Below are 60,954 nucleotides of genomic sequence, written 5' to 3'. Positions count from 1 at the left end.
AAGGGAATAGACCTTTTAGGTACCTTGTTGCTTGGGATACCCATCCAGAGTTCAGGAATTTTGTTAAGGACAATTGGCAACCTCATTCTAATGTTCTCCTTGCTGTTGAGGAGTTTAGAAGAAATATGGTGGGATGGAATAAAAACATCTTTGGCCATATTATCCGAAGGAAAAATAAACTTTTAAGGAGAATGGAAGGTATTCAACGCTGTTTGGAGATCCGTTTTGACCACAGTCTGAATTATCATCTTAGATCTCTCCAGAACGAGTTGGAAGCTGTGCTTAGACAGGAAGAGCTCATTTGGTTCCAGAAGTCTAGAAAGGCTTGGATTAAGGACGGTGACCGGAATACCAGATTTTTCCACCTCTCTACTATTATTAGGAGGCAGAGGAATCAGATCGATGCTATTAAAGACTCCAATGGTGATTGGATTTATGAGGAGGAAGATATTCATCGCCTTGCCCTTGATTTCTATAAAGACCTCTTTAAAGAGGAAGAGGTGGATCTGGACAAAGCCCATTTTGAGATCTCCTTTCCTAGGCTGGAGGAGGAGGCTATTAAAGAAGCTTTTCATCCTATCGACCAGAAAGAAATTGATCTTGCCTTCACCAGTATTGGAGCTACTAAGGCTCCAGGGATCGATGGTATTCCTGCTAGTTTTTACCATAAACACTGGGATACGATGAAGGAAGGCATTTACAATTTTATTTTAGGGGTTTTCGGTGGATCCAACGATATTAGGCTGGTGAACAAAACACTCCTGGTTCTGATCCCTAAAGTTGAAAAACCTTCCTCCTTTTTACAAATGAGGCCGATCAGTCTGTGCAATGTCTTATACAAAGCTATCACTAAGATTGTGGCTAATAGGCTCCGGCGTATCCTTCCTGAGATTATTAGCCAAAATCAAGGTAGTTTTGTTCCTGGCAGGCAAATGATGGACAATGTGGTTATTGCCCAGGAGATGGTTCACTCTATGAAGATGAGGAAAGGTAAGAAAGTGTTCGTGGCTCTCAAACTTGATCTGGAGAAAGCTTATGACCGCTTAAATTGGAGTTTTCTTCTAGATAGCTTAAAAAGAGCTGGTATCCCTGAGAACTGGAGGAGATCGATTGAGGATTGCATTTCTTCTCTAGTTTTCCAGGTTTTGATCAATGGAGATATGTCTGATGAGTTCTCTCCTTCCAGGGGTATCCGTCAAGGAGATCCTATGACCCATTTCCTTTTTGTGGTTGCTATGGAAAGGCTGGCTCACCTAATTCAAGAGGCTGGGAGCAAGGGGATTCTTCATCCTATGTCCATTAACAAGTTTTGCCCTCCTATTTCCTATTTGTTCTTCGCTGATGATGTGATGATCTTTGTGGAAGGAAATGAGGAGCAAGTTGGCGTGGTCATGGATATTCTTAATTGCTTTTGCGCCGCTTCTGGCCAGAAGATTAATGTCCATAAGTCTCGGATGCTTTGCTTTAAGAACATGGAAAAAAGCATTTGTAAAAAACTTAGCGATCTTTCTGGCATTCCTCTTACTCACTCTTTGGGTAAGTATCTTGGGGTCCCCCTCCATAGTGACAGAGTTTCCAAAGCCTCTTTTAAAGAGACTCTGGATAAAACTAATGGGTTGTGTGCTAGTTGGAAAGCCAATTCTCTCTCCCTGGCAGGCCGTCTAACTTTAATTCAGTCTGTCAATTGTGCGGCTCCCAATCATATCATGCAAGCCTGTAAATTACCTGAGCCGGTTCTCAATGAGCTTGACAAAATTAACCGGCGTTTTCTTTGGGGAGAGTCTGGAGAGGGAAGAAAGATTCACCTTGTCCCTTGGAAGGAGGTCTGCCAGCCTAAAAGCAGGGGGGTCTTGGCATTAGACAAGCTAAGGACAACAACAAAGTTTTATTAATGAAGCTCCTCTGGAGAATGTGGCAATGCCCCTCTTCTCTTTGGGTTCGTATGCTCTGTGGTAAGTATCAGAAGGAAAAAATCTTTGGAGGCCCCAAGGAGAGAGTTGTCAATTGTTCTTTCCTTTGGAAAGGGCTCAGCGCTGTGTTTGCTGATTTCTGCTCGGGGGTTGGCCTGGAGGTGGGTAATGGTAAATCCATTAGCTTCTCGAATGATACCTGGATCGGAGATAAACCGCTTATAGATGTTTGTAGCTCCCCCCCCCCCCCCCCCCGCCTAGCAATATCCGCAACTGGAGGATTGCCGATGTGGTGGACTCTGATGGGGACTGGATTTGGTCTAAATTTGATACCTTCTTTAGCTTGGATACTCTCCTCAGAATCAGGGGAGTTAAGATTAGTAATCAAGAGGAAGATAAGGATAGGCATTGCTGGGCACTGACTAACAATGGAGCTTATTCTTGCAAGTCTGCCTTTGAAGCCTTTACACTCAATGGATCCGACCCTCTCTCGGATACTTGGAAATCCATTTGGGCCCTTAAAATCCCTTACCGTATTAGGAGCTTCCTGTGGCTGGGAGTTAAGGATAGGTTGCTTACTAATTCGGATAGGCACAGACGACATTTGGCGGATTCAGGAGCTTGCAATAGATGCAGTGGCCATGTTGAAACTTTGTGCCATGCCCTTAGGGACTGCTCTAAAAGTAAAGAGGTGTGGAAGAAAGTTCTCCCACACCACATTCTCCCTTCCTTCCTTTCCCACTCTGAGAATGACTGGTTCTCTAATGGGGTTAGTGGGAAGTTACTAGCTAACATGGAGCATGGTGACATTTTCTTTGCTATTATTTGTCACCAAATCTGGAAGTGGAGGAACGAGGAGATTTTTAGTGAGAAGACTGTTTTTATTCAGAACTTACCTGAGTTTTTCTCGAAAAAGCTCCTTATTATTACTGAGAGCTTCAAAGGGGACCCCCTTGTCAGGTCCACCCAGAATAAAGAGGTTCACCTTGTTGGTTGGAGTAGGCCAAAGGATGGGGTGGTGAAGTTGAATACGGATGGCTCCTGCCTCAACAATGGAAGAGTCGCGGCCGACGGTGTTCTTAGAGACGCGGGGGGCGACTGGATGTCTGGGTTCACCCATAATCTGGGGTTGGGCTCGTCCTTCTCGGCAGAGCTTTGGGGTATTCTCTCTGGTGTCAAGGTTGCCAGAAGTCTGGGTATTAAGAGGCTTTCTGTGGAATCTGATAATAAGGAGGCCATTAATATGATTTCTAATAATCATGATATTTGTCTTAGTAGCCAGAACCTTATCAAAGCTATTAAAAGACTTGGCTCTTCCTTTGAGTTCTTAGAGTTCAGCCACATCTTTAGAGAACAGAACCGGATTGCGGATCGCTTGGTGGCGGCTGGGCATGAGGGGATGTTAGGTGTTACCACCCTTTCTGATCCTCCTATCTTTCTTTCTTCTCTCCTTTTTGAGAATAGAGTTGGGGTTAGCTTTCCTAGGCTGGTCCCAGACTAGCTTTGTCTTTGTGTTGTCTTTCTTTTCCCGTTTCTATATAAAAAAAAAGAATTTATTTTTAATTAATAATAAAAAATCTTAAAAAAGTTTAATTAACATTGAGATTTGCTTTAAGAAAATATATTGTACAATATAGATTATATTATATTTACAATAATTTACTTAGGATTTCAGTTTAAAAAAAAATTAAAAACATAAAATTAAAACACAATAAATTACAAATCACATTTTAAAATTTTAAAAATTATTTGGGGTTGGGGGATTTCTTGTCACCCGTGGGCAACTGTGCGGGCCAATATGGTTACTAAAAAATCTCCGAATACTTTTTTGAAAATTTTCTGAAACTGCCCCCGAAAATATTAGGCACGAAATGGATGATACAAAATCGTCCCCGCCCTGTCTCGTCACGTTACCACCCCTAAACTACAGCTTTTTTCCCTTTTTTTCTATTAATTGCTTTTTAAAAAAAAAAAATTCTTCTCGTTCACCTTTTATTTTCTTCTTCGCCTTTTATTTTCTTCTTCTCCTTCTCTCTTTTTATAATAAGATTGATTATATGTTAAACTAATTTAAGGATTTTGTTTGATGTGTTTAAATGTAAGGGTTTTGATTAAAAGGTTTTTAATATGTGAATTTAATTTAGGTTGTTAATATACGAGGTTTTGATTTGGAGATTTAATTTAGGTTTTTTATTTGAAAATTTAATCTAGGGGTTTTCATTTAGAGATTTTGATTTGGGGATTTAATTTAGGGGTTTTAATTTGGAATTTAATTTAGCTAGTATTATTTCAATATTTTACAGTGATTGAGTTGGTTTAACATGTATGCTTTGAGGCTTAAACATCACACTAAAAAGATAAAATTTTAGTGTATTGAAGGCTAAAATTTTTTTACCTAGCCTTTATGGGCTGGATTTACCTTCAATCATAAGATTAAAATTAGCCTATCGAGGAATGAATTCCTAGCTCCGCTAGTGGATTGGAATGTATTTTTCTATCAATCACTTTTTAGCTATTAATATTTTGATATTTATGCAAATAAGCTAAATCATTTCAAGTTGTCATTTTCAATGGATAATTCTTCCGATTGATAAGTGTTCGTTTATTTTCATTTTTTAGTATTGTATTTTACCTTTTAATTTTAAACATGAAACAAAAAAAAAATCCAAATAGCTATTTTTAAGAGAAAAATCCGATTGCGTGGCTTGCCAGTGTATCTTCCGAGCCAGCATCCTATCTCTGGAGACGTTGATCAACCCACCCGGACACGGGAGCGTTAGGCTAAGGTCAGCGACCGAGACTAAGGCTCATGCCGTAGAGAGGAGCGGTCTTCCTAAGATTGCATTGTAGGCCAACCGGATGTCTACCACTACCCATTGAGCCACTCATTTCGCGTCTTTCGACCCCTCTATGAAGATGACCGGTAGCGAGATAATGCCTTTAATTGGGACTTCGATGTTCGATAGTCCCACCAGCGAGAAGCTCCCATCCCTAAGGGATGATGAATGTCCTCTCATGGCTTCTAGCGCCTTCCAAGTTAGCAGATTGACCAAACTGCCTGTATCCACCAGAATCATGTGCACGCTGAAATTTGTTATCACGAGGGTTATGACCAGGGCCTCTGAATGTGGGGTCCTAAGAGGTGGTTGCACCATCAATGTTCTATCAGTTGTCTTTCTCTTTCTCGAGGTGAGGGTGCCGCCATGCGTCGGTGCCCCCTCCCAGCTGACGTGGATTTATTCTTGATAGAGTAGTCTTTTGTTGTCCTCGGCCCTTGGGGCTACGTCGCGCTGCCTAGTCGTCGGTTCCTATTGTCTTGGGGCTCGTAGAGGTGCCCCCTATTCGAGGATCTTGTCGATTTCCTTCTAAAACTGGTTGCAATTATCCGTGGAGTGCGCGGTGGACTTGTGGTACTTGAAGTACTGCTCTTTGTCTGTTCGCGTTCGGGAGGACTTATCGGAAGGAGATTGATGTTGCACGCATCGTCGAGGCAGTGGGTGCTTTGCATAGTGAACTTCCCTACCTGCGCCTCTGGGTTCACCGAGCTCAGGTTCTCTTGGAGGATGGTATGCCATGGGCGCCTCATCCTTTTGGCTTTGGTTACCGTCATGAGGTTCTATTGGGGCTTTGCCCTTCTCCTCCTGTCGAGAGTCACGTTTCGCCTTATCCTTCTCCGACTCTTCATAGCCCGGGGGACGGTCGCAGTCATCATATTTAAAAAATGTTTTCCCCATGGTCATCAATTCCTCGAAGGACCGAGACATCTTTCAGAAACACTTCTGCTTCAAGGGCTCGTAGAAGTTCCCTTTGCCAACGCGTCGTGCGCGACCTCCAGATTGAGGCCCTTGACCTGCGAGGCCATGTGATGAAATATTGAGAGGAAGTTTCTGAGGGGCTCCGTGGGTCGTTGTCTCAGGCCGTTAAGATCCGAACTAATTTTTCGAACCTCTACGGCGGCCGCAAATCTTGATAAGAACAGATCTTTCAAAAGATCAAAAGAGTCTATCGATTCCGGGGCGAGACCCTGATACCATTCTTAGGCGCTGCCCGACAGGGTTGTGGGAAAAATCTTGCACATGATGTCCTCATCTTTCGAGTAGAGGTTGATGGTGCTTATGAAAGAAGCGACGTGATCGTTGGGGTCTTCAGTTCTGGAGTAGAAAGCCAAGCGAGGGGCCTTCCAATCTCGGGGAAAACGGGTCTCAATGATGCGATGCACCAGAGGAGTCTTGCTAGAAGTTACGGTTCCCCCCATTACCCTACCGAGCTCCCTCTTATCCAGGAAACGCTGTATTTTTGCATCCAAAAGTTCATCGACGTCCTGAGGTGCCATTCCGCGAATGGGGGTTCCACTCCCTGAGTTGTCTTGCGCAGCCGTGATCGGTGGGGTAGGGCCTACCGGGCCATCCTACACCGCGTGAGCCATCACCGGGCCCAAGACTAACAAGCTCCCAACTATCGTCCCGATGTCACCCTTGAGAAACTGTCATATCCTCGCGTTTTCTTCCTAGAGGCTCATCTGTTGGTTAATGATTTTCATCTGGGCGGCCGTTTGGAACGCTTGTGCTGCTTGGAAGCTTCGGATGACATTAATGAGTTGTGTCGTGCTATAGGCTTCCTTTTCTGAGGGTTCCACTTCTTCAAAGAGGGGGCCAGGTTCATCGATTCTATGGCGGGATTCGATGATGGCCCTTCCTAATCCAGGCCTCCGGAGGTCGTAGCTGGTTGAACCAGCATTTCTCTCAATGGGGTGAATGGTGCAGAGTCTTCCATAGTTCGTCGTGTAAGGGGGCTTAGTCTGATCTGAGGGTCTACTGTTGTCCACGCCCACTTCACCAAATAATGAGGAGTTGGAGTAGCCTTCGGGTTCGGATCACGTCTCTGCGCCGGGATCAGTCCCTGAAAACACTTTGATGTCCAAGTCAGTTCGATATAGAGAGACAAAGTATAATAAGGGAGATAGAGAGAGATATCTGCCCCTTGTGGCGTTGGTGTGTTGCCTTTTTATAGACGTGGGGTGGACCTTTAGGTGGGTTTTTGTTAGTATATGGCTAGGCTTGGCTTATATACCTCATCATATTGTATAGAACAATTAATAAGAGCATCTCCAACTGCATTTTAGAGCATCTCTCTCCACCTCCACCTCTTAGGGTATGTTTGGTACGCTATAATGCAATGTAATGTAATCAAGATTGTAATGTAATCAATGTTGTAATGTAATGGAGGAATAATCATTACATTACCATGTTTGGTTGATCTAATGTAATCACCATTACATTATCATGTTTGTTTTGCTATGCATAATCATAAATTTCTATTTACTCTTATAAATATATATAATTATATATATAACAATAGTAATAATTAGAAATTAATAATAGTGTGATGTAAAAATAGAGTAAATGAAAAGGTTAGATTGAAAGAATTGGGAATACATATTGGAATGAAATGAGAATTCCTCCTCTCACTATTAGTAAACATAATAATAATTAATAATTATAATAATAAAATAATAAATAAGAAATGAATATAATTAGTATTGTTGGAAATGATATGTATTAGTTATTCTTAAATTACTAAGACTCAATTATTTATATTATTTTTGAAGAGTGGATTAAGAATCTTTTAGCAAATAGTGAATTGGAAACGATGTTCCACACAGACAATTAATACGGGGCTTGCAGCATATGCGATACTCTTTAAAACACAACACATGATATGTTTTTTAGCTTCTTATACATAAATTTGATCTGCATTAATGACGTGGGAAGTAATAGTATTCATATTTAGTTGAAAAAAAAAAAAAGTACAGATAAATATAATACTACAATATAATTTAAGTTAGTGAACGGAAAATATTTTTCAGTGTTGTAGTCGAATACAAGGAAATATTATTTCCCTAAAACACAATATCTTCCTGCAAACAACTTTAATCTTATGTATGCATTTTGATATGCCTGTTAAGTTAGCAACAGCAATGATGAATTGGTGATGGATTCAGTTGTGACAAGGAAGATGATAAATTTGGTTAAAAATAGGCCATGTCCTGGCTATCATTACAACAGCCATTGTTAGTTAAATTGCAAACAGAACCTCAATCTGAATATCATCAACAAAACACTGGTTTCACAAGAGAGAGATGGTGGGCAGGATCTGGTGCTTCACATGGTGAAAATTGCTGAGTTAGGATCAATCACTTGAAGAAACAAGTGCAGTGCTCCTTTTAGTCCAATCCTGATTGTTCACATCCAACTAATTGAGAAGCAATATGGCATTAACATCATATCAATTAATAATTAGAGGTAAGACAGAAACAAGTTGTAGCCTCACCAAGCAAAACTGTTGAATCTGCAAATAACTTTGCTTCATATGATGATGATCCCATTTGTAGGATTTTATCTGAGACCTAAAAGCAACATGATGTCAGAACAACATGTACAGGTCTAGCATATCATTCATGTGATTCAGAACATTATGGACTTCGTTTTAAAAGAAAAAGATAAGTACCTCTGGAGTTTCGATGCTACAAAGGGTTATCTATCAGGTGGAAACAAACCATTCAAACATTGAAAGCAGACCAGGTAAGAGAATTAAAGCATAGAAAACAAGTATCAGTGCGATTCAAATTCAGAGAAATTATGGTGAGAGACTTGAGGTAGACATGCTTTGGTTACTCTGTCCACGAATTAGTCTTCCAGAATCCAGTGAAAACTGAAGAATGAAGTACAACTTCTTTATGTTTCACCATCCTATATTGGTAGGGTATATCAGCAAATAACTCGTGTGTTCTCCCCATTTTCATACAACTTCTATACCTCTTCCAATTTCCAATCAACTATTCATGGAACTGAATTTCGAATTCTGAACTTGTATGTGCAACAATAATTGAGCAAAATTTTGATCAATGAAAGTCATACCACCTAACTTGTAGCTCTTTGGTTTAGGGAAGAACCAAGCGAAAGCCGGTGGCCCATTAACGACCTGGTCCCAAGAGGGTGCACCAGGGTGGAAGGGTTGAGCAAGGAGCGGTCTTCAAGGATAGGGACAGGGGCAGGAATAAACTGGACTCCACATCACAAAAGGAGAGAGTAACTGGCTATATTTGTTAGTTGCGTTGCCAATACATGATACATGTAGACGCATTTTAAAAGTCCAAGGAATGGGACATGAAAGCGGACGATATCTAAGACATTTCCGAGATATGACCTCTTATCCCCCTATGCAGAGGTTCATACAGTGTTATTTTCCCGACAGGGGACACATGCTGGATTTTAAAAATAAAAAACTACATTTAAATGAAATGTTTCATGCAAGATAGAGAAATCAAACTTGTTCTAGGGTCCCAAAGCTTATATGATTCTTTTGAGGCTTATAAACTCATATGTAGAAACTGTACAACGACCAACCTGCTTTGCTATCACTTGACCACCTGCTATATGTGAAAAGTATATATTGTAGAAATGGCAGAGGAATAAGGGTGCACTATTATCTGCAAGCTCCTCCAAATACTTGACATAGGAAAGTCCAGGACTACTAGGTCCTGGAATCACAATATCTTGTTGCCTAAGCACGAGGCCCAATCTCCAAGGCATGTCTGCTAATTTGCTGCCGAAGTGTGGACAGCTATAGAATACCTGCAGTCACACGATATATATGATTAAACAACCTGACAGTCTAATTAACCAATTCAAATTGCAAATTAAGTTCACATAAATTCATTATGTGGAGCTTACGATTCCAACAGTATTGTTCACAAGGTTATCATTATTTTCTGCCCTTGCTTCTTTCTGCAGCATCTGCTTAACAACCAGGCCTCCCATGCTGCAATCAGTAGCACTAGATTATAATGTTTCTTATGCAAATAAAGCATGAGAGTTCATGAAAGGAGAGTAGACAACTAAAAGATGAAAATACTATGTCCTTATCGTAGTCCAATAAAGTTGGCTGAGTTAATTTCTTCAACTACTCATACTCTTTGATGTCTATAATCCTTACACTATTAAGGAACCTTTTAAATCTTGAAGCTAAGTTTTGTATAAAAATGATGCATTTGCTGCAGTCATATCCCAATGGCACACAAATGCCAATTTTAGATATCTTATCATGCTAACTATTTTGAGTCTCCAAAACACTTGTAACTTAGTTATACATGATGAAACAAAAACTAAAAAATAGCACAAACACAAAATTTTAGTTTTCTAATAGTAAAAATTCATTTAGTTAAAAGAAATGAATTCTCACATACCCGTGAGTAACAAATACAACAGGTCGATTCCCAATGCCTGCAGTAACAAGCTTCTCTAATAGCTTTGAGCTAACTTCCTACATATTTGAATGCTGACATGAATTATGCTATAAATATAATAGCAAAAAGAATATGATATTTACAGCATTGGATCACTAGAAAAGCGAATAGAGGATCAATTTGACTCTTCAACTTGGCTTGCAGGGTTAATTTTGCCCCAAAATGAATTTTAGGTACACTTTGACCCTTAACTTGCCATTTGGGGTTAAATTAGTTCAAAATGATGAGTCAGCATACGAAATTGGCATGTGTCAGAAAGACACCAATATGCTAACACATTTCATTTTGGGCTAATTTGACCCCAAATGCCAAGTTTAAGGGTCAAACTAATACCTAAATTTTATTTTTGGTTCATCCAAAAAATTGACAATACAAGCCAAGTTTAGGGGCCAAATTGAGCCTTTATCCCTAGAAAAGCAAATGATAAAACTGAAGATTAAATATTTTTAGGAAGAAACTAGAAATCTACCTGAAGAGGCAGGGTAGCTCCATACCATTGTGTAAGATTAGTCTGCATCAAACATTCATCAAGAGTTAGAATTAAGCCAATAGGCATCATGAAAAATATATAATCATTAGAAATATAGATAAACGAGAACAAAATTTCAAGAAGCAATCAATGGGGGAAAAGAATACAAATTCCTAGCACATCAAGAAATACTTAAAAAGTATCAATATGAAGACAAACCTTGTATTTGATGGTAAACATGCGCACTTAAGGCAAATCATTTGATAACCATTCAGCATGCCAAAATGTCCCCAGCATCCCAGCTTCCTCATCAATCTTCTCAACCAAGCCAGATTTAGTTGAAACTTTGTTCTTGGATAAGTGCCAGGACTTATAAGGTCCACCTCGCAGACCATGAACAAAAACAACATCTAGCTGAGGAGACACTACTTCAGAGTTATTATGGAATTGACTGGCAGAACCAGAACAAGGATGGCTTGAACAAGATATTTTCTATACTACTATCACAGTTGGATGTGACGATGGCCATGATGGCAGCCACAAGCATGCTCCTACCTTTCAAAGAATCACAAATATCGAATGAACTACGTCTTGATTGCTGCTTCCACAGAAATGCAATATATAAATGGCACAAAAAACAACTTGTAAAGATGAACAAGATCAGGAGTTGAGACTGAATGGTTTAGTACATAACCATACGAACAGATGATAAACTAGTTCGACAGATAATCATTATAACTTTATGTCCTAACTTCTGTGACATTATTATTTTTTTAATCCAAATTCTATTACTCATCTGACACATTATTGCTATTATTTACATGTAACCATTTGTAGATGTCATTCGCACAGAGTTACAGCTCAAGGTTTTTCTTTGATGAAGCCTAATTTATTTTACTAAATGGAATGAATGCTAATGTAAGAAGGCAAACGATAAACATAACACAATTTCTAAGTTCATTTTCTTTGACAAATACAGAAATAGGTAGTCATTGCAACTGGCGGATGCATCATAAGAACTAACCTTCTTTTTTGGCTGGCAATGAAATATAAAACGCAATAAATAAGGCACAGCCTGAGGCCTGCCAAGCACTTCCGCAGACACATTTGGATCCGCAATCAAATAAGCAAGTGCCCTTGCCGCCTCTGCCTGGGTACCATACCCATCGCCACCCACAGCAACAGTTTCGAGCAACCAATCCACCACCTTCCCGCCGGCTGCGCCAACCAGAGCTCGTCTTCGAGCCTCATTTGCGGTAGCAATGTCAGCCAACAAGTATCAACAAAAAGCAAGATACTTTTTCACCTTGTGGTTCAAGGAAGAAGGAGAAGGATCTAAATCCACTTTAATTGATTGCTTTCAAGTTTCAGTCACTTTCTGTATCTGTTTCTTCTCTTCTTGATCTAACATGTAGCTTACCGCCTCTCATTGAAGTCGTCAACTCTCTTATTGTACTGGAAGTGCTATTCTCCATCTTACTGGCAAGTATCTCAACATAATCCACTAATCCAAACCCTATTAGCTTGTTCCTCAACATCTGAACGGTGGATGAATATGGTGGTAGTCCTTCATCGATCATCATTTCGAAGTACTTGCAGGCCTCCTCTAATTTACCATTTTTCTTGCACAAACCATGAACCATAACAGCATATGTTGAGACCGAAGGATAAAATGCTCTCTCCCCCATACTTTCCCAGACCTCAGTTGCTATGTCAAATCTCCCCACCCTTATCAGCAATTTTAGCAACATGTTATAACTATGTCGATCTGGCGAGCAGTTATCTTTTAGCATTCTAGCTATTAGTTTGGTAGCCTTATTGACCTCAGAATGCTCACAGTGATAAGCTAGGACTGTATTGTAACTCCATGTGTCAGGGCTACCCCCTCTCTCAATTATCTCATTCAAAACTTCATACGCTTCTTCAATCTTGTCATTCTTGCAAAGCTTTTTGATGATGCAATTGTAAGTGAAAACATTTGGGATCAAATCATGTCTCTGCATTTCATCAAGCACTCTAAAAGATGAATGAATATCATTTGCCTCGCAATATGCACGAATGAATATGGAATAAGTAGATGCATCTGGTTCAACACTATATGAACTCATATCTCGAAACATCTCATAAGCTTCACTAACTCCCCCTCCCTTGCACAAAGCCTCTAACAAACTATTATAAGCAAGCAGATCCACAGCAATTCCTCTTTCAGTCATTTCATCGAACACCTTACTTGCTGATACTGGTTCTCCAATATCACCCCACCCCCTCACCAAAATACTATAAGTTTTTGCTTGAGGCTCAAATTGATATTTAACTCTATCAAGAAATTGTTGGGCATATTTCACATGCTTCCTCTTGCATAACACATACAATAGCTGATCAATATCATGGATGCTAGGGTTTAAACCAAATTCAACCATTCGATCAAATGCGCGAATGGCATCTCCTGGCAAATTGGCTCTGCTATATGCTCTAAAAACAAGCCAAAAAACTTGTGGGGTTAACTTCCAATCCTGATATTCTCTAATCTCCATCAAAAAATCCCATAATAAAGCAAACTGCCTATTAGCACCCAGTATATCCACCAAAATGTGATAGCTTTCTGCACTATGCTCAAATCCTGGAAGTCTTTTAGCCCAGAGAAAGAATCTGTGAGCAGGGAATCCAAGATTCTTGCAACGTTTCAAAACTTGCTCCACTAAGTTTGTTGATATTGTTGATGAGTAATTGCAAAGAGAAAGCTCCAAATCGTGGTGGGGGTTTCTATGGTCGCTAAGTATGCGGGAAATCTCATTCACAAGGTTGGGTGACGGTGGATTCAAGTTATGTGGAGTAATAGAAGAGAAAGATTGGCTTTTGAGGCTGTGAAAACAGTGCATAAGAGAGTACAAAGGTTGGGTTTTTGAAACAAGCGATCTGACTATCATTTTTTACGGTAGAATCATAGCAATGACATTATTTCAAAAGAAATGAGCAGTTAGATCGCTTGTTTCAAAATATTCAAGCGACCTATATGACTTTATTCAAAATATTCATCCTCATCCCTCCCCACTAAGCATGAAAAACAATGGTTTTTTAATGGTGTAATACATCACCAAGCTTACTGAACTTGTTCAAAATAATAGATTGTTCCCTGAACTTTGCAAGTGTCTCACCAGCTCCCTAAACTTGCTTATTTCATATCACCAGCGCCCCAAACTTGTCCATAAAAGTAGATTAGCTCCCTGAACTTTGCAAGTGTCTCACCAACTCCCCAAATTTGCTTATTCTGTAACAACTAAATACAAAAACCATAATACTAACTCTTGATCTTCATCCATTAAATCTCTCAAACTTGCAACATTAACTCTTATAATAGGTTGAAAGGTAGGAGAAGCTAATCTTCTTTGCTTAAGAAATGAACCAGAAAATGTTACAAATGGCGAGAACTTCAGTGAGAAAATCAAACAAAAGAATTTCAGTTTTCAGTAGGAAAGATGAATACATACATAAATAAAACTAGCTTTTTCCTGGCCACAAAACAGAAGACAAGTACTATAAATTCTGATTGTCTTTCTAGAAACGAATTTTAAATTACTGATTTTTGATAACTTCAAACACTGAACCCAAAATTTCTTAGCGGAAATCCAATCCTAATTTCTTATGAAATGTGAATAATGTAGTATGGAGAAAATGACATTATTAGAGAATATATAATTTTCCAAATAAACCAGAGAATCCCCTCATAAGCAAAGAACGTAAATTGGCAAGAATGAAAAAGACTTGCGAGTTTACTCTCAAACAGATCATTTCTATATTCTGAAACAATGTAATCAAGCTCTACGATTAATGATCTAGGGCACATTGACTGAGTCGGCAAAAAATAAATCTTTAAAGAGGCTTTCAGAATTTCTTGACAATAGATGAAAGAGTTCAAAATTTAAAGTGATACTAATTTGAACAACTGACCATTAACACACCCTAATCAAAACAGAGTAAAAAATCAATTCGATTGAAAACTTGAATAAATGCGAAATTGGTCGAATCAAATAGTCTATGCATTTTAGAGACTGTTAGTACTTTGTGCGATAAAGTTGTACCTGCAGGTTGCAGGTCCCGGCGCTATGAAGATGGAAAAACCACCGGACTGTCGACGGAGTACGTTAAAACCAGCTGTCATTCAGTTTCTTTTTTGCTGCTTCAAAGAACTGGTTGAGAGCTATAGAATTAACTCATTTAAAGTGATTGATTGTTTAGAGAAAAGTCTACCAATAATAATTTAAAAAATAAAAAATATAATTTTAAACAAATTAATTTTTTAATTTTTTAATTTTAAAATCGTTTATTTTCATCAGGGACCTAATGTTACTAAAAATAAAATGGAGTGGTTTTTATATTATATTTTGAAGTTAAGGGGTGATGTTGTTAATAAAACTAATCAAGAGACCATGGGTGTAGTTTATTTTATTTGCCACCAGTGCAGTGATCATTATGACCTCCATCCTACACTGCCGTCGCCGCCGTTTTTCCCTCCAATAATAGGCTGCAGCTGCTCACACCTCCATTGGCAGCTGGTTTTAACGTACTCCGTCGACAGTCTGGCGGTTTTTCCATCTTTGTAGCGCCGGGACCTGCAACCTGCAGGTACAACTTTATCGCACGAAGTACTAACAAGTCTCTAAAATGCATAGACTATTTGATTCGACCAATTTCGCATTTATTCAAGTTTTCAATCGAATTGATTTTTTACTCTGTTTTGATTAGGGTTTGTTAATGGTCAGTTGTTCAAATTAGTATCACTTTAAATTTTGAACTCTTTCATTTATTGTCAATAAATTCTGAAAGCCTCTTTAAAGTTTTTTCTTGCCCACTCCGTCAATGTGCCCTAGATCATTAATCGTAGGGCTTGATTACATGGTTTCAGAATATAGAAATGATCTGTTTGAAAGTAAACTCGCAAGTCTTTTCCATTCTTGCCAATTTACGTTCTTTGATTATGAGGAGATTCTCAGGTTTATTTGGGAAATTATATATTCTCTAATAATGTCATTTTCTCCGTACTACATTATTCACATTTCATAAGAAATTAGGATTGGATTTCCGCTAAGAAATTTTGGGTTCAATGTTTGAAGTTATAAAAAATCAGTAATTTAAAATTCGTTTCTAGAAAGACAATCAGAATTTATAGTACTTGTCTTCTGGTTTGTGGCCAGGAAAAGCTAGTTTTATTTATGTATGTATTGATCTTTCCTACTCAAAACTGAAACTCTTTTGTTTGATTTTCTCAGCGAAGTTCTCGCCATTTGTAACATTTTCTGGTTCATTTCTTAAGCAAAAGAGATGTTGAAGTTCTTATCGAAGGTAAAGATTGAATTCAATGCACTGGACCCGCGGATACCCTCTTGCCTGGAATTTTTAGCCCAATGTAATGCTACCAAGGCCAAGGAATCCAATCCTTCTTGCCAGATTATGGTCAAGCGCAGAACACATGATCATCCACCACAAATTACTGTCAATTTCGTCAATGGAGTCGAGGAGGTTTTCGATGGTACTACTGTTTCTGCTCAAACCATAAGGTACATGATTTTGGAGAAGGGTCAGCTCCTAGAGACCGAGCAGATGTTCCGTGAAGCTGGTGAGAAGTGGCCTGTTATTATTCCAGATGAAGAGCTTCACCTGCCAGCTCCGGGCACCAAGGTTAGTACTATGGTTTCCTTTCCCTCTCATAGTTCATTTGGTTCATCTTTGTTTTGCTTAATTGAGATGTTTCAACAAACTATTGGGTGCTCCACATGTATGATGCGCTATTTGCTTTGATATTGTGTTTAATATTCAATTTGTTATCATGTACATCATCATGTACATGTATGATGCGCTATTTCCTTTCCCTAAGTTTGTTCCCTGTAATAGTTTAGACTGTTTAGTCCCTCAATTTGTTTTGGTGTTTTTCCATTGTTAATTGTGTAGTAAAATACTAATTTAGCCTTACTTATTAGTAATAATCTTCTCTCTCTCCACTCTCCTAATGTATTATAAGGGAAAGTACAAATGTGTAGAAATTATAGTGTATTAATCTATGTTGCACGAAAACTCTTCTTCATTAGCGTTTCTACTTTGTGTCTGTTCCAGTTTCTTTTCTGTTTCCAAGCTATATATTTTTGGAAATAACGTTTCCTTGTGTTCGTTTCAGTTTCTTAGAAGAAGAAGAAAAAGAGGGATCAAATAAGGTAAAATAAAATAAAAGGGTAAATTTGTCATTTTGTTTTTTATTAATTTTTATTTGACTGTTAGATAGCTTTGACTAATAGGATCGTGGATGGTTTTAACGAGAGGGACTAAACTGTTGACTGAAACAAAACTTAAGAACTTTATGATGTATTTTTTATTATACAAGGACTGACTAATGTAATAGGTAAAAAGTCAAGGACTAATGAATTATCCTCTAGTTATCCACAACAAGAAAATATCAAAATATGGTTTCAATTTCTAAGTTTATCATTCTAAATGCCCCGCGCATCATTGAGCTGGCCAATTACATTATTTTTAAACTTTAGAGATTGAAAAAGGACGCTGCATTTTGTTCTGATCATTTACAGTAAATGCAGCTTACTAATTGCATTCTTCTATTGTATCATAATTTATATTGTTCCATACTTTTCTAATAAATGTTGTTATTGCCTGTTTCCTTTACTATTTCTCTCCTTGAGTTTCTAATGTACTTCCCCTTTATTTATCCTATTTCAGCCAAGAGAGGCAGAGGAGAATTAGCAGCTTAGAGGATGTTTATTCTGTCATCTGCAGGTGAAAATTAATTCATATATTAGTGTTGCTACAATGTAAGCGCCACTGTTGATCCTTTTTAAATTCACCCTTCAACATGATGTAGTTCTACTTGAACTTAATATAGAACTTATTTTCTTTCTTATCTTTTTTGCTGATTCTGTTCTGTCAATTTTAATTTGCTAAATATTCAGCAAATGGTTTCAGAAATCTCTTCTTTGATCACCATCACATGCTTTGACTGCTATTATTTACAACAGTTAAAACTTCAGATGTAATGGATGTATACTCAAGGTTACTGAATTGAGTACTAAACTGTGTTATGAGGTGAGAATGCTGGATCAAATTTGATTTATAAGTTTAAAAAAGGAAAAGCTCAACTCAGTTCAAACAGTAAATGTATCCTCAAATTTGAAGAAACCTAGTGTTTCCTTCTTATTCCCTCAAATTTAGGTATTCTTTTAATCAAATTGACAAGTTCAATTAGATGATGGGTATTGTGAGGATCAATAGCCTTTTTTTTACTATATTTTAAATGCACCCTTCAAGAAGACCTAGTTTTGATTGAACTTGTGCAGCTTTAGTTATTTCTTACTGTGAAATTGACAAGTGGTTTTATTCAATTATCTGAATCTTTCTCTTGACTCACAAAATCATTCAAATAATACTTCTGCTGGTATTTCTATCAATAAGATAGAAGATTCATGTGGGACAATAACCTGATTCTGGATTTGTGTTTTCCAATTTGCCTAATGATGCTGGAACTGAAAAGTGCAAAAGATTTACTAGAGAAGATTAAATCATAAATCATTACATTCTTCTTTTGCTTTTACTACTATGAATATTTCGTTTAAACTCTTCAAATTTTGAAATAATAATAATAATAAAAAATTAATGATACATATTGCAGTATGTAGAATTGTAAACTTATGTAAAACAATATATAATTATATATGCAGGAAGAGAATTCAGTTGACAGGGTCAAATTACTAAATGAACTGCTAAATAAATTAAATGATGTAAGCATAACTACTCTGGTGTGTCTGATAAAGTCTTGGTCAACTCTGTGATTGCTTTCCCACTCCAGCATTGAAATTATGTGTTCCTCCTCTCCCGTTGTTTCCCTAAACTTGGTATAAATATTTTTATCTTGTAAAATTTTTCAAAATCTTTCCTTTCTTTCAAAATCTCTCTTCACTTCAGTTTTGATATTTGTTTTTGGGTGTTAACTGTCAATTGCTATGCTGCTTCTTCTTTGGTGGAAATAAGCGACTTGCAGGCTTCGATTCTGCTATAACCAAGTTAGTCTTTGTTTTGCTTACATATAGTTTCATTCATTTTAGTTTACTAAAACATGTTCTTCAAATTGAATTCCACTCACTTTTTATTGTCTCACGTGATTATTATTTATGTTATGTTTTATTTGTACACAATTTTTTTTGGCTTAATACATCAAAGCCCCCTTGTACTTGGCTCAAAAAACTGATTGGCCTTATACATCAAAGCCCCCTTGTACTTTGGAGATGTCTCATTAGCTAACCCCTTGAGCATGCTTAAAGTAACCTAATGCCTCCTGAACTTGCTTAGATTGATACACCTTACAACTTTCTCACAATCGCTCTTACTCTCTGCCATGTAGCACTAGGGAGTTAATCATATCATTTTAAGCAAGTTTAAGGGGCTAACGAGATATTTTTAAGGCCAAGTTCATGGTCCCCTGATGTAGGGGTGAGCAAAATAACCGGTAACCGATTACCAAACCGATAACCGAACCGAAGTTTTAGTTTGGTTCGGTTATTTTAACATTCTGGTTCGTTTCGGTTTTGATTTTAGCTTAGTTTGGTAATCGGTTATCGGTTCGGTTACTGAAAAAATATATCGGTATAACCGATAACCGAACCGAACTTGGTATATAAATATAAAAAATATAATTTTATTTTTACATATATAAATAGCTTATAAAATATAAAATCTAACCCCTAAAAATATGCTTTTATCTTTATATATATATATATATATTTTTTGGTAGAAAAGGAAAGGAAAGCAAAGCAAAACAAGCAACTACACCGGGATTAGCCTAGGAAAGCTAACCCCAATCCTATCCTCTAAAAGAAGAGGAGAAAGAGCGATAGGGGGAACGGTAAGGGTAAAAACACCTAACACCCCCTCATGGCCTGCCGCCGCCAAGTGATCTGCAACATGGTTCTGCTCCCGGAAAATGTGGCTGAACTCAAGGATATCAAATGAGGGGCTAAGCCTCTTAATAGCTTTAATAAGGTTGCGGCTATGAAGACCCATGGCATGACTACCCAAAATCATATTGATGGCCTCCAAGTTATCTGACTCCACAGAAAGCCTCTTAACACCCAGCCTAATCGCCAGCTGGATCCCAGAGAGAATGCCCCAGAGCTCCGCAAAGAAGGAAGAACCCAAACCCAAATTCTGGGTAAACCCAGAAAGCCAGGCGCCTCCCGCATCCCTAAGAACACCTCCGGCAGCAATCTTACCATTACTGAGGCAGGAACCATCAGTATTCAGCTTCACAACCCCCTCTCTTGGCCTGCTCCAGCTCACGAGGTGGACATCACTACTCAGGGAAGATCTGGCAAGGGACTCACCTTTGAAACTATCAATAATAGAGGAGAGTTTCTTCAAGAAGAACTCAGCTAAGTTAGGCAAAAGCACAGCTTTATTATCAAAAATCTCGTCGTTCCTCCATTTCCACACTTGATGACAGATAATGGCAAAGAAAATGTCCCCATGCTCCATATAAGACAATAACTTTCCCCTAATACCATCTGAGAACTAGTCGTTCACAGAATGGAACATGAAGGAAGAGAAAGTATGATGAGGGAGAATTTTCTTCCAAACCTCTTCACTCTTAGGGCAATCCCTAAGAGCATGGCACAACGATTCAACATGGCCTCTACATCTACCGCAAGCTCCAGAGGTCGCCAAATGCCTTCTGTATCTATCTGAGTTAGTAAGTAATCTGTCTTTAACGCCCAGCCACAGGAAGCTCCTCATGCGGTAGGGGATTTTAAGGGACCAAATGGTCTTCCAAATATCCGAGGGATTATCAGTCCTGTTAAGGGAAAAAGCTTCAAAGGCAGATTTGCAAGAATAGACTCCATTGTTAGTCAGCGCCCAGTAATGCTTATCCATGTCTTCCTCTTGATTACTCACCTTCACTCCTCTAATTCTAAGGAGAGTCTCAAGGCTAAAGAAAGAATCAAATTTAGGCCAAACCCAGTCCCCTTCAGAGTCCACCACATGGTGTGTTTATGTATATTCCTTTGCAAAAGTAGTATATATTGTGTTTTATTATTTATTATTTTATTTGTGGTCAGAACTGAGACCGAATTAATTGATGAATCATGAATTACTCTAGGATGAAGATAGGTGACATTTACCCAAGCGGTTCACAAGACCTCGGTTTATTTGGAATTGATTCACGAGTTGAGGAAGTGGAGTCATTATTATGTATCAAGTCTGTAAATGAAGTGAGAATGATAGGAATCTGGGGGGTGGGAGGCATTGGTAAAACAACTCTTGCTAACGAAGTATCTCATAAAATTATGAACAACTTTGATGGTCATTGTTTTATCTCAAATGTAAGAGAGAGATTAAGTAAAAAGCAAGGACTAAAAGATTTAAGATCTAAGATTCTTCATGAGATATTAGGGTATAAAGATATCAAGATATATTCACCTTGTTCAGATGATTTCATTCGGAGAAAACTCAAATATATGAAGGTCCTTCTTGTGTTAGATGATGTGCTGACTTACGTGCAATTAAAATCTATACTTAAAGAATGTGGTTTATATTCCCCAGAGTCATTTGGGTCAGGGAGTAGAATCATTGTAACATATAGAGATTGGCGAATGCTTGAAAATGTTAAAATGAAGAATGATATATATGAAGTTCTTCCATTAAAGGATAATGAAGCTCTTCAGGTGTTCAATTGGCATGCCTTTGGCCGAAATAATCCGCAAGGGGAGATTGTACAACTTTCGAAAAAGGCAGTAAAATATGCTCATGGTGTTCCATTAGCTCTTGTTGTTTTAGGCTCTGAACTTAAAAGCAAACCAAAAAGATATCAGGAAAATGCATTGAGTAAATTTAAAACAAGTACTCGTTTAGAAATCCATAAAATGTTGAGAATATGTTTTGATGGACTTCGTGGGGATGAAGTGAAGATTTTTCTTGATATTGCATGTTTTCTTAAAGGGGAGGAGAGGGATTGTGTGGAAAATTTTCTGGAAGCCTCTGGTTTCCATGCAAGCAATGGAATAAATCGTCTTATTGAGAAATATCTAATAACTGAAGAAGAAGGAAGAATTAGTATGCATGACTTGCTTCAGCAAATGGGCCAAGAGATCGTTTTTGAGGAAAAACAAAGGCAAAGACATCAAAGCAGGTTATGGACTTATAAAGATGTTAGAGAGGCATTCACAAATATTAGGGTAAGTTCTTTTATTCTATTTTTTTTTTGAAATATTTGAATATGATTATTGAGGGCGAGCCTTGGCGCAACGGTAAACGTTGTTGTCGTGTGACCAAGAGGTGATCAGTTCGAGTCTTAGGAGCGGCCTCTTGCCAAATAATTGGCAGGGGAAGGCTTGCCCCCAGTACACCCTTGTGGTGGGACCCCTCCCCGGACCCGCCCCTTTTTATTTGAATATGATTATTCTGACATATAGGATTTGTTTGGTACATTAGTTGTTTGCTATTTACTTTTTGCTTCCAAAATAGCTATTTACTTTATATCTACTGTTTGGAATAAAACAACCAAAAGGGAGCACTTAATCTTTTAAAGTCTAAGGCCTTTTTTTCCCCTTCTTCTTTTTGTTAGGGGACTGAAAATGTGGAAGCCATATCATTACGGTTAGATGAGAATGTATTTACTATAAATATTAGTCCTGAAAGCTTCATTGATATGAACAAACTCAGATTCCTCCAAATACATCACAAGGTACATTGTCCTTTGGACCTTGGATATCTTCCTAACACTATTAGGTATCTGGACTGGAGGTATTACCCATTGAGCCATTTGCCGTGCAATTTTAATCCTCAAATGCTTGTTGAACTTCACTTGCATGAATCCCAACTTCAACAACTTGTTTGGAATCAGGTACCTATAGTTTGATCTTCTTTTTGATGCTTACTGAGTTTTCAAATGCCTTGTCTAATATCTTTTCTCATTTTGTTTTTTTTATTACAGAGTCTTGAAAATTTGAGACGCATTGACCTTCGTGGGAGTGGTAGTCTCATTAAAATCTCAAATTTGGATATGGCTTATAATCTTGAGGTTATACTCTTGATTGACTGTAAAAGTTTGGTTGAAATTGGGTTTTCTATAAAAAATCTGAAGCTTGCTGAACTTTACTTGCATGGACCCCAATTTGAAGAGCTGATTTGGAATAAGGTATAGTTTCATCTACTTCTTTTCAAAATTAAAAATGGTTGAAGGTTTTTATTTAGGGAAATGTAAAAAAGAATTAACTCTTGCTGTTTCACCCATTTATAAGTAGAATAAGGCAAAATGAACCATGCCCTTTACACCCTTAGCAAAATAAGAAATTTGACTACCGATGTTAGTCTTTACTTATGTAACACATTGAAACGTTGACTTCTGTTGACGTGATATATTGACTTGATGATATGTCAAAAACAGTTTAGTCAAATTTCTTATTGTATTAATGGTGTAAAACACATTATCTTTTCTGCAACGAAAAAAAAAGCATTACTTGCAAATGCACAAAACCACAATTACTTTTACCTTTTAAGTATTCAAGTGTGCAACCTAGCTAATGCATTCCTTTTTTTTTCTCCCATTACAGCCTCTTGAATATTTGAAACGGATTTTCCTTAGGGAAAATTATAGTCTAATCAGAATACCAGATTTGTTTAGGGCTCCTAACCTTGAGGTTATAGTCATACATTGCTGTATACGTTTGGTTGAAATTGGATCGATAAAAACTTTGAAGAAGCTTACGCAATTAGATATAAGAGGATGCGCAAGCCTTTCTCATATTTCAGAAATTCCACGTAGCATTAAAGAATTGGAATTAAGTAACAGTGGAATAAGGCAAATACCCAGAACAATTGGGTATCTTACTCATTTAAGGAAGCTATCATTTCAGCACTGTAAGAGTTTGGAGAGTCTTCCAAATAGCATTTGCAATTTGATATCTCTTGAGAAGCTTAATTTGTCAAAGTGTTGGAGTCTGAAAAAACTTCCATATAATTTTGGGAATTTGGAAGCGTTAGAGGAGCTTGATGCATCTTCTAGCGGTTTAAGAGAATTGCCGTTTTCCATCCAAAATTTGAAGAATTTGAAGATTCTTAATTTATCAGGTTGCAAGGATCTTGAGTTTGTGCCAACTCTTTCGCCCAACCTTCAAGTAGTAACAGATAGTTCATTGCACTCCCGGCGTTCCATTGGGTCTTGGTTATTCGGGCACTGAAAGGGGCATTCTACTAGCTGGAGTTGGGGAGGTAGTCATAAAGTTAAGAATCTGTTTTCCTTTTGGGATGTTCCTTGGTAAAGGGATATTAGCTTGAAAGATCGGTTTCTTTCTATATTACTCACTGATTCTGATGTTACAAACAAAAGAAGCTGAACTGAACAGAAGTGTTTAAGGGTTAAGTCCAGGTGGGTTTTTCCGGTGCATTATGTTATTTCTGAAACGTTTTAGTATAAGTCCGGTGCAATATGTTATTTGTGTGTCAGTCTAATAATTTGATGCTATATAGTTAACAATTTAATGTTTTATCATAAATTTTAGAGTTTGAAGTTTATATTTTAGAGTTTAATGATTGATCAAGCAAATAATCAGTGAAGATGTTGTTGATGCTTGAAATATGGTCACTTCTTTTTCTATTAACAGGGAGTAGCTTGATTCTACAGAGAAGATGGTGTTCACTCAGTACGGATCCAAGATTCACTGATAAGGGATGCTTGTGGTGGTCTCTCGTGATTTAAAGATCTAAATTGATATTATTTGGGTAAGTCGAAAAACTGTTGGAAAGTCGGTTAGTGTTTTTATCATGTCCATAACTGACATAACACAAATCTTTAACGAAATGGTTAACAAAAGTTGAAACTAGATGTGGTGAGTGTCCAAATTTGGAAAGTATTCTGGGATGGAAAGGAGGAGAAACAAAAAGGGTAGCTGGATGGAGAAGGAAGAACGCACGCGAGTAGGGTGTGGACATCATGCACCCAAATAGTGCGTCGTGCAGCTTCAACTCCAGAATGTTGCGATTTTTGTGGGCCCATTCGCATATAATCCAAACAAACGGCTAGATAAAAATTGCTTCATCTGCTTACAATAATGTATAATATCAAATGATAATTTTTGGATTCGAAATGTATAATATTTCAAATAAACTTTTTATCTAATAGGAAATCGGTAAACTGTTAGGCATTCGTTATCCTATATTCCTTTCATGTTCGATGCCGTTTTGGGTCGGGTGTGACATTTTGGTATCAGAGTCTAGGTTATTTTCTTCGGACCTAGTGTGGATTGTAATTTAGGAATATAAATATTTGGGGATAGAAATTTCGAAGGTTATATAGTTCGATAGTGAGTTAAAAAAATCGTAATTAAGAAATTATAACGATTAATTGTACTAAGTAAAAAAACAGATGAATTTCGAGGACGAAATTCTTTAAGGTGTGGAAAATTGTCACGTCCGGGTCTAAAAAAAAATTTCTAATCTTTATTTTTTAAAATAAATTATAATATATATTTTTGGATATTAATTAATTATGAAATTTAGTGTATTATTAGATATAATTAAGTGTAATTAAAAGATTTGGGTAAATTCTATAAGAAGTTATAAATAAGAAGGATTAAAATCAATATTTCTCAATTAATTGGCATATGTCAACGTAAATATATATATATATATATATATAGTGACACATTTATCTTTGAATAATATAAATAAATAAATGATATTATATACCAATATAAAGATATTGTTTTTCTTGTTGGTAGGAACAGGAAAGAAAAAAAAAAAAATCAAAAAGAATTATTAACCTGGGATTAGCCTAGGGAAGCTAACCCACACAACATCTTTCAAGAAGATAAATAATCAGGAGGAGAAGATAAGGTTGTGATGCCCAATATCTGCTCATGCCCATCAGCCGCCAAACGATCCGCTACCCGGTTTTGCTCTCTGAAGACATGGCTAAAGCTGATGAAGTCAAAAGAAGAACAAAGCCTTCTAATACCTTTGATTAAATTTTGGTTATTTAAACAAATAGCTTTTTTTTTATCGGAGATCATTTTGATGGCGTCGAGGTTGTCAGATTCTACAAGCAACTTTTTCAACCCCAAACTCTTGGCCAGTCTTAGGCCAGAAAAAATTTCTCAAAGTTCAGCCGCAAAGGATGAACCCATGCCCAGATTATGAACAAACCCAGACAACCAAGCACCCCCATCATCCCTTAGAACACCTCCTGCAGAAATTTTACCGTTATTAAGGCAAGAACTATCCGTGTTTAACTTTACCACCCCTTCCCTAGGCCTACACCAGCCCAGGAGGTGAAAATTTTTCTTTTGAGTAGAACTAGCAAGTGTATCTCCTGTTATAAAGATATAGTTAATACTAAATAATTATATTTTCTTATATAAAAAAATATTAAGAATATTGCATCATGTAATAAAAAGTGACACATGTTCATCTACATGTCTTTATTTTAAATAAATTAAAATACATGTCAACCTATTAATTACATAAAGCCACGTGTCACAATTTTAATTCATTTTTTACAAATATATTAACCATGTTTATCTAGAACAGAAGAGGGGAAGATGGGGGTCTTAATAAAAAAAAAGAAAGAAAGAAAGAGAGAGACGAAGTAGAAGAAAAAGGAAAAAAAGAAAAAGAGGTGAGGTAGATTGAAAGACTTATACATACAGTAAAATCTTCATAAATTAATACTCGATAAATTAATAACCTTTTTAAAATAATATTTTTTTTGATCCCGACTTGGGCCATTTCACTAAATTTATACTCGATAAATTAATATCTCTATAAATTAATAAAATTTCATGGTCCCAACATTATTAATTTATAGAGGTTTTACAGTATATAAATATATAAATATATCTTATATTGGGTTTGAGTCTTTCAAAAAGGAAATCCAAATACATTGAATTAGAGCAAAATATAATTCATGTGGAGGTATAATATTTAGGGTACTTTGTCAAGCTTTTCGTGAACGGGTTAGTCGTGCAATACAACGTGTTAAGCTTTACGGTCTTCATATGAGGTAATACTATTTTCTCTTTAATATGGTTTAAATTAGACAGTCATATATTTAAATAGACCGTTCTTTAGAGGTTTCGATTACGGAAGAAATCGATGTTAGCCAATCATTAAATTGTTAGAATTTGAATATAAAATTAACGAGTCTAACTAAACCTTCAATCAAAATTAACGATACCAGTTTAGTGTCGGTAACGAACATAAATAGTCTGATAAAAATGTTGGTTGAAAATTAAATATTATATATTAATTCAGTGACGTTAAATTATCAAATTAAAATAAGTTATAATTAGAAGGACTAATATCGATATTTGCTAATTAGAGTCGGTATAAAGTAGAATATAAAATTGTACAAGAGTTTGAATATAAAATTAGTCCAAGTAGACTTTATTATCAATATAACGAGTCTAATGGTATATATTCGGTCTAAAAAAACGATACCATTTTAATGTAACTATTTTGATAACAAATAAAAATAAGTTTCAGTTCTAAATTATTTAAGTGGCTTTGAATACATTGTTTAAAATTTAGTTTCAATTATTTATCTAATATTTAAGTGATTTTGAATATTTTTGGTTTTAGTTGTTATTTAAAATATTTGAATACTCGGATTTTGATCATAGAATAATTATTTGAAGAATGATTATTATTATTATTATCGTGGTACTTTGAAAATTGGGACGAGAAAATGAATTTACAATCTTACGTGGAATGTTTTTGGATTGAGAAAGTTGTTGCAGTTGTTATTGTTATTATTCTGTGATTTCGAATGAAGTCCCAATATGATTTTCATGAGTTGTGATATTTTGAAAGAAAGATAAAATTGTTTTGTCCATCTAGGATTGCCCGGGGTAGGGTTAATAGTTGTAAGACCATACCTAAGGGCGGTATGGCCAGAGTGCACGGCTGGTAGTCCTAACGTTAGGCAAGGCGGAGATATGAATGAGATATCTCGATTATTGATATGATTGATGTTATGATAAGCTATACGGGTGGAATTTGAGGATGGACACGTCTATTTTGTATCACGTTTTCAATGCTTGGTGATTTGAAAAATAATGTTTTACGTTTATTTGATTACGAGCTAATTTGTTAAACCGATTTATTTAATTACGAGTTGGTTTGATAAAACGGTTATTTGTTCATGAGCTAGTTTTGATAAAACGTTTATTCGATTTGATTCGTTTTGATACAATGATATATATATATATATATATACACACACACATATATATAATTATATATAGTAATAAAGTGTAATATACAGTTAAATGATTAGCGTGTTGATCAACATATCAATTAATTAAGAGAACTACCTAAAATAGGTAGAACTACGTGGCTTTGATTCCCGATTTAAAGATTAAAAGATGTTCGGGATACGTAGGAAGCTTGATAGAATTATCAAATCCAAACATAATAATTAATAAAACTTTAGGTAGTCTAAATAAATTTTTATCTAATAGGAAATCGGTTCGTTTTTGAGACTGTTAGGCGTTCGTTATCCTATATTCCTTTCATGCCCGATGTCGTTTTGGGTCAGGTGTGACAATGATTTTCTTCCTTTCTCACTCTAGAACTCTATGAACTACGGACATAAGCTCTCAAAACTGTGATTCCGGCCTCCCTTTAGGCCGCTTCTTTCTAATGAACAAATAGACTTTCTTTAGGAGTGTCGGGCTAGTTGTTCCGAACAAAAAACTCGTAAATCAATATGTTATAGAGATGCGACCTTAGAACACTTAGAAGGACTAGGATGTGACTTCACAAAGACTCAAAGCATAGGTTACAAAGAAATGTCAATTCTGTACAATTGAGTTGGTTGGCTTTGGAATATGCACAACAAGGTTGATCGGCCTTATCGTATAAAGGGTAATTGATGATGTATCACGTGTCAAACACGCGCCAATGATATATATTTCGAATTCTATGGAGTATGGATAATCGACCTGTTAGACGAGGTGCCGCGGCCTAATCTCCCGGGCGGACCGGGGGGTGGACACCTCATGGCGACGTAAGCGGTGATTGGCGCCGAAAGCAACCAATCGTGGAATCAAGCTGCTCGGCAGGACCGGAGCTCGGAGTATGGAAGAGTCGCCACCCACGAATGGGAAAATGAACACCGATCCCTTGCGGGAGACCGGTGAGGGTTCGGGAAACTTAGGTACGAGCCGAGAAGGCTAGCTCCTTTCCGGAGAAAGGCTACTAGGCACCCCGACATCGCCCGGTTATGAACCACCGCCTCCTACTCAGCGTGTTAGGCGATAACGGACTAATCACATATTTCTTTAAGTTTAAAATTCATTTGAAACCTTTTCTTTCTCGTTTTGAAACCATTTTGAGCATATATTATTGAAAGCCATTTTGGTAAAGAATCACCCATTTTGCATAAATTTATAAAGGAGAGAGGGGGAGAAGGAAGAATTGATTTATTTTACAGTGTGTCTTATGCTTCGATTCACATGTTAACTCCACACTAAACTCACTCCCCGAAAACAAGCTTATTTACTTGGTTCGTACCTTAATCGCCGTTGGAACGATTTAGGTACGTTTCAAAACCCCGTTTATTTATGTGGCCTCTACTCGAACCGCCGTTGGAACGACTCGAGCGTTTGAAGACGTGGAATAAAGAATTTTAACCCGAAAACGTGGTTAGGCATACAAGTCAATTTACTTTGTACAAATCATTTAAGAAAACGATTCAAAACTCTATTATTTACGATTAAAAGCTATTTTAATTACAAGGTTCGCTTAATCCGTCGTTGGAACAGACTAAGGTTTTAAAACATGATGTTTTAAGAAATGGTTTAAAAATGTCAAGAAAACGTTATTTACACTTTAGGAATATCTAGAAAACTTTAAGTTTAAATAAGCAAATTAAACTCTCTTTTTGTGATTTTACTTTCCCCTTTTCACTCAATTAACCTTTAACATTATCATAATTACAATAATAAACCAATTAAACCAAAATTCACCAAGTAAAACACATTTGGAATATATACATATACAAGAATAAAATAGAAATACATATATACATAGTTTTATCTAAAAATAGGGATATATCTATAGATGAAAATAAGTAGGAAATATTATATGATATAACAAAGAAAGTGAAAAACAATACTAAATATAATACCTTTTTATTCTAATTCAAAATATGTAAAAACAATGAACCAAGTTCATAAATGGGAAGAATAACATTTAATCTCCAAAATAGTTTTACCCAACGATAACTAACATAATTCAAATGAGCCAAAAACCATATATATATATACATATATACTACTTTATAATATTAAATCCAAACGAATTAAATTTCAACATGAAATAAATAAATATATAGTACATAATAAATAGTTATAGGATTAAAAAATAGTTTTTATAAACATATTACACAATAATATACATATATATACAAGTAGAAATGTCAAAAAGTGGAGAAAGGAGGGTAAAAATGGTGATTTTCGGTTTCCAGCAGATTACCGACGGAAACTCCGTCGCCAATCTTCTGTTAGTGACAGAAAAGGCAGAATTACAGCAGCACTCCAAAACTTTCCAGATTCGTTCAAAAGCTTTAAATTAAATCTAATTCAATCGTTTTGGATCTCCGAACTACCAAAAATGGATCATAGTCTTTTCAAAACTTATAATTACAACGTTTTTTAATACCCGAACTACCTTTTAATCGGATCACGGTTCGTATTGGGATATTAAAACGAGGTTTTTTATTTTAAAACAAAACCGAATCTTTATTTAACACGGGATAAATAAATACGAAAAATTAAATAAAACGTGATAAATAAATCAATAACTAAATAAATAAAATTATAACATAAAAATAAATAAATAAAATAAAATAAATAAAACGAGTCTAGTCCTCGGATAATACCTCAAGTTCGGTATTGACGGTTGAAGTCGGTTGATTCCACGAATCGTGCTTTTCCGGTGTTTTTGGTAAAATTTTAACTTTTAGGAAATTTGGAATTTTTAGGAAAAAAAATGTTTTTTTCCAAAAAAAAGATTTTCTCTCTCTAAAAATGTTTAGAGTGAGAAGCTCCTACCAAAAAGTCCCCTCCTCAAATGCATGGGGATCCGTGCCTTATATAGGCAAACGGATCCCCGGAACTTTGGGCGACGCCCGAAGAAAATTGGGCGTCGCCCAAAGTCAGTTGGGCGAACGCCCAACTTTCGTTGTGCGGACGCCCAACATTAGTTGGGCGAACGCCCAACATGGTTGGGCGAACGCCCAACTATTGTTGGGCGTACGCCCAACCAGCGTTGGACGCGCGCGCCCAACGCGCCCGCCCAGCGGCTGTCGGACGCGCGCGCCCAACGCGCCCGCCCAGCGGCTGTCGGGCGTGCGCCCGCGCTGTCGGGCGTGTGCGCCCCACGGTCGTCGAGCGCGCGCTCCGCGTTGCCGGGCATGCGCGCCCAACGGACGTCGAGCGTGCGCCCCGCGTTGCCGGGCGCGCGTTCAACTGTCGTCGGACACGCGTCGGCTGCCGCTAGGCGCTCGCACCACGTCGCTGAGCACTCGCAAGCCGTCCACTTGACGACCGCGACTCACATTAATTTTTCTTTTATTATTATATATTTTTGTTTTAAAACTTCCGGAATCAACCGCTTCGACCGTTTTGTTTACAGGTTTTCGTCACAGGTCCTCCGACTCGGTGTCTACAGTTGCCCCTACTTTCCTATTTTGACAGTGATGTGTGTGTTTTGAAAACGTTTTTTGCTAACGCAACACATGCAATGTAAAACATATAGAAGTAAGAGACACGTAAAGAGTAGGAGGAAGAATACCTGACCTTTGCGCTGCGCGTTCCGACGTCGTTCTCGATCCTTTCTGTCCTTGCCTTTGAATCGGCCACCGGCAGATGTTCTTCTTACGGACCCTAGCCTAAGTCGACTGCGGGTAAAAATGGCTCAAAAGCAACCTTGGTGCACGACCGCGAGTAAGATGGCTCAAAAGCGACCCTGGTCTACGACCCGAGGAGAAATGACTCAAAAGCGACCATGGTCCACGACCGCAGGTAAAATGGCTCAAAAGCGACCCTAGTCTACGACTGTGGGTAAAATGGCTCAAAAGCAACCCTGGTCCACGACCACGGGTAAAATGGCTCAAAAGCGACCCTAGTCTACGACTGTGGGTAAAATGGCTCAAAAGCAACCCTGGTCCACGACCACGGGTAAAATGGCTCAAAAGCGACCCTAGTCTACGACTGCGGGTAAAATGGCTCAAAAGCGACCCTGGTCCACGACCGCGAGTAAAATGGCTCAAAAGCGACCCTAGTCTACGACTGTTGGTAAAATGGCTCAAAAGCAACCCTGGTCCACGACCGCGGGTAAAACGGCTCAAAAGCAAAGGTTCTTTCTGACAATTCTGAATTCTTTTAAAACACAGTTGTCTGTATTTTCTCACTAGAGCTAGTGTCTTGGAGGTTTGAATGGTTCGATAGGAATGTCTTTTTAGTCCGGAATGATTCAAACTAACAATTATTTTTCTGTTGACTGTCGTCTGTATTTTGACTGGTGCCGCTGTTTTGTAAAAATCGACTGTCGTCTGGAGTTCCATCTTGATATTATCGGTCACTATTTAGCAGAAATGCAGGCTGAAACGGACTACAAATCGGAGGTCTGTGCACCTGGTAAATAATTATTTACTTTTTACCTTTATGTCACATCGTACCTTTTTCACTATTTACGGGAATGACATTCCCCTTTTCTATATAAGGTGGTGGGGTTTCATTTCAACCCCACACATTCTCTCTCTTCTCTCTCTCTCTCTAACTTTTGATTTGGATTATTTTCGGGATGGATTTGGATCAACATGATGGCACGAAGGGCATGGAGGAGGGTTTTGTGAACCTTACTACAGTGGACCCTTTTCAGGACCCCACATCTCATCTGAGCCGGACCCGCTGTAACCAGGTAAGTACTTTCTTACTTCCTCGTCTTTTGATTAAATTTCTAGGCTTTAGTATCCCTACTTTGAACATGATTTGCATGCTAACCCCTAGGTTGCCTTAGAAGACCTTAGTTAGAAAACATGAATTTCTTTGCTTGCAAGTAACACTTTATTTGTCTTTTTGGAAGAATGCGAACTATATGCATGTGAATAGTAAACATACGAGCAATGCATGCCAACAGTAAAAACGTGAATAGCACGTGAATAGTGCACGTGAATAGTAAAAACATGAATAGTGCACGTGAATAGTATGCATGTGAATAATGCACGTGAATAGTAAAACTTGACTAATGCACGTGAATAGTAAAAACTTGACTAATGCACGTGAATAGTAAAAACTCGAATAATGCACGTGAATAGTAAAAACTTGACTAATGCACGCGAATAGTAAAAACTTGACTAATGCACGGGAGTAGTAAAACTCGAATAATGCACGTGAATAGTAAAAACTTGACTAATTCTCTTTGCCAATACGGACGAGAGTAGATCAACGAATAATGAATTAATCAAATCCTATGCAAATAACCCTAAGGGAAAGATTTCACAAAATGACGGTCCAAATTGACAAGATGTCTCTAGGTTAGATTTGACCGAAAGAATAGCTAGATTAACGTGCTTTCATCAGATGCAAGCCTAGGAACAACATTTAAACTTACCTGTTCCGTTCTTTCCAGTTCATCGACATTTCCGGGACTACGGCAGATATTCATGTGTGGTATTCCATGCTAGGCGCCGCGGCGAGAGCCCGTGTGCGAGAGTTGGGCTTTGAGCCCTTTATTTTAGCGCTGCCCCGCGCCAACGGGGTGTGCGACCGTTTCGGCCTACCGGCCTTATGCGAGAGATAGGTTGACTCGACCCACACCTTCCATCTCTCGTTTGAGGAGATGACGATCTCGCCTCACGACTTCTCTTTACTGACCGGGCTGCGGGGGAGTGGTACTCCGGTTCCCTTCTCCTTTGATACGATGCGTCCACGGGTTGACCGTGCTAGATTGGCTGCTTTGATCGGGCCGGGAGTTTACACGGGTGTCAAATCCACCCCGGCGAAGTTCATCACTACCTCGAGGCTTTTGAGTCATAGGGACTTTTGTGGGACCGACGACACTGATCTGGCTGTCCGCAGCTTCCTGATATATGCTTTAGGCGAGACGATCTTCCGCACCAAGAGCGAGACCATACATGCGGGTCTTATTCAGGACTTCAGTGATTTGGACAGGAGCGTGTCTAGCTTACCTGTACAAGTTTCTGGATTTGACTTGCCGGAAGCGCAAGGACTTCGGCGGTTACACTTTTGCTCTTCTGGTACGTGGTTCATCCTTAACCTACTCCGTTTATCTTTTTCGCGCCTTCTGTTCATAACCTTTGTTCTTACAAGCAGGTTTGGGCCTACGAGAGGCAGATTCTTCCCAGCGAGCGTCGGCGCAGGCCACAGGTAGTGACGCCCCCACTTATGGCTCAATGGAGCGAGTTCGGTCTAGGTACCGGAGAGAGGCAGACGGTGGCGCAGCTCCTAGATTGGATTGATTCACGGACCTTGGGGCAGGTAAATATCCTCTAATCGCGCTAGATTTTTGTTTGATCAAACCTGACTTTTTCTTTGTGCTTTCAGATTAGATTCAGGTGGGACGACCTTGACTTCGGTCCCGATTACGCGTACGTCACCCTGATCCAGGAGCAGCAGAGCGTGCTTACCGGCCCTTGCGTGCGGGCATGGTACTTGGGCGACCGGGGCATCACCGGGGTTAGTGCCTCGCATTGGACACCAGGCGAGATCCCCGTCTCCATGTTTGCGGTGCGGACTATGCCCTTATCGGTCATTCGTCGGGATTTGACTCGCCGCTTTGCTGGTAGAGATGTATGGGTTCATGCCGGGGGCTGTGTCCCCTATTTATCGACATTATTGAGCGCGAGGGATGCCCCAGCGGTGGCGATGGAGGTGGACCCCGTGGCGGACGTGTTTTCGGGGGAGGCTGTCGCTACGGTCTTCGGTTAGGAGGCGGTTCTGGTGAGTGTTTCGGCCTATTTATTTTTATTTACGAGATAGTTAGTGGTGTTTACTATGCCTTTGCTTGCAGGAGGGTTCGTGGAGGAGTGTCCACATGTCAGATTTCTTTGATGATGCCCGTGCCCAGACGTCTGCGAGTGAGCCACCATATTATATCGGCGAGTCCTCCAGCGCCACCCGACCGGAGAGGTCCCCTCTAGGCGTACCCGTCCCGGACTTTGGGAGAGATTTCGCGACTGTTTGCTATGACGAGTCCGGGATGGCCTATGCCGGTGTCGAGATGGCTCCTCCTGTCTTTACGTCGAGGATACCGTTTGATCCCTCAGACGCTCTCCAGACTTCGAGGGAGACTTGCACTGATTATGTGGGGCTGTCTGGTTACCTCCGAGATCGACTCAGCTTGCGCTGTGCTGACCATCTGGTAAGTATCCTCATTTTATTTTAGTGTAGTGGAATGTATGCATATATGTATGTATGATTTCTATTCTTGCCAGTATTTCTTCTTTCCCTTTTTTTATATCTGTTTTTTTTCTTTTTTTTTCAGAGTGATCTTCACACACATGAGCGGAGACGGAGCGAGTCGGTGCGGGAGGCCGATGCCAGGGTTGGCCAGGTCTACCGGGAGAGGAACGACTACTGGTCAGGGGTGATACGGATAGAGACCGAGGGACGTCTTGCTATCGAGGAGAGGGCGTGGGAGGAGACTGCCGGACGCCTTGCCGTTGAGGAGAGAGCGCGAGTTGCCGAGGAGAGGCTTCGAGTCGCCGAGGAGACCCTATCTGCGGAGCGGGCGTCGCATCTGAGGGACTTCGAGGCCCACTGGGATTTCCCTCCTTATTAGGCTTATCATGTATAGTTTCGTAGCTTTTATTAGAATTACCCCGATGTATAGCTTGTGTATAGGGAGTGGGGTGGATAGTATGTAGGCTTTTTATGGTGAAAAGAAAGGTAAGAAATGTATAACTCATGATTCATATTATCTTGCATTCAGTAAATTATAACGATCCCAATCATTCTCTTCAAATATACTCATGCCTTTATTTATTTACAAACAACAGAAATACTTAGCCTCTTATACATTATTTTTGTAATTGCTCAAGATATAACTACTGTTACCAGGACCTGCCTTTTTTCGGTTTTCAGATCCTAGCGATTTTTCGTCTCTCCTTTTACTATCCCGGAATTTTCAAATGAGTGCCTTTTCGGGTTTTCACCCATTGGGATGTCCCTTATTGTTGCATAGGCCGCCCTTTGCGGGTTTTCGGCCTATCGGGAATTTTTCCTTTTTTTTTTTTTTTTTTTACGAAAAGTATTTCTTAAGCCTATCCAGATTGGTAGGTTCGGAGAACTCCATGCCATCCATAGTAGTTAACTTCACCGCTCCTTTGCTTAGTATCTTCTTCATGAAGAACGGTCCTTCCCAGTTTGGCCTAAACTTGCCCCTCGGGTCGGTGTGCGTCACACGGATCTGTTTTAGCACCATATCCCCTTCTTTGATAGGGCTGGCCTTGACCTTTTTGTTGAAGGCTCGGGCCATCCTTCGCTGATATAACTGCACATGATAAAGGGCCTCCATCCTTTTCTCGTCCACCAATGCTAACTGTTCATACCGCTTCTTCACCCATTCCGTCTCGGGAATCTCTGCTTCTACTGCGATTCTCAATGATCGCTTTTCAACATCAATCGGGAGAACAACTTCTACACCGTATACCAAGGAGAACGGCGTTGCCCCAGTTGACGTTCTAACTGTCGTGCGACAAGCCCATAAAGCAAGCGGAAGCTGTTCGTGCCAGTTCCGATGCGATTCTATTGTCTTTACGAGAATCCTTTTAAGGTTCTTATTAGCTGCCTCAACTGCGCCATTAGCTTGCGGACGATACGGAGAAGATCTATGATGTTCAATACCGTACTCTCGGAAGAGACTCCTCACTTCCCCTTGAAACTGGACCCCGTTATTTGTGATTATGTGATGAGGCACTCCGAATCTGGTGATTAAGTGCTTTTCGATGAACTTCCTCATCTGCTTGGACCCCAACTTGCCGAACGACTCTGCCTCTACCCACTTGGTGAAGTAATCAATGGCAACTGCGATGAATTTGTGTCCATTTGACGTGTTAGGTCTCACCTCACCGATGATGTCAATGCCCCAAGCTGCAAACGGCCAAATGGGCGCTAACACGTGCAGTTCCATAGCCGGTAAATGATTATAATCTCCGTGGATTTGACAATCATGGCATTTCTTCGCATATTCGTTACAATCTCTTTCCATTGTGAGCCAATAGAAGCCTTGCCTTATGATTTTCTTTGCTAACACTGCTCCTCCCATATGGGCCCCGCAAATTCCTGAGTGTACTGACTCCATTGCTTCGCGGGCTTCTCCCGCATCCAAACACCTCAGCTGTAAACCATCGGCGTGCCTTTTGTAAAGCAAGTCGTTGTGGATGACGAACTGCTGAGCCAACCTTCTAATCACGGCCTGATCCCTAAGTTTCGATTCTGCCGGGTATGTTCCACTCTTCATGAAGTTTACGATATCGAAATACCATGGGTTTTCATCTGCCCTTAATAGCATTACGTCTTCGTAGCACGGTTTGTGAGATCTCTTCAATACCAAAGGCTTCGAGGCCAGGTTCCGAGGGTTGTCCCAAACTGACACCAAAGTGGCCAAAGCATCCGCTGCCTGGTTCTGTGCCCGAGGAATATGATAAAAACGACATTCATTGAATCTTAGTGCCAATCCCTCCAACTGGTCTAGGTATGGACGCAACCTTTCTTCCCTCACTTCCCAGTTTCCTTGTGCCTGTTCGATGATTAGCTTTGAGTCGCCCTAGATTTCGACATATGATGCTCCCAGTGCTGCTAATGACTCCAACCCATAGATGCACGCTTCATATTCGGCCATATTATTGGTGAGAGGGAAGGATAGCTTCTTTGCCATCGGGATTCTTTCTCCCTCTAGTGAGATAAGTAGCACTCCTACTCCGGCCCCATTCGAATTAACTGCTCCATTGAAGAACATTTTCCATGGTATGACTTCTATTGCGTTCAAGTGCTCATCGGGGAAACCATAGTTTATCTCTTCCTCTTCTGCGTTCAGAGGTTGGTTGGCCAGAAATTCTGCTACGGCCCTCCCCTTGATAACCTTCTTCGTTACATATTCAATATCAAACTCGGACAAAAGCAATAACCATCGGGCTAGCTTCCCTGTTAAAGATGGAGTTCGGTACAGATACTTCACGGGGTCCATTCGGGAAATAATGATCACTTTGTAAGATTGAAAATAGTGCCGTAGTTTCTTTGTTAGCCATACTACTGCCACGCACGTCTTTTCGATCATGTTATACTTAAGCTCGTACTCCAGGAACTTCTTACTCAGATAATATACCGTGTGCTCCATGCCCGTGTCCCCTTCTTGGGCCAACATTGCCCCAATAGATCGCACCTCGATCGCCACATAGAGGAGAAGCGGTTTTCCCAGTTTAGGCGGTCTCAGAACTGGCGGATTAGACAAATAGCTCCGAACACTCTCTAATGCTTACTGGCACTTATCATTCCAAACCGTGGGTTGATCTTTCCGTAGCAGCTTAAAGATCGGCTAGCAGATCGTAGTGAGTCGTGCTATGAACCGACTGATATATTGAACCTGTCCCAGAAATCCTCTCACTTCTTTCTCATTCTTTGGTGCCGGCATTTCCTGTATGGCCTTCACTTTGTCGGGATCTACCTCGATTCCCTTGTTACTGATCACATAGCCTAAGATTTCCCCGATGAAACGCCAAAGAAGCACTTCTTCGGGTTCAACCTCAGCTTGAATTTTGCAATTCGGGCCAAAAACTTCTCGAGTGCAGCGAAATGCCCCTCTCTTGTCTCCGACTTGACCATCATGTCATCCACATAAACTTCTACTTCCTTGTGTATTATATCATGGAACAGTGCTGTAGCCATTCGCTGGTAGGTTGCCCCGGTATTTTTCAAACCAAACGACATCACCCTATAGCAGTATGTTCCCCACTCAGTTGTGAACGAGGTTTTCGCTTTGTGTTTCTCAGCCATCTGAACTTGCATGTAGCCCATGAAACCGTCCACATTTGTGTGTAAGACGCTTGATGCTGCACTGTCGATCAACACGTCAATATGAGGCAACGCGAATTCATCTTTGGGGCACGACTTGTTAAGATCTCTATAATCGACGCACATTCTCACTTTGCCGTCCTTCTTTGCGATGGGCACTACATTTGCGACCCAAGGGGGATAGTTGATTACTTCGATGAACCCTGCTTCTAACTACTTCTTCACTTCCTCTCTGATCTTATCTGCCCATTCCGGTCTCATGCGTCGGAGTTTCTGCTTCACGGGCTTCGCGTCGGGGTATGTTGGAATACGGTGAGTTACGATTGATTGATCAATTCCTGGCATGTCTTCGTATGTCCAAGCAAACACTATTTCGTATTTTTTAATTATTCTCTCAAATTCTTTCCTCTCTTCAATAGTTAATTCTTGAGCAATTTGTATAAGTTTAGGATTTTCATCCGTGCCAAGATTGAAAGTTGACATTTCTATTGTATTGATTTCAAATGTAGGCATGTTATATGAATGAGAATGCATGGAATGATCACGATCAACATCAAGCAAGTAAGCAAAATCAGAATTCATTTCATTGATAGTGTTGGCGAGTACATCGTCGGATTCAAATAAAGCAGTAATACAATTTTCATCGTCAGGGTTCTCAGGTTTCTCATAAGATTTAGAGGTACCGGGCTCATCCACCGCTCCCGCAGTTGCTTCAATGGTAACGACCTGCTCCTCGGCATTCAAATCTAACATCATGATCTCCTCGATGAAGCAGCTTGCCTTTCCTTTGCCCTAGTCAGTCACATCATTGAAGATCTCAATACCTGGCAGAATCTTTCCTTCGGTGCTAGTCCATGACTCGGGGGTCCCTGAATAAACCTTTCCGTGCCCCTCATTCACGAAATACTTCCTTAGGCCCACTTTTCCTTCATTACTTGCGTTGGACGGACCTCTCTGCTCATATCCTAAACCCCTACGGGTTTTCTGACTCTTGAAGTCCGGAAATTCTGGCAACCCTTGATGGTGTGCTCCCAAACCCATACCAGGGATGAAGCCTCCTTTCATCATCTTCACCACATCGGTGGTCATGCTAGACTCGTAAATCCCAGAAACTTGGAATGCGGAGAAAAGCTGAGGCTCAATTCCCAATGCCGCCACCGAGCTCAATTTTTCTGCTCTGATCGTCACTATCTCCTCCCCAAAGGGGAATTTGATCATTTGGTGGAGCGTGGAGGGAACACCTCCCAACTTGTGGAACCATGGGCGCCCCAATAATACAGCAAAGGTTACCGGGATATCCAGCACCGTGAACTCTGTTTCTTCCTCATGCGGCCCCACTTTCAGCTTGGCCTTAAAAGCTCCTTCGATGTGCCTACGACTATCATCATAAGCCCTGATCACAGTTTCCGAGGCCGTCAGGTCTCCTATTTCTACTCCCAACTTAGACAAGAGTTTCAGCGGGCAAACATTAATGGCCGATCCATCATCGACCATCACACAGCTAGTCTTCTTCCCGTTAATCTCAGCTCGGATGTACAAAGGCTTGTTGTGAGCCTTCCCCTCTTCTGGGAGATCCTCGTCAGTAAACGTGATTTCGGTTTTCTTTCGAGCCATAATTGCCCCCACTAACGCTGCCGGCTCAGTATCGGTAGAAATAACCAAATTCTGCAGTTCTTTCATCAGATTTTCACGGTGGTACTTGGAATGGCATATGACTTCCCACACCGTAGACTTAGCTTGTGTTTTCTTCAACTGCTCGAGGACTTGGTCATCTGGCTTGGGAGCCGATCCTTCTCCTATCTCAGTGTCCACCATAGGTGCCTTTCGCTCGGCCACTCGACCTGATCTTGTCATGACGGCGATTTCTGGCTCATCATCAGATTCATCCCAAATATTGATAGGAACTCTCTGATTGATACCATCCTCGTCGGAGGAACTTCCCCAAATATCCACGACCATCAGATCCATTATGTGAGGGAAATTCGGATTTATGTAGGAAGGATCCGACGATCCATACCGAGCCCAGCCTATCAGTTCTTCATAATCCTTGAGGAACACTCCATTCATTCTTCTAGCCACGAGTGGAATAGCACCCTTCCGGATGCACATGAGTTGCTCCTGATCACCCAAGGTGACCCGACACGAGGCATACCTGAACCTCCATCTTCTAGCATAATCCACGAATGCTTCCTCGGGAAGTTTCTTGATCCTTTCTAAATCTTCCAACGACCCTGTCCACGGAATGTACATCTCATACCTCTGCACAAAGGCCTTCATGAGGGATCCCCAGTCCCCTTTTGTCTTTGCCGAGAGCATTCGGTGCCATATCAAAGCTTCTCCTATGAGTGTCTTTGGAAAATGCTGGACTAACTCACTTCGGTAGAGTCCCGCGTCAAACATGTAGGCACGGAAACGGTTTATGTGATCAATGGGGTTCTCATCTCCCTTATACTTAGACATGGCTGTTACTGCTTCAGGTGTCTCCTCTTCGGGTAATGCAGGCATTTCCTCTGGACATTCCCGTGTGGCGTATTTCTTGATGAATCTCTTAGTCATTTTTGCCCAATCTGCTTTAACGTGCATTGGAAGAGACATGTACCACACTAGTGAGTCTCCTGCCAATGAGTTGCAAAACAAGCTCGTGATCTCCTCCTCTTTGAAACCTAGAGGACCCATAGCCGACAGATAACAATGCAAGTGCTTCATGGGGTCCTTCCCTTCATTATACTTGCTAACAGTCGGAAACGGACGTTTGATAGGCCCAATTTGCATCACGCTATATTCCCCTGCCTGTATTTTGTCTCTTCGATACTTCATCAAAAACAAGCTTGACATCAGTGACCAATCATGCTTAGTCGCGTCAGGTAGCGATTGAAACCACTTCAAAGGTTCGCCCACCAGCGAAAGATGGAACCACGGAGCGACTTCTTCCACTTTGTATGGCTCTCCAAACATAGCACACACGTATCCATACAAATGAGCTTCGGGGTCTTCTACCCCACTAAACAATTTCAACACAGGCATGATCCTCCGAGATGAGACTTCCTCGGTCTCCTCAGTTTCAGTTCTATCATCCATCACTTCTTCCGTTGGCTCCTCTTCCAAAGCCGACACATACAAACCATTTCCCACATTATTCTTCTCATCGGAGTCCAACAACTCCTCCTTGTCCTCCCCAAAGGGTTCCATCACTACACTTTCTTTCAGACCGACTTCGATCATGCTCACCCTATGATTAGGCAATGGATTACGCCTAGTGGAAGGGTTCGCTGATGAAGGATCAGCTATCTTCTTCTCCTTAATCAAATCTTGGATCTCGTGCTTCAACCTCTCACAGTTCTCAATAGTATGCCCATAACTGCTGTGGAATTCGCAGTATCCCCTAGCTTGTATCTGCGGAGAAGGTGGAGCTTTGTTATAAGGAGTAAGAGCTTTCAGCAACCCCTTTTTCTACAATCGTTCGAAAACTTTTGCGTAGGTTTGATCGAATTTGGTGAACTGCCTCTTTTCGATAGCATTAAGATCAAGCACTTTCACTGCTGCAGATTCTGCACTCGCACTTGGCCCTCCGGCACTATATCCAGACTTCGCCCACTTGGTATAAGCTTTCTTTGGTTCTCCGTCCCCCTCAACTGTCAAGGCGCAGCTATACATTTGGTTGAAATCGGTAAAAGGCATGTACCGCAGCTCATTCTTAATATACGGCAAGGTGTTACCGACTACCATTCGGATCTGATCCTGCTCAAGCGGCTTCTGCTTCATAACCGCGGCCTTAGCCCTCCATCTTCTCATAAAATCGGAGAAAGATTCCCCAGTCTACTGCTTAGTGCTCTCAAGCTCCTTCAAAGTGACCTCAAGCATGGTGTTGAAGCTATACTGTGCGATGAATGACTTCGCTAACTCTTTCCAATCCCTCTTAGTCACCATCGGCAATGCATGAAACCATGTGAGGGCAACCCCCTCAAGATAGGTGTTAAACAGCCCCAGGACTTGATCCTCAGTCAGGATCGTGTGCTTCATCACAGCAACATACTGATTCATGTGGGCAGTAGGATCTCCAGTTCCATCGAACTTTTTCATGTCAGGGAGCCGGAATTTCAAAGGCAAAGCCGTTGCCGATAAACAATTCTTCAAGTTATAAAAGTCCTGACTCCCGGAACTTCCCCCACGTAGATCCTGCACCTCCTGAGTGATGTGTTGCTTCCACTCCTCCTCCTTAGCTTTCTCTTTCTCCAGCTGCTTTCGGATATAATCCTGATAGTCATCCTCATTCCCAAAGCGAGGTCCATCGTTCACCTCATTCTCAGCGTGCTTACTGCCACTCTTGTCATCCTTCATGGCCAACTTAGCTATCTGGGCCACTATCGCGGCTAACTGCTCATTAATGTTCTTTACAGAGTTTTCCAATCCGGCCACTTTTTCGTCGATCGCAGACATACTGACGGAAGAATGAGTATACCCGGATGAAGACGAATCAGAAGCCACAATTGCCGATTCGGAACTGTCAATCTGTAACTGGTCAAACTGCCTAACTAGCCGACTGCTCTCTCGGTACCACAACCGCTTAATGATGATGTCTGCGCGAACGGTATCCATTAGTATGTATGCATGATTTTATATGCATGATTCGTGGTGTGTGCGTTTATTATTTACGGATATATAAGATAAGAAGAACAAACGTTAGTCTAATTACACGTATCACAGCATCTCTCTTCCACCCTTATTCCTCCACACACTCGATGGTCCAAGTCTCTTTCCTAGGATTTTGGTTTGGGGCTCACATTGCGGTCCAGGGGACGCGTGATGCCGTCGATTATTTCGGAAAAGTAAATCATTCATTAGACAATACAGTTCGTTTTAACGTATCAGCGTTTGGTGACTAAGATATCGACCAAATGGATTCTCCTATCGGAATAACCCGTCTTTTGTCATTTTGCGAGACGCATTAGTTCGGGTTTTGACTCCCTTTTGAGCGTATCTCGGATTTAGACGCGGTACGAGTTATTCTTCTGGTTCAATCGTTCGTTATTGACAATGACTCATTCCTTTTTATTCACGTGGGTTCGTGTCTCGACTTTTGGATTACGACGGGATCTTTTGGATCTATCGAGAGATGTAACCACGTGTTCATTCAGTGATGAAAGCACTTTTTATTTTAAGGAACGGACTCATCGCGTAACGTGTTTGTTTTTAGCGTTTAAGAATCCGTTTGCTCGTTTTGGCTATGTGAAAAGACGGCGAGTCTTATTTGAGCGCACGGTACTCTTTCGGCTAACAACTCTTTATTCCTTCCAATCTACGGGATATATCACCTTAGCGTGGTTATAGAAAATCAACGTTTCGTTGAATCGCATGTTTATTCGAAGCAGGGATATTACCGTCCTTTTCACTTTGGCATGAACTGAACAAACACGCAGGTCGGGCCATATTTCTTGTAGTTTTGGTAACGGTCGAAATGATCGAGCCATTAGTCAAATCCACAGTCTCGTCCATATGGCGCAATTATGCGGTTTGGTTTAATTCGGCTTCATGATTTTTAAGCGGCGTATATACCAGTTCGAGACATGTATTTAACGACATTGGTTCATTTTCTTTAACTACCCTCGGGATGGATATATATCGTAGATACAGAATGACTTTGGTCGTTTGTCTATTTTTGCTTTTCTTTTATTTTCTTAGTCACTTTTGCGGACACGTCCATTTCTCTTAAGAACGACACAAGGCATAACGTAAGAGCTCGTCTTTTATTCAGAAGGGACGGGCCACGTTTGCGAAACTCTTTACGTTACAACGGGGTCATTCGAAACAGAAATGTTCTTTGTTTTCGTTTTGTCATAATCTCGCTTTATCCCAACCTATTTAAAGAATGTGAATAACGGCTACTGTTAATATAATCTTTTGAATCGAGATATAAGTATCCTTAATACCAAACCGATTCATACTAATACGTGCTTACGTCATAACGCATTTCCTGAACATGTGCCTTCTTCGGGACACGGAAAGGGACCAGGCGGGTCGCACAAGTTCATTCATACGAGATCACTAAGTCGTCTTTAGTTCGAATCGTTTCGATGTTTTGGGGTAGTTTGTATATCGGTTTAAGAGTATATATTAACGCATCGTTTCTTTTTTCTTTATATATTTTAGGATTAGACACGTATCATGGCAATTTGAAAACACGAACTGATTCATTTATCACATCAAAAATGGTAACGGGTAATCCTATGGCAACTTCTAAGGCTACTATATGCTGACACGGCTGATCGCGGGACCTCACAGGACCGCACAAATTCGCCCCTAACGAATGGAGGGGGACCCTTTGGCGCCTTACTGTAAGGGGGAACTTACACTAGCCTCTTTCGAGCGACGAATGGACTCTCGCTAGAGGTTTCGCGGAAATTACCCAAAAGGTTTGCAATAATGCACATGAATGCATACGAAAAGAAATAATACGATCCGTCCCCGTTAAGGGCTTAATACACGCCTTCCGAAATCAAATTTCTCGCTTCCCCAGTAGAGTCGCCACTTGTTAGACGAGGTGCCGCGGCCTAATCTCCCGGGCGGATCGGGGGTGGACACCTCATGGCGACGTAAATGGTGATTGGCGCCGAAAGCAACCAATCATGGAATCAAGCTGCTCGGCAGGACCGGAGCTCGGAGTATAGAAGAGTCGCCACCCACGAATGGGAAAATGAACACCGATCTCTTGCGGGAGACCGGTGAGGGTTCGGGAAACTTAGGTACGAGCCAAGAAGGCTAGCTCCTTTCTGGAGAAAGGCTACTAGGCACCCCAACATCGCCCGGTTATGAACCACCGGCCTCCTACTCAGCGTGTTAGGCGATAACGGACTAATCGCATATTTCTTTAAGTTTAAAATTCATTTGAAACCTTTTCTTTCTCGTTTTGAAACCGTTTTGAGCATATATTATTGAAAGCCATTTTGGTAAAGAATCACCCATTTTGCATAAATTTATAAAGGAGAGAGGGGGAGAAGGAAGAATTGATTTATTTTACAGTGTGTCTTATGCTTCGATTCACATGTTAACTCCACACTAAACTCACTCCCCGAAAACGAGCTTATTTACTTGGTTCGTACCTTAATCGCCGTTGGAACGATTTAGGTACGTTTCAAAACCCCATTTATTTATGTGGCCTCTACTCGAACCGCCGTTGGAACGACTCGAGCGTTTGAAGACGTGGAATAAATAATTTTAACCCGAAAACGTGGTTAGGCATACAAGTCAATTTACTTTGTACAAATTATTTAAGAAAACGATTCAAAACTCTATTATTTACGATTAAAAGCTATTTTAATTACAAGGTTCGCTTAATCCGTCATTGGAACGGACTAAGGTTTTAAAACATGATGTTTTAAGAAATGGTTTAAAAATGTCAAGAAAACGTTATTTACACTTTAGGAATATCTAGAAAACTTTAAGTTTAAATAAGCAAATTAAACTCTCTTTTTGTGATTTTACTTTCCCCTTTTCACTCAATTAACCTTTAACATTATCATAATTACAACAATAAACCAATTAAACCAAAATTCACCAAGTAAAACACATTTGGAATATATACATATATACAAGAATAAAATAGAAATACATATATACATAGTTTTATCTAAAAATAGGGATATATCTATAGATGAAAATAAGTAGGAAATATTATATGATATAACAAAGAAAGTGAAAAAGAATACTAAATATAATACCTTTTTATTCTAATTCAAAATATGTAAAAACAATGAACCAAGTTCATAAATGTGAAGAATAACATTTAATCTCCAAAATAGTTTTACCCAATGATAACAAATAAAATTCAAATGAGCCAAAAACCATATATATATACATATATACTACTTTATAATATTAAATCCAAACGAATTAAATTTCAACATGAAATAAATAAATATATAGTACATAATAAATAGTTATAGGATTAAAAAATAGTTTTTATAAACATATTACACAATAATATACATATATATACAAGTAGAAATGTCAAAAAGTGGAGAAAGGAGGGTAAAAATGGTGATTTTCGGTTTCCAGCAGATTACCGACGGAAACTCCATCGCCAATCTGCTGTTAGTGACAGAAAAGGCAGAATTACAGCAGCACTCCAAAACTTTTCAGATTCGTTCAAAAGCTTTAAATTAAATCTAATTCAATCGTTTTGGATCTCCGAACTACCAAAAATGGATCATAGTCTATAACGGAGTTTCCTAAAACGACGTTTTTATTTTAAAACGTTATTCGGAAATGTCTCTTCAAAACTTATAATTACAACGTTTTTTAATACCCGAACTACCTTTTAATCGGATCACGGTTCGTATTGGGATATTAAAACGAGGTTTTTTATTTTAAAACAAAACCGAATCTTTATTTAACACGTGATAAATAAATACGAAAAATTAAATAAAACGTGATAAATAAATGAATAACTAAATAAATAAAATTATAACATAAAAATAAATAAAGAAAATAAAATAAATAAAATAAATAAAATAAATAAAACGAGTCTAGTCCTCGGATAATACCTCAAGTTCGGTATTGACGGTTGAAGTCGGTTGATTCCACGAATCGTGCTTTTCCGGTGTTTTTGTGTTTTTTGTAAAATTTTAACTTTTAGGAAATTTGGAATTTTTAGGAAAAAAAATGTTTTTTCCCAAAAAAAAGATTTTCTCTCTCTAAAAATGTTTAGAGTGAGAAGCTCCTCCCAAAAAGTCTCATCCTCAAATGCATGGGGATCCGTGCCTTATATAGGCAAACGGATCCCCGGAACTTTGGGCGACGCCCGAAGAAAATTGGGCGTCGCCCAAAGTCAGTTGGGCGAACGCCCAACTTATGTTGGGCGGACGCCCAGCATTAGTTGGGCGAACGCCCAACATGGTTGGGCGAACGCCCAACTATTGTTGGGCGTACGCCCAACTTCAGTTGGGTGCGCGCCCAACTGACGTTGGGCGTTCGCCCGACAATTGTCGGGCGTCCGTCCAACGTCGTTGGGCGCTCGCCCAGTGGCCGTCGGGCGTGCGCCCGCGCTGTCGGGCGTGCGCGCCCCACGGTCGTCGAGCGCGCGCTCCGCGCTGCCGGGCATGCGCGCCCAATGGACATCGAGCGTGCGCCCCGCGCTGCCGAGCGCGCGTCCAACTGTCGTCGGACACGTGTCGACTGCCGCTAGGCGCTCGCACCACGTCGCTGAGCACTCGCAAGCCGTCCACTTGACGACCGCGACTCACATTAATTTTTCTTTTCTTATTATATATTTTTGTTTTAAAACTTTCCGAATCAACCGCTTCGACCGTTTTGTTTACAGGTTTTCGTCACAGGTCCTCCGACTCGGTGTCTACACGACCTTATATTCCTAAAGCAGAACCGATCGACCCTAAAAGGAAGATTTTAAATTTGACTTTCATTTTCTTAAGCATTGACGTCAACATTTGGAAACGGGAATTCACCAAATCAGGCCTACAACCCAAGGTTAAAAGTTATACATCATAGATAATAGTTTACATTGAGAGAAAAATGAATTAAACACCTCAGTTTTATGTCACTTCAGCCCTCAATTTTATTTCACTGAAGCTGTAGATGCAACCGTAAACTGCAGATCCAACCGCAAGCTGCAGATCTGCGACCAACAACGGACAGAAGCCGGTTCTTTCTAGGCTAAGAGCTTCTCCGATTATTCTTTTTCGCATAATCAGTTGTGACAAGGTAAGTGTATTACCATGTATGAACCTAGTATAAACGAGGGTAACCGTGGCTTCGATGGATCGCTGTCTAGTAGCCTTTATTTTTCCACTGCTTAGTTGTTAGGTTGGTGCAGCCTTATACATGTATGTCTTAACAAAGCCAAATGATTGGTATCTCTGCTAGTTAATTTGAGTTTATTATTATTATTATTTATTATTATTATTATCATTAAGAAGATAATGTCGATCTGAAGAAGATAATGTCGATCCGAAGAGGAAGAGAAGAAGTGAAGGTGGGTAGCAGATCGATTAAGAAGAGGAAGAGAAAAAGTGAAGGTGGGTAGCAGATCGACAAAGAAGCGGAAGAGAAGAAGTGAAGGAGTGAAGATCCAATTTTAGGGATTTTGGGTATCAATTTGGGGATTTGGGATATTAATTTAGGGATTTGGTGTATTTATAATTGGTTTTCACTTTTTTTTTTACCATTGGAGCCGACAACTAAATCTTCCCACGCGTCTCCTATGTTTGAGACACAAACACTGACCAGGTCAATGCCACGTCGGATGATATGGGGCCAATAGTAGCGTTTTTTGGAGTTTATGGGGTTAAATGAACAAAAATGACAACTTCAGGGGGCTGGGTATGCATTAAGCCTTTGATTTACTATAGAGTAAGAGATTTTTCAATTAGAGCCTCATATCTGGTTTCTGTACATTCCTGACCTGCTCACGCTAAAGCTGATATTCTCTCCATCAAACAAATCACAGGTAACGCAAGAAAAAGGGAGACTTCAATTCCAATTCAAATAGAGCCTACTCCAAGAAATCATATTTCTTGGAATTTGAATAGAGAAGAAGACCAGTAGAGAAGAAGTTGAATAGAAATTGGAATTTGAAGAGGTGAAAGCTGGAGTTGTTGATATTGATGAAGTATTAAGGCATTATCTTTAGAATTTAGATACATAATTTTTCTTTTTATGTAGTATGATTTTTTTTTTATCAAAGCACTTGTAATTTCTTACTCATTTAATTCATACCTCCAATATTTTCTTCTCTGTCAAAATATTCATGGGTTTCAAAAAATTGGAACAAACTCACCGCAGTCTAAATTTGCGGTGCGGTGGTGTTAAGAGAGAGAAGAGAGGATATTTTAGAAGGTAAACATCGAAAATAAAATCATTAATTTTTGTTTTTTAAATATTGACATGTGTTTAATTTTTAAGTATCAATTATCTTTTTAGGTATTCTATCAAACAATCGAACATTCAACAGGTTAACTTTGAGAAGAGAAGTTGAATTATTACAACTTGTTTAGTTAACTGTTGTTATTGCTAATAGATCATAAATGTTTGCATTTCAAAAACGTTACAACTACTTTTTAATCTTAACAAAAAAAAACGTTTACATCTATTATTTTAAGTAAAACATCAAAAAATGAGTTATGAAAAGAAGAACACTATATATTAATTGTATTGGAGTAATATTTATATATCATAAATTATTAAATAAATAGGTATATATCACAATTTTAAAAAGTACGCATCAACCCTCAAGTCTGGCTTCTCGCCTCCCTTTTTCTTCTTTCCTTTTCTCATTTTCCTAGGAAGTAAATGACTCATCATCTCTTTAGTTTGCTACTTTTTAGCTCTTAGCCTTAATGATTGCTTTTCTACCATTTTTGAAGCAACCACAAAGAGAAAAGAAAAAATAAACTCAGCCATGTGAGTCGATTGAGAAGCAACCACAAAGAGAGATGGAGATGTGCAAATCAAAGAAGGAGAAGATGATAGCGGGTCTGTTCCTGTATTTTTTTTTTTGGTTTGAAAGAGAGGTTTTTTTAAGAAAGTTGCAAATCTGTAAAAATGGCTCTTAAAGTTGAAAACGGGGTCATACTGGTTTCCGACTGGACCGTCGGTTTTCGGTTTAATCCCGGTTCAGTCCGGTTTTTTATACATGCAGAAACTCACTGTGACCCAGACCGGAGACCTGGCCGGTTTTCGGTTTGACCGGTCGGGTTTAATAACATTGGTTATATCTAATCTCATCCCAGCCTCACTCCTTTTCTTTTTATTTTTTTTATCTTAAATTTGTTTACATCTAAACAGAAGATTTCAAAGGATTTCAAAAGATTTTCATATACATGCATGCACATTTCACTATAAGTTTTTTTTTTGATGAACATTTCATTATAAGTTGATTTATATGTAAACAAGGTAAATTTATAATTGCAAGAGATTTGAAAGTTGGATTTAATATTTAAATGCAAAAGATTTTATATTCAAATGTAACAGATTTCCTTACTAATTTATATATAAAAAAAACTTTCACTATAAATAAGACTAGTTGTATGTGAAACAAAATATTTACTCTTGAAACTAAATGTAAAAGAAAAAACGATGGCAATCAAGTATTTAACCATCTCGAGTTTTTTTATTTGTTTCACTAGTCCTCGCTTCTTGTTAGTTGTTATCCCTTTTAATTATCCTTGTTTATTAGTACTCAATTAAAAAAAATTATTAGTACTCAATTAAAATAATTTAATAAGTAAATTATATCTCAGTATATTACATGGGTTTAAACTATAACATATTGAATTTAATTATGTTTCTTGATACAATTTACAAAATGATATTTTTTTTTTAATTGAAATACGGATCTAGCCCAATGGGAAGTCCAACCAGGTTGGCATTCCCGAAAAGGCAAAGAACCAAATATATAAATGAAGAGATGAAAAAAGTATGAAACCAGTACAAAGAATGTTTTAAGAAAATCTAAACATATCTCTACCAAGGGCATTATCTCTAGCAAGAAGGGAGCAGAAGTCTGGAAGGGTATTCTACATTTGTAAATCTGAGGCTAAACGTCTGTAATTAGCAAGAGCGTCCGCCACTTGATTTCCCTCACGGAACACATGAGAGACAACCACCTGAATATGTGTCATTGAATCTAAACAATTTAACCAATCCACACGCATTGTCCAGGGAATGATCTGCGCACGGGCACGGAAAATTCGAATAACGTAAGTCGAGTCACTTTCAATCCAGAGACGAGTCCATCCACGTGACCTCGCAATTGAAACTGCAAAAATAGCGGCTTGCAATTCCGAAAAACCACACCGCAACCAGCTCTACCCGAGATCACCGAGGCATCAGTGTTAGCTTTAATCCAATCAGACGGAGGGGGCTGCCATCTAACTTCAATGATTCGAGGGGCCCTATGATGGCGAGAGTTTAACCTAAGATTGTGGAGAATAGATAACTCCACAACAGAATTCCAAACCGATCTGTTGCTGATTCTATCAGAGCTACGAATTGCAGACCAAAGACAGCGTAATGCCTCATGAATGTTTGGTGGCTTGCTCTCAAAAATAGCATCATTTCTTACAGACCAGATCAACCAAACAGCATTGACAAGCGCGACCTGCCAGAGGGAAAGGACTTGCGAACTGAACTTGTGTGAGAAGGCATGTTGTAAGAGGGTCTGTAGAGAAGAATCAAGTACAAGTCTTCTACCAAATAAAGCCGATATGTTGAACCAGATTTGGGAAGGAAAGGGGCAATGAACAAGCAAATGGTCACTCGTCTCATAAGCCATTAAACAGACCGGACAGTTGACTCATACTCACTTCAAAACTGATACTTTGGCTTCATTGGCATTGTCTTTTATTCATGGAATGTTGTAAGACGTAGCACACCGCGTTCGGTTATGTCAAGCCTGTTCTATTCCCTAAAATCTTTGCAAAGTAACCTCATTTCCTTGTTTTATCATTCTGCCTGAGTCATTAAACAACCAATATTAAACAATCAACCATAAAGGAAGACACTGTTGTAACACACACTCTTTAGCAACGATTTTCGATATTGATTTGAATCACAATCCCTGTGGAGACGATACTCACTTATCACTTTATTACTTGTATCTAGTGCACTTGCTAGAGTCTCATCTGAGGACAACAAGTTTTTGGCGCCGTTGTCGGGGATTGAGAGCAACAAATTTATAGCTGAAATTTCTGTAAAACATGGTGTTTTTAATCTGTGTGTTAAGGCGTGCAGGAACAAAGAAGTCATTTTCCGTTTATGCGTAGAGCTGCACCTCCTGTTTTTCCTATCGATCTCGAATTAGAGAGAACGTGTAGACGAAACAGAGCAGGAGCTCGACGTGCTAGACAGAGAGAAAGGCAAAGAGAGAGAAGAATGGCTGGAAGGGAAGGACCAGAACAGCAAGTTCCACCAAACCAAGAAGAGGAAGGAGAAAATAATAACCCTCCTGTTATGAGAATCAGAGACTACTCTAGGACAACTACCGAAGGACACTCATCGTGTATCGTATTGCCCAACGAGGGAAACAACATGTTCGAAGTAAAAGGGTCCATGATACAAATGATCCAAGCTTCGGTGCAATTTAATGGGTTTCAATCTGAAGATCCTAATGGGCATCTTCAAGAATTCATCACCTTGTGCAACACATTCAGGTCGAACAGAGGTGTCTCTGATGACGTGATCAGATTGAAGCTGTTTCCTTTTTCACTGAGGGATAAAGCAAAAACATGGCTGCGAAATTTACAGCCTGGAACGATCACGAGTTGGGAAGAGATGGAAAGAGCTTTTCTGATGAAGTATTTTCCGCCTCGACAAGCCATCAAGCTACGAAATGAAGTGTCATGCTTCATACATGACGAAGATGAGTCGCTTGCGGAAGCATGGGAAAGATACAAGGAGCTGCTCAGAAGGGTGCCAAATCATGGTATCCCTATGTGGATGCAAATGCAGAATTTTTACAATGGCGCGACCAACGTTTATAAAATCTAGATCGAACCTATCGCGAATGGTAACCCAGAAGATCTAGAGCCACAAGCTTTATATGACCTAATAGAGAAAGTGGTCAGCACGAGTTACAACTGGCATTCGTCAAGAAGTGAAGGAAAAAGGACAGGAAATGAGGATGTCGTGTCAAAACTAACAAGCCAAGTAGAACAGCTTACTCGGCAGCTGAGAAAGATAAATGTCTCATCCATTCACAATGAACCGCCATTTAGTGAACCACCATTCAATGACAGTTGTGGTTTTTACGGAGGAGCTCATTTCAATATCAACTGTCCTGGAGTTAAGGAAGGAAAAGGCACACGGGCTGAATGCGACTACGCAGGGTACAATCAGAGGAATCAGCCCAACCGTTATTCTAACACCTACAACTCTGAAACCAGGAACCATCCAAATTTTGGATGGACCGGTCAACTAGACCAGCAGGGACCACCACAGTATCAAGATCAGCTGAGGTATCAACAACAGCAAGGAGGACATTACCAAAGACAACCTCAGCAGCATTATAAGCAACCTGTGCCACAAAAGGAAGAAGTCGAACCAAATATGAAAACAATGATGATGCAGTTCATGAAACAGACGCAGGCATCGATCAAGAATCTGGAAACACAAGTCCACCAGATCGCCGCGTCCACATCAAAAGGAAAGGGGATAATGCCGAGCAATACTGAGCCAAATCCGAAAGGCGACGTCATGGCAATCACCTTAAGGTCTGGTAAGGAAACTCAACCAGTAGTTTTATTTAACAAGGATGCTGAGCGTGCAGGAACATCCAAAGAAGCTGAAGGGGAACTGGAACAAGCTGTTCCTGGTAATGAAGAAATGAGGAAGGCTAACCAAGCAAGTAAGCCAGATCAAGAGGAGGAAAGAGCATGTAAACCACCACAGCCATATGTCCCACCTGTGCCATATCCAACGCGACTAATCAACAAGAAGTTGGAGGAGCAGAATTCTAAAGTGTTGGACACTTTGAGGAAACTGCATATCAACATACCTTTTGTGGAAGCACTGGCGCAGATGCCAACATATGCAAAGTTCCTCAAAGATATCCTATCGAACAAGAAGAAACTGGAGAACATTTCCATGATACAACTCAACAGAGACTGTTCGTCCATACTCCAAAACAAGCAGCAGCTTCCAAAGAAACTAAAAGATCCAGGGAGTTTTTCGATTCCTTGTTCAATTGGAAAGCTGACTATTGAAAATGCACTTTGCGACCTAGGAGCTAGCATAAACCTAATGCCGTATTCTTTATATACACAACTCGGGTTAGGAGAACCACAACCCACTCGTATGTCAATTCAATTAGCTGATCGTTCTGTATGCTATCCTAGGGGAGTAGTGGAAGACGTGTTAGTCCAAGTAGGAAAATTCATTTTGCCCGTTGATTTCATTATAATGGACATTGATGAAGATTTGCATGTCCCTATTATCCTAGGTAGACCATTTCTAGCGACAAGAAAAGCATTGATAGATGTAGGTGAGGGAAAGTTATTCTCAAGGATAAATGGTGAGGAAGTCATATTTAAAATGAATGAAGCAATGAGGAGTGCGAATAATAATGATGACACATGTTGTTTCTTAGATGATTTTCAGAGTCTTACTACTTTGCAGGAACAGGACACATTAGAAACTTTATTGGGGAGAGAGGTGAACATATGTGAGGGAACAGGCTGTTCCATTGAAAGCAAATTTCCGACACCTCCGTCAGACCCTGCTGTTCCAACTCATCAAGAACCACCAGAGGTACCAACTGTGCCCGTGTCTAAGCTAGAATTGAAGCCGTTGCCTGAACATCTCGAGTACGCTTTCCTTGAACCACCCAACGGAAGTCCTGTCATCATATCATCAAAATTAACTCCTGACCAAAAGGCGCAACTAATGGCAGTCTTGCGAAGAAACAAGAGTGCAATAGCATGGAAAATAGATGACATCAAAGGAATTAGCCCTGCAGTCTGTGTTCATAGAATCTTGATGGAAAAGGACCACAGACCAACTGTTCAGCCGCAACGAAGGCTCAATCCCCACATGAAGGAGGTTGTGAGAAAGGAGGTGATCAAGCTTCTCGATGCTGGCATTATCTACCCAATATCTGATAGTGTGTGGACAAGCCCTGTTCACGTTGTGCCAAAGAAAGGAGGAACAACCGTAGTCCTAAATGAGAAGGACGAGCTAGTACCCACAAGAACAATAACAGGGTGGAGAGTTTGTGTCGACTACAGAAAGCTTAATGAAGCCACAAGGAAGGACCATTTCCCCTTACCCTTCATTGACCAGATGTTAGAAAGACTAGCGGGCTACGCATTCTATTGTTTTCTTGATGGATATTCAGGATATAACCAAATCGCAATTCATTGCGAGGACCAGGAGAAAACCACGTTCACATGTCCGTATGGGACTTATGCTTACAGAAGGATGCCTTTCGGACTGTGCAATGCTCCTGCCACTTTTCAGAGATGTATGATGTCTATTTTTTATGATATGGTGGAGCGGACTGTGGAAATATTTATGGATGACTTCTCGGTCTATAGACGCTCATTTGATAGATGTCTGAACAACCTTGAAGCGGTGCTCACGCGATGCAAGGAGACTAACTTAGTCTTGAATTGGGAAAAGTGCCATTTCATGGTCACTGGAGGAACTGTCCTAGGGCATAAAATTTCTGAGAAAGGAATGGAAGTGGACAAGGCAAAAGTGGAAGTAATCGAGAAGCTGGCTGTGCCTACAAACGTCAAAGATGTGAGAAGTTTTTTGGGGCACGCAGGGTTTTATCGCCGGTTTATAAAAGATTTTTCAAAGATTGCACTCCCATTTTCAGCCCTACTCCATAAGGAAGCCGAGTTCTCCTTCAATGCAGACTGTTTGAAGGCCTTTGAGCTCTTGAAGACTAAGCTGATCAACTCACTTATACTGGCAGGACTAGATTGTTAGCAACCTTTTGAAATGATGTGCGACGCAAGCGACACTTGTGTGGGAGCTGTTCTTGGCCAGAGGATTGAGAAGAAGTTTCGACCTATCTACTATGCCAGCAAGACATTGAACGAGGCCCAGCAAAATTATACAACTACCGAGAAGGAACTTCTGGCGGTTGTGTACGCTTTCGACAAATTCAGGCCCTACTTGGTCTTGTCCAGGGTGATTGTTCACACAGATCACGCAGCGTTGCGATACTTGTTCGCGAAAAAGGATGCTAAGCCAAGGTTGATCCGATGGTTGCTATTACTTCAGGAGTTCGATTTGGAAATTAAGGATAAAAAGGGAACGGAGAATGTTGCAGCAGATCATTTGTCAAGGATAGATCACAAAGGCAGGTTTGAACAAGCAGAAATCGTTGAAAGGTTTCCTGACGAGCATCTATATGCGGCACAGTCTGCCATGGTTCGCCAATATAGCTAATTACCTTGCAACTTCGCTCAAACCATACAACCTATCCACGAATCAAAAAAGGAAGTTTTTCTCCGAAATCAAATATTACTTTTGGGATGACCCTTACCTTTTCAGGTTGTGCGCGGACCAAATCATTTGAAGATGCATACCGCAAGAAGAAGGACAGGATGTTCTAAGCCACTGACATAACCGTGAAGCCGGAGGACACCATAGTGCAAGCCGTACCGCGGCAAAGGTTCTCCAATCAGGTTTCTTCTAGCCCACTCTTTTTAAGGATGCTAATGCATTCGTTGGAACTTGCAATGAGTGCCAACGAACTAGAAACATTTCGGCTGGAAATGCTATGCCCCTAAACAACATAGTTGTGTGCAAAATTTTTGACATATGGGGCATAGATTTTATGGGACCATTCCCAACTTCCCAAGGGAATAAATACATCTTAGTGGCTGTGGATTATGTGAGCAAGTGGGTCGAAGCAATAGCTAGTCCCACCAATGACGCCCGTGTGGTAGTCAAATTTCTGAAAAGATTGTTTGCCAGATTCGGGGTCCCGCGAGCGATCATCAGTGATCAAGGGACCCACTTTTGTAATGCGAAATTTGAAAAATTAATGGGAAAACTTGGAGTCTCACACAGGGTTGCCACACCATACCATCCACAAACTAGTGGACAGGTGGAGATCTCCAATAGAGAAATAAAAAGAATCTTAGAGAAAACTGTTGGCAACTCTCGGAAGGATTAGGCAAACAAGCTCGATGATGCGCTATGGGCATATCGTACCGCTTATAAAACACCGATTGGAATGTCTCCGTTTCGGTTGTTATACGAGAAATCTTGTCACTTGCCGGTGGAAATGGAACACCGCGCATTTTGGGCGTTAACATTTTTAAATTTTGAGACGCAGGTTGTTGGTGAACAGAGAAGTTTACAACTGAGCGAAATGGAGGAATTCAGACTGTTCTCATACGAAAATGCGGTGAATTACAAAGCCAGGACCAAGCAGTGGCATGACAAAAAGCTCATGAACAAGGTGTTTCATGAGGGACAAAACGTCCTTCTGTACAATTCATGATTGAGGCTATTTCCAGGAAAGCTCAAGTCAAGATGGTCAGGACCATTCATTTTAAACCGTGTATTTGCACATGGAGCTGTTGAAATTTTCAAATACGGGGGTGATCATTTTAAGGTGAACGGGCAAAGATTAAAACCATATTTAGAGAATGATCACACAAGGAAGATCGATACTGTTCACTTCCAGGATCCCCCAAGTCAGTCAAAGTACATGAACAGGGTGTTCGCTACAAACACCAATTGTAGCACAAGTAACTTTGCATGTGATTGATTTTTTTTACTTTTACTTTTATTTATTTTAATTTTGTGTCAAATTTGTTGCATTGTGTTTCTTGTTGATTATCTTCTGGTCAGGCACAATTGTAAAACCCAATACCCATTTAAATGGGTGTGGTAGTACAATTGTACCTGGTTAGTGGGGAAAGATTTTATCAAGGAAAGTAGGTCGGTAGGTGGAAACGTCCACTCCTATACACATAGGCACTCTTACCGCCTATTTTCTCCTCGATAAGATTGAACGGTTAGGGGGCAATAAATTCTCAATTCAAATCGGGACCGTTCATTGCCCCTCGTTCTAATTCGAAAATACGCGCCTTTCTGCCAATCTGTCCAGGTGGCATGATCAGATTCGACCTCTTAATGACGGATTGGCAAAAAGACGTCTCTTCTCCCCTACTTAAAGAAGGTTTATCTCATCTCAGTTCGTCATTCACCATATTTCTTTTCTTTTCTTTGAGATTTCTTTTCGCACGGCCAGTTCATGATCTGTGCCCTATACCACTGGAAAACCCTACTTAAACTGGACAGCGAAATGAGAACCCGAGGCTCGGGCAAAAACGTGAAAATAGAGGGATCTTCCAAGAAAGAAAAAGCAAAGGCAAAAATGGCGGAACCAAGCACTGTGGCTTTTGTCCCTGATGAGAAGCTGGTCAAGAAGCTCTCCCAGTTCAAGGACGCAACTGTACAAGCGTACTACGATGAGTTAACAAAACTTCAGTTCGGACCCATCCGAACAGTTTGCTGGGAAACCCTAAAGCGGGTAAGGCTCGAAGATCAGGTTCGCACTCTCATGAAGGCAGGACACTTTGAATGCTTCTTTGAGATGACGGAACCTGCCTATCGGGAACTAACCCTCGAGTTCTTGGCCACTTTTAAGCACAATGTGGAGATAACCGATCCTGATGAAGAGTCAAAGTTTAGCTTCAGACTCATGGGTCACTCCCAGAGGCCTTCGCTTAACCTGTTTAACCAGATGTTAAATGCTGCCGATGATGATGACCTAGAATCGAGAGCTATAAAGAGGCATTCACCACAACGCCTGATGTTTTCGACCCTGTGTCTTTCTGGGAATCACTTTCCGGACAGAAAAATTACGACGGTAGTTCGTCCAAGGCGTCCAATATCGATGATTATGCTATTCGGTATTTGCACAAATTGATCTCCGGTACAATCTTCGCCCGGGAAAACCAAGCCACCATGCCACATGCAGATCTCACCGTGTTGTGGAGTATGGAAGTTGGTCCAAGAATGAATTTGGGATTCTGGTTCGGAGAGTACATCAGCGCTTTTTGCAAGAAAAACTCGTCGATCATCTGTTGTGGGAGCATAGTCACCAGGATTGCGGAGTCGATCGGGGTCTTTAAACCAGAAGACCGATCTCGTCTCACGATTGTGAATCACCCAGACCCAATTGATCTCAAGAGCCTCCAAAAGATGTTATTCGGAAAAATTGTGAACGGGAAGTGGGTCTGGATGTCTTACTTTGTTACGTCTCGGCAGACAGAGAGCCGAAAAAGGAAAAGCGAGCCTACTATATCAGTATCGTCAGATTCCGAGCAAGTCGAGAAGCCGAAGGACTTGGAATTTTATAAGAAATGTGCAAAGCTGACCTGCGAAGATGTAATGGATCGATTCAACGCCCTGTTTGCCTAGAATATGGAAAACCGCGAAATGATATTCGCCATGGAGCAAAAGTATGCGTCGCAACAAGGCGAGATCGATATGCTCAAGAGCTTTTGCATTGAGGAACATGCCAATGAAAGTCCCTCTGGTTTCTCTGTGAAAAGTCCGGTAAGACAAGTGCCCGAAACACCTGCCAGTGCTAATGTTAAGGCTAACGTTGCTACCTCCTCGAAAGAGGAGGGTATTCTTGCCCCTGTGGATAGAGAGGTTAACTCCTCTCTTTCCCATCACGCCTGATCTGTCCCAATATTCGCTGTCCTAGCATCTGGTAACCTCTAACACCCTTACTCTATCATGTTTTGGTCCGCCTATTTTGTTGTCACATTATCTACTATCTGCTGCCGTGATTAATAACATTGAGGACAATGTTTTGTTTTCTTTTGGGGGTGGGGATTGTGTGCATCACAATTTATGCGGAAATAACATGATAAATGCTGTTAATCGGTTTGTTTAAATTAGTAATTTGATGTAGAACAAATACCCCTTGAGAATTGTTGTGCATATCCTTGGTAATTATTGTTTGTTTCCATTATTTTCTCTCCGCTTGTGTATGTTCCATCTAGGGAATTGTTTGGTATTATGTAGGAATCGAAGAGCAGACTGTGCATGCTATTTGGTGTTATGTTGTGTTACTTGCTTGTTTGCACTTCGTGTTCCTTAATTCAGGAAGTTCCAAAAAAATTTAATTTTTTAATTCCTCTGTCAAAATTAGTAATCATGGCCTTACTGCATTTTCCCCAAAAATAGTGAGAACTTGAGCCTTATAATGCATCTATAGTATGCATTGAATTTTTATGAGTGGGCCAGCACTCACTATCTTTAGGGAGAATTTGCCTTGGTGCCCTGTTGAAACGGTGATTGGTTCTGACTTTCATAGGAGGAAAAAGGCATTTAGTTATTCCCTCCGCTACACAAAAGGCACATGTGCTATGCACCCCAATTATTAGGATAACCAAGTCGAGCCATGACCTGCTCTTTCTGAAAAACCACGAATGATAGCCCTCTCCCTTCACTTATAACTCTAAAATACCCCGAGTTCTGTCTTATGCTTCGAATAGCCAATTGTTTAAAATAAAAATCATGTGCTTAAGTTATGCGAATATAAGCAATTGAGCAAACATTGCTTAAGGAAAAGATTGAAAGAACTGGGGAATACAATGTGGGGAGGAAGGAACCTTTATAAATATTCAAAAGAGTACTGGGTTATGAGTGAACAGGTTGTGTAGATAAAGTGTGTGTAAACAGCAATCATTA

The 60,954-nt window shown here is 39.9% G+C and overlaps 2 protein-coding genes across 22 annotated transcripts; one reads left to right on the top strand and one right to left on the bottom strand.

The window, feature by feature from the left end:
- Positions 1-7,691: 7,691 nt before the first annotated feature.
- LOC136202516 (uncharacterized) lies at positions 7,692-14,917 on the bottom strand. 17 transcript variants are annotated; one of them, XM_065993183.1, is made up of 8 exons: positions 14,764-14,914; positions 10,904-11,098; positions 10,685-10,726; positions 9,644-9,731; positions 9,317-9,544; positions 8,418-8,447; positions 8,241-8,316; positions 7,692-8,162 (listed from the first exon to the last, which is right to left on the bottom strand). In XM_065993183.1, exons 2-8 carry the CDS (start codon positions 11,092-11,094, stop codon positions 8,134-8,136), a joined length of 684 nt encoding a protein of 227 aa, XP_065849255.1. In that variant the 5' UTR covers positions 11,095-11,098; positions 14,764-14,914; the 3' UTR covers positions 7,692-8,133. The 17 variants fall into 17 exon arrangements, 10 of the variants coding, with proteins under 10 accessions (XP_065849255.1, XP_065849252.1, XP_065849251.1 ...); XM_065993180.1 differs by having other exon boundaries at positions 10,904-11,239; positions 14,764-14,912; XM_065993179.1 differs by having other exon boundaries at positions 10,904-11,282; positions 14,764-14,911.
- Positions 14,918-15,111: 194 nt separating this feature from the next.
- Positions 15,112-24,863, top strand: LOC136203420 (disease resistance-like protein DSC1). Of its 5 annotated transcripts, none has more exons than XR_010674824.1 (9): positions 15,112-15,307; positions 15,952-16,360; positions 16,854-16,890; positions 17,408-20,719; positions 20,835-21,909; positions 22,299-22,577; positions 22,668-22,871; positions 23,287-24,101; positions 24,337-24,863. XR_010674824.1 is itself a non-coding variant. In XM_065994581.1 (7 exons), exons 4-7 carry the CDS (start codon positions 20,821-20,823, stop codon positions 24,346-24,348), a joined length of 1,584 nt encoding a protein of 527 aa, XP_065850653.1. In that variant the 5' UTR covers positions 15,112-15,307; positions 15,952-16,360; positions 16,854-16,890; positions 17,408-20,820; the 3' UTR covers positions 24,349-24,863. The 5 variants fall into 5 exon arrangements, 2 of the variants coding, with proteins under 2 accessions (XP_065850653.1, XP_065850652.1); XR_010674823.1 differs by having other exon boundaries at positions 17,408-21,909; positions 24,337-24,454; positions 24,547-24,863; XR_010674822.1 differs by having other exon boundaries at positions 17,408-21,909.
- Positions 24,864-60,954: the final 36,091 nt, after the last annotated feature.

The sequence above is a fragment of the Euphorbia lathyris genome, chromosome 8 (assembly GCF_963576675.1).
Source record: "Euphorbia lathyris chromosome 8, ddEupLath1.1, whole genome shotgun sequence".
In the NCBI taxonomy this organism is placed as follows: Eukaryota; Viridiplantae; Streptophyta; class Magnoliopsida; order Malpighiales; family Euphorbiaceae; genus Euphorbia; species Euphorbia lathyris.
This window is presented reverse-complemented; position numbering and strand designations above follow the sequence as displayed.

Bases quoted from the DNA above. Each gene is read 5' to 3' on its own strand.
- LOC136202516 (XM_065993183.1), bottom strand. From the start codon at position 11,094: ATGTTGTTTTTGTTCATGGTCTGCGAGGTGGACCTTATAAGTCCTGGC. The intron at 9,732-10,684 runs GTAGATTTCTAG...TACTGATTGCAG, and splicing joins GAGCTACCCTGCCTCTTCAG to CATGGGAGGCCTGGTTGTTA. The intron at 8,317-8,417 runs GTACTTATCTTT...TGTTGCTTTTAG, and splicing joins GTAGCATCGAAACTCCAGAG to GTCTCAGATAAAATCCTACA.
- LOC136203420 (XM_065994580.1), top strand. From the start codon at position 20,821: ATGAATTACTCTAGGATGAAGATAGGTGACATTTACCCAAGCGGTTCA. The intron at 21,910-22,298 runs GTAAGTTCTTTT...TCTTTTTGTTAG, and splicing joins AGGCATTCACAAATATTAGG to GGGACTGAAAATGTGGAAGC. The intron at 22,578-22,667 runs GTACCTATAGTT...TTTTTATTACAG, and splicing joins AACAACTTGTTTGGAATCAG to AGTCTTGAAAATTTGAGACG.